Source organism: Talpa occidentalis, unplaced genomic scaffold, assembly GCF_014898055.3.
Source record: "Talpa occidentalis isolate TD23 unplaced genomic scaffold, MPIMG_talOcc4v2.1 talOcc4.15, whole genome shotgun sequence".
Taxonomy (NCBI): domain Eukaryota; kingdom Metazoa; phylum Chordata; class Mammalia; order Eulipotyphla; family Talpidae; genus Talpa; species Talpa occidentalis.
The window spans coordinates 42,046,212-42,118,300 of record NW_023601543.1 but is presented as its reverse complement, the minus strand read 5'-3'; the positions used below and the strand labels follow the sequence as shown (position 1 = coordinate 42,118,300).

Here is a 72,089-nt window from a genome sequence, read left to right as displayed (position 1 = left end):
TGATTTTTTTTTTTTAACTTCTGATGTTTTATTGATTTGTTTTTTTTTTAATCTTAAATTTTATTTTTATATTCCCCCATACAATTGCAAACGCCCCATTCTGACCCCAATCCTTCCCCTCCCGCCCCCCACCCCCCAAAAAGTGTCTCTGGTTCATAGTTTTTTGTTGATTTTGATTTTCACTTTCTTATATTCATTTTCCTGGTCCCTTATTTAAGTTTTCTAGATTCCTGCTATGAGTGAGACCATCCGGTATTTTTCTTTTTCTTTTTGGCTTATTTCGCTGAGCATGATCCCTTCGAGCGCCATCCATGTAGCTGCAAATTGCATGTGTTTATCTTTTTTGAATGCTGAGTAATATTCCATGGTATATATGTACCGCATCTTCTTGATCCAGTCATCTATTTTTGGGCATTTGGGTTGTTTCCAAAGCTTAGCTATTGTAAACAGTGCTGCTATAAACATAGGGGTGCAGGTGCTCTTTGGAATTGATGTTTCTGTGTCCTTTGGGTAAATACCTAGGAGTGGAATTGCTGGATCATATGGAAGCTCTATGTTTAGTAGGTCCAGAAATCTCCACACAGCTCTCCATAGTGGTTGGACCAGTTTGCACTCCCACCAACAGTGCAGAAGAGTTCCTTTTTCTCCACACCCTCGCCAACATTTGTTGTTGCTAGTTTTTTTAATATGTGCCATTCTCACTGGTGTGAGATGGTATCTCATGGTAGTTTTGATTTGTATTTCCCTGATTACAAGTGATGTTGAACATTTTTTCATATGTCTGTTGGCCATTTGCATTTCCTCTTTAGAGAAGTTTCTTTTTAGCTCTTCTGCCCATTTTTTGACTGGTCTGCCCCGGACGTGGGTGCCTGCTCCCTCTGTGGGCTCAGACTGCTGGTCGGAAGGGGCCTGGCGTGGAATAACTTCCCGGCTGGCCACTGCAGAAGCCTTCTGCCCTTTTCAAGCAGTCTTAAGAAATTTCCTGTTCTATGGGGTGTAAGTGACTTTTTTTTCCTGGTCGCTAGGTGGCGCCAGAGATCTCTCCTATTGTCCTTGGGGGGCTGTTTTTCGCCCCCCCCCACCCCGTGGGACAGGGAACAGAGCGGGAATGGTAGGGTACACCTCAACAGCTTTGGGGTGCTGTGTCTGCCTTGTGCCCCACCGTCGTGGAGAACCCACGCCCCGAATTTTCGTGCCCCGGGTCTCAGTTCAAAGCCCTCAGGTCCAGGACGCGGGCTGTAGCCCAGTTCAGTGGCGCGGGAATGGCGCCTTTTGCACCCCGCTCCCGTGCCTGGGTGCCTGGTTCCTGCTTACTCAGGGAGGGACCTTCACCTCAGTGAGGACCTCCGCGCGTCTCCCCGCAAGCCTAGGTCGTCTCCCCGCAAGCCTAGGTTGCAGGCACGGGTACCTGGGCAGCCACGATTCCGGTCTGCACTTGCTTTTCAAGCTCCCCGAGCGCGCCGCTTTCCCGCACAGGCTTACCGGCAGCCCGGGCTGGGTGCGCGTCTCCCGGGGTCTTTGTTCTTCTCTAATGGCGCTCGGAGCTGTTCGCTCACCGCCGCGGCGGATCCTGCAGGGTTCGCCTCAGCTCCCGTTCACAGGGTGTGGTGGCTGCAATAGTTCCTTTCCACTCCCAGTCCCGCTTGCTGCGTCCTTTGTTCTTGTGGGTCGTTTTAGTGTGTTGTTTTCCTCCTCTCTGCCGGTTGGAGAGTGCCGCCTCTGTGGGCGGGGGAGGGGAGCAGGGTTCTGTGCTTCCCTCCCTTCTAGTCCTCTTATGGCCACTTTCTTCTTCGGGTAGTTTGCTGGAGTCACCCGTTTATCTTCCGTGTCCCGGTTCTCACTGGGACCTGCCGCTTTTCCTCCCTATTAACTTTTTTTAATGGGAGATCTTACTCGCAGCGTCTCCTCGCCGCCATGTTGCTCCCTATATTGGGATTTTATTACTGACATTTTGTCTTTAGTTTTCTGATTCTTTTAATTTATTTCCTTATTTGTTTTCTTTTATGGATTTTCTTCACCTTGATTTAGAATAAAGTGCTCCTTTCAACATATCTTGTTGAGGAAGCCTTGTGTTTGCAAACTCAGCTTTTGTTTTTCCAAAAAGATCTTTTTTTCTCCCTCCTATCTCAAAAAGAGTCACAGGATGTAGAATTTTGACTGGTGTTTTTGTCTTTGAATATTTTGAACACATTATTGTATTCTCTCCTTGCATGAAGAGTCTGTTGAGAAGTCTGAATAAGCCTGATTGTAGTACTTTCATGAGTTTCTGCTTTTTCTTCCTAGCCAACTTAAATGTTATTTCTTTGTCTTGAACTCCTGGAAGAGTCATTATTATGTATCTTGAAATAAGTCTTGCTCAATTTAGGTAATCCTATCTTGATTTAACTTCATGGATTTGCGTATTTATTTTCTTCCTTAGGTGTGGAAAGTTTTCTCTAATATTCACTCTCTGTCCTCTCCCCTTCCTGGGATACCCATTATTCTTATGTTTGCTTTCTTAATGGTGTTGGATATTTCTCAGTTTGCCTCTTTATTTATTTTACAACTCATTTATCTCACTACTTCCACCTGGGTTTAATGTATTGCTACGTTTGAGGTAACTGAATCAATTTTCCATTTGATCTGTTCTACTTCCATAGATTTTTCTCAAATTGTTTCATCATTTATTGAGTTCTTTACCTTTTGAATTTCTAATACTTTCCTTATTTTTTTTAATATTTTATCTTTTTCCTTTCCTTTTTTTTAAATTAATTTATTCATTTATACAAGCACTGGGTACACTCAGAAGCACGGGAGGGTGAGAGAATTCACCAGAGCCAGAGCAGGGAGCAGAACAGGCAGAAGGACCGACGTACACTGCTGAAGGGAGCAGCGGGCGGCAGGAGAGGTCTGCGCGCCATGTAGGACCCTCACCCTGATGCCCGGGGATCAAACTGGCACTGCAGAGGCTGCGGACAGCTTTGCAACCCAGTGTTCAACTGCTGCGCCACCGGGGAGGCCCTGTACTTTCCTTATTTAAAGCATGGATTTCTATCTTCTATATATTGATTTTAATTCTGAGTTCACTATTTTCTGAATTTTGTTGAATATCTCTGATTAGTTTTTCTGAGTTATTTTGTATTTCTTTAACTTGCCTTTCTGAGTTTTCTTCCATTTCTTTCGGTTTCTCTATTATGGCAGTCTGAGCTCTCTCTCATAGGGAGATATAATCTTTTATCTTTTTGTGTTTGGATTCCAGACAGCTGTTCTTACTTTGTGGTTTTATATGGTGTTGAAGTCTTGCCTTTCCTTGTATTTGTATTATTTGCTTGCTCGCCCAATTTGCTACTTGAGGTCTTCATATTATATTGTTATTTTTAATATCTTTAACAGAAACAGGGGGTTTAAACTATTTTACAGTTCCCACAGGTGGTGCTATAGTTTTGTTTGATTTTAATTATTTGGGACTTTGCTTGCTTCTCTATGTACTCTTATCTATTTTATATTTGTTGAGTCAGCAGAGTGGGGAAAGGGCTTGGATGAGTCCAGACATTGGTGTGGATGAATTGGGATGGGGATGACTCATGTTTGTAGTACCCCATATAGTCTTCCTTTTGGGGATTTTTGCATGAGGGATTCAGCATTCCCCATGCTCTCAGTATGCTTCAAAAAGTAATTGTCAGTACAAGGGTATGGTAAGGAGGAGTGAGATCAGAATTTAAGCTTTGCTATTATTTTTTGGGGGGCGATTCAGGCTGTGTGGAGGACCCAAATTCCTCCACCAAATTTTCTCCTCCTTCAAGGATGTGTGCCTTCACACACCATCTGCTTCCCCCTACCCAAGGCCCCTGGCTTACAAGCACAACCCTGCCACCATTCTCTCCTATTCTAGAGTACAACATGTAGGTTCCTCTTTCCATTCACCTCCTGTTCAATGTACTGTGAATCTCCTCAGAGTCAACTCTATTGAAGTCCTCATTGGTCTTTGCTGTCTAAGGGATAATAAATCCCACTCTTATGAGATTGTTTCTTTGACCAGTGTCACTCTGACTCATTGATACAAGTGCATATGGCTCACTCTACTAAGACCTACTGCATCATGGCCATATAACGGTTTCTCTCTGCTGTTTGTGAGGTCCATCTGGCAACCTGAGTCCACCTTACCTGCTGAGTTGCCCATTTGTCTCCTTCATTGTTTTCTGAGATGCCTCTCTTCTGGATGTTGCTTCTAATATGTGCTGTACTTTGCTGTTTTTCCATCAGGAGTCATTGACTATTTTCTGTTGCCTTCTGCCTATGAGTATGTAGAGGAGGATAGCCTGGTGTCTTTACTCTGTCTCCTCACTGATAGTTCCTGCAATTATTTTTATGATCCTTTAATTATAGATGCTTAAACATGCCCAGCAGACCTACTTACTCTATGATAGGTGCAGACATATATATTTTATGACAACTGTAATACTCTTACAAATTTTTCTCTGAAAGTGTTTTACTGTCAACAAAACTGATATATTGGTAGCAAAATTGAATCCTCATATTCCAAATAATGATATAGAAGAGTTACAGTAAAAAATATTAGCCTGCCTGATTCTTTAACAATGATTTTATACATTTCCTGAACATTTGCTCTATGAGCAATTGTTTTTGCATTTCAAAGCTCTCATTGAATTTTATTTTCTAATCTACAAATAATTGTCAACCTGCAATGTTTAAGACTAATAATGGGTTTAAAATAGAAACTGAATAGTCAGATAGACATTCAGAGTTTTTATGCCTTTGAGCATAAACTGAGATCAAGATTGTGTTGAGGGAAATGATTGGTATCGATTTCTGTGGGGATTTTCAATTAATGAATAAATTTGATGAATTATCATTTGAGGATTATCTGTAGTATAGATAATCTAGTATTTATTTGCGTGGCCATAAAAAGTTCTTGCTTTCAATAGTGAAGAGCAGAAGACCAGTATTGTGGATTGAACATATGTTAGAGCTTTTGTGAGCATAAACAATTGTTCCTGAAAATGTAAAGCATACTGATTAAAGGTTGTGTTGTCACATACCACAGTTGGTAATCTTAAAAGAATTGGAAACATTTCCCCCCAAAACATATTTATCTTAAGTGAAATATTTAATAATGAGAAATAGTCAGGTTATGGAACATTTTCCCATAACTAGAGGATGTCTAAAGAAGTTACTCCTACTTGTTTTACTGGCTAGGAAATAATCATGCAAATATGTCTGAACCCAACACAGCTTTGTGGGTAGAAATAAAAGTTTCTTTTGAAACCCTGGTAACATGATCCAAAAGACTAGAGGCCTTAAAATCTCTGCATTCTCTCGTGAAAAAATACTTTTCCCTTCCATCACACCCAATTTCTACACTACTGTAACATCAGAGTCTGCAAATGATGACCAACTATCTGGGCAAGAAGATATGCTTTCAAATTGATGAGGGAGCAATTGCCCTCTAAAGGAGGACTAAAATGAGATTCACCAGGATTTGTGTGCAGGGCAGGCGGCACTTTAGCACCCTCAGAAAATCAACAGCATGCAAATGTTCTTTGTGTTCCCTACAGTAAAGCTGAAACAGAAACAGACTTAGAGCTATACATAAAAGAAGATTATTAAATATTTCCCCTCATTGTGTCTCAGCTTCTTCCCTAACCCAGATAAAAAAGCCAAGATTAATTGAGAGAAATACCTTAACAACAATGGTAAAACTGAAATTAACATCTCCACAATGAAGTAATTCATGGCAGAAAGCAATCATTTAAACTTCATTAAGACTACACTTATTGGAAAACAGTTATTCAACTAAAAGACTTAAGAGATTTGGTAATAAAGGCAATATTTACCTCAATCTGTATCTGAAACACTGCTCTTGATTGTGTTAGACCTCTATTCTTAATGATTATGATAAAGACCATGGGTTGCCCTTGAGAAACTGTTGGTTTATAAGAGAAAATGTAAATAGTACTCAGCATATGAAAATTGTGATCATTCAAAATTTTCATTATTGTGACCTCCATTCCATTCTATCTTGTTTAAACTGTTCAACTAATCATCATATCCTGCATTATGCTTTACTCCTTATTTTGAGCCCAAGTTCAATGACACTCTCACAAGGATTTTCCATTCTTTGAGTCTTACCTCTTCCATTTAACATGTTTGGCAATCCCTGCCCAGGCCTGGCTCAATTGAATGGTTCAACGAGGCTGTTCTTGTTCCCAGACTGCTGAAGACCCATTGGGGAAAAGTGCATACCCATACTCACTGGCTTTACTACAAATGTATGCTTTACAGCCTGTTGAACACTCAGATCTAATCCTTAATCCTTTTCTCATCTGTCATTGGCTCCTTACATTTCCAACAGCAGCTGTCCAAAACCACATTTCTCAAACCCCCACTTCTGGCCTCCTCACTTTGAGCAGATGATCATACATTTCTATTTCACTAAAACCAAACCAAAACAAAACACACACACACACACACAAAAACCCACCAAGTGACAATCCTCTCTTATTTCTCCAGACAAACTCCCTGTAGTTATTCATCCTTTTCTTTCTCTCCTTTATCATCAAAGCTCATTTTACTTCTTTTTTTCCTTGTAGCTTGCAAGTGTGTCTCAGTATCACTTTTTACACAGAGACCAAATTTTTATTTTTGCTCCTTTCTCAAACTCCCTTCAAACTTCTTTAAAGCATTGTTAATATTTGATATCTTTAATTCCTCACTTTCAATTTGCTATTTAACCTACATGTACTCAGATATAGACCCTTAGAATCTACTAGGCTTGTCACAAAATAATTACAAAAACCAGTTTCCCTGCATTTCTCCCCTCCATTTTCCACTTTCCAGAGAAAATCACTCCCAAGTCTTCTTTAATTTAGTTTCACTCAAACTTTTGCTTTCCAGCTTCCAAAATTGTGGTGTTGTCCCCTTTCTTGTTCTCTTTGTACATGTGGATATATGACTGTAAAAAAATCCATGCTATTAAGAGTGTTTCATGAGAGAACAATATTAGATCCTTCTTTATAATGAAGATATTTGTTTGAAACTGCCATTCTTTCTATAACTTTCTCATTTCACTGTTATCAGTTTCCTTTTTTTATGTCCCTGGAATAAATCCCTCTTGGGGATTTGATGTATTGTTGGATTTGTTTTGCTAAGATTTTTTTTTTAAAGATTTATTTATTTATACAAGAACCGGGTTACAGGCCAGATGCGCGGGAGGGTGATAGGATTCACCAGAGCCAGAGAGGGGAACAGAACAGGCAGACTGACGAAATACACTGCTGAGGGGAGCAGCGCGCGAGACAGGAGAGGTCTGCCACACCATATGGGATTCTCGCTGGCCGGCCGGGATCAAACCCACACTGCAGAGGCTGCGGACAGCTACACAGTGCAGCGCTTAACCGCCTGAGTCACCAGGGAGGCCCTGTTTCGCTAAGATTTTATTGAGAACGTTTGTATCTGTATTTATTAGGGAGATTGGTCTATTATTTGTGGGCGTGTGTGTGTGTGTGTGTATGTTGTCTTTGGTTTTGGTATTAGTGTGAGATTGGCCTCATAAAATATATCTTAATATTCCTTCTTTCTCAATGTTTTGAAAGAATTGTAACAGGAGAGGTATTAATCCACCTTTGAATGTTTGGTAGAACCCACTTGTGGAACCACCTGATCCTGGACTTTTGTTTTTTGGGAGGGTTTTGATTACTGTTTCAATTTTGCTTGTAATTGGTTTGTTCACAGTTTCTATTTCTTCTTTGCTCAGCTTTGGGTGATTGTATGATTGTAAGAATTTGTCCACCTCATTGAGATTGTTGAATTTGTTTGCATATAACTGTTCACAGTAATGTCTTATCCTCTGGATTTCTGTTGTGTCTGTTGTCATTTCTCCTCTTTCATTTATGATCCTATTTATTTGCATTTTTCCCTCTTTCATTTTTTGAGCCTGGCTAGAGGTTTGTGTATTTTGTTCATTTTTTAAAGGAACCAACTTTTGGTTTCATTGCTCTTTTAGACTGTCTTTTTCATTTCTATTTCATTTATTTCTACATTTTTAAAATTATTTCCTTTCTTCTGCTGCTTTTTTTTTCTTTTTTCTAGTTCTTTGAGATAGGAGATTAGATTGTTTCTTAAGATTTTCTCTTGTTTCTTGATGTGGGCTTGTATTGCTCTATGCTTTCCTTTTAATACTGCTTTTGCTGTGTCCCTGGAAGGTTGTGTCCACGTTATCACTTTTCTCAAGGTATTTTAATTTTTTTATTTCCTTATTAAACCATTGGTCTTTCAGTAGCATGTTGTTCAGTCTCCATGTAATGGGGAATATTCTTGCTTTCTTTATCGTGATTGATATCTAGTTTGATGCCTTTATGGTCAGAGAATGGCAAATGATCTGGAGAATGATCTGTGCGCACTTGAGAAAAACGTGTATTCAGTATTTGGGGCATGCAGTGTCCTATAGATGTCTATTAGGCCATATGTTCTAGATCTTTTTTTAGGGCTATTGTGTCCTTGTTTATTTTCTGTCTCGTTGATCTGTGCATTGGTTAGAGTGGGGTATAGAAGTCTTATGCCACATATGTATTTTCTCTAATGTCTGTTTTCAGATACAGTAGTAATTGTCTAGTGTATTTTGGTGCTCCCTCATTTGGTGAGTGTATGTCTTCCAGGTGTATTATGCCCTATCATTATATAGTGTCCATGCATGTCTCTTGTCACCTTTTTTAGTTTGAAAGTCCATTTTATCTGATATAATTATCAAATGTCCCTGTCTTCTTCTTCTTTTTTTAAAGATTTATTTATTTATGCATACAAGAATGGGGGTACAGGCCAGAGGTGTGGAGGGTGAGACGATTTACCAGAGACAGAGTGGGGAGCAGAACAGGCAGATCTAGTGAATACACTGCTGAGGGGAGCAGCAGGCGAGGCAGGAGAGGTCTGCCGTGCCATGTGGGTATCTCCCTGGCTAGGGATCGAACTTGTGCTGTAGAGGCTGCGTTAGCTTCATAGTGCTGTGCTTACCCCCTTGCGCCACCAGGGAGGCACTCCCTGTCTTCTTTTGAGTACCATTTGCTTCTAGAATTTTTTATAACCCTTCACTTTCAATCTATGTTTACCCAGGAACTTAGGTGTGTTTCCTGGAGTCAGTAGATGGTTGGATTCTGTTTTCTAATCCAACATGCTATTCTGTGTCGTTTTATTGGTGAGTTTGGTCAATTAATGTGTAGGGTGAATACTGATACAAGGAAGCCTATTGCTGCCATTGTGTTCATTTGTGGTTCTATTTAATTTCTTGTTCAGTTCTTTGTATTCATTCCTCTGTTGGTTTCAATCCTAAGGTTTCTTGTGTTATTACTTGGAGCAGGGGCCTCATAGAAGCAAATTCCTGATAATTTCGTTTAAGAAAGTCCTTATTTTCCCTTCATATAGGAAGAAGAACTTTGCAGAATAAAATACTCTTGGTTGGCACTTTTTGTTTTGGAGTATTTTGAATATGTCACTCCATTTTCTTCTTGCCAGTAGTGTTTCTTCAGAGAAGTCTGATGTTAGCCTAATCAGTTTTCCTTTATAGGTTATCTGTTCTTTCCCCTTTGTCAACTTCATTATTTTTTCTTTGTCTTGGACTCTTAGAAGCTTTACTACTATGTCTTGCTGTAGTTTCCTTCTAGCCTCTTATGTATTTCTCTTTATGTCCCTTGTCTTTCTCTTCTTCTGGGATTCCTATGACTCTTATATTTCCTTTCCTAATGGAGCCAGATAATTATTGAAGTGTTTCTTCATTCTTTTTCCTTTGTCTCTCTCTTCCTTTTTATTTCTTGTTTATTTTCACATCTGTGTCTTCAAGATTACAGATTCATTCTTCTGTATTGTTTATACTTTTTCCAGAATATTTTTACCTCCTCCATTGATATTTTTTACACCTTGCAGTACCTTTATTTTCTTGTTTAAAGTTTCACTGTTGATCTTCTGTTTGTTGATTATGTTTCTCATAGCATTTCTTTCCTTTTGCATCTTCTCATATATCTCTGATCTGTTTTTCTGAGTTTTGCTTGTGTTCAAATTCTTTGCCTTTTTTACTTATGGCAATTTTGATTCTTCATCTGATAAGAAAAAATTCTTCCTTGTCAGTGTTATTGGGTTCTGGAGATTGAGTTTCTTTCTGTGGTGTATTGTTTCCCAGAGGGCTTGCTTAACCCTTTGTTGTTTTCTTTCTCCCCATTGTTTGCTCTCGGGTTTGTTCTAGGTATGGTTTGACAGTACTGCTGGTGTCCATGGGTGGGAACACCTATGTCTCCCACGTAGGCATGGGTCATCCAGGCTGCTGGAGCCAGTGGATGGGAACTCCCTTGGCTCCCACCTAGGGGTGGATCATCTTTTTTATTAATTGTTTGGTTTTTTTTTGTTTAAATGGATTTCTTGCATGCTAGATATAGATGGCTGAAAGCTTAATCTACTTAGTTTATGTCTTAATCGGTGAGTTCAGGCCACTTATTGATGTGTATTGTTTATTATCAGTCATTTTGTTTTTAATTGTTTTATTTTTATTTTGTTTCTTTTTTATTTGGTTCTCTCTGCTCTTTCTGGATGGCTTCCCCTAGAGATTCTATAGATTTCTTTGTTTCTTCATCTACGGGATGTATTCTAGATTTTTGGTTAGTGGTTACCATGAAGATTTTGTTTAAATTACTATGTCTTACATCCTTATGAGCTGATGCACATTTTACAGCATTCAGCTATACAGATTCTTTACATTTCTTCCTCCCTGTTAGTGTTTATTGTTGATTCATAATATTCTTGCTCATGCTGCTGGTTTTGTATTCCTGTAGTCATTGTGTTCAGGAATTTGTGTTTCATTTTTTTCTTGTAGAAGTCCTTTCAAAATTTTTTGTAGGGCAGGTCTGTTGGTGATAACCTCTGTTAACTTCTGTTTGTCTAAGAAAGCCTTTATTTCACCGTCATATTTGAATGATATTTTTGCAGTATGAAGTAGTTCTGGCTGGAAGTTCTTATAGTACTGTGAACAAATTTTACCACTCTCTTCTTGCTAGAGAGTGTCTGAGGTGAAATCCGAGGAAAGCCTAATTTGGGTGCCTTTGTAAGTTAATTTCTTTTCCTTTACTTCCTTTGATTTTTGATAATTTAACAGTGATATGTTTTGGTGTAGATCTCCTTGCATTTAGAAATGTGGGTGTTCACTCTGCTGTCTGGACGTCCATATTTAATTCATTCATTAGGTTTGGAAATTTTTGTTATTATTTCTTTGAATAGGGTCTCTGCTATCTGGAATCTCTATTATTCTAAGTTTCCTCTACTAAATGAGTTTGACATTTCTCATAGTTTCCTCATTTTTCCTTTGTCTTGTTTCTCTTTTCTAACTGAATAGTTTGTTCATTTGATTCTTCTATTTTTCTTTCTATTCTTCTATTTTTCTATTTTCCTGACAGTTTAATTCTATGTAAAGCATTTTCTAAATTTGTCTTTATTTTAGTTAGTCTCTTTTTGTGATCTTTTATATATTTTCAATATCTTTGGTGAAGAACACCTTTTTTTCAGTGTCTCCTTTCTAAGATTTTTCCACCTGCCTATCTGTCTTTGACTGATTTTCCTATATCTCATTTAGCATTTTTAATATTGCTTTTGTCTTAAAGTCTTTGCCTAATACCTCTATTTCTATATAATTTATATTTTCCTCAGAACTTGTTCTTCTCATTTTCTTTTATCATCTTTTGTTCAGATGTTCTCTGCTTCCTAAGCATACATATTGCCTTATTTGTGTATGTGTGTGTATTAAATGTATGCACACATGCACATATTTGTGATTTGGGCACGGGGAGTTTAGTCTTGTTTGTTTCTCTTCTTAGTTTACCTTTGCATGAGATGGTGGCCAGAAGGGAGCCAGGGGCTTAACTACTCCATCTCAGTTTGAAGAATGAATTTGGTCTCTACTAGCTCCTCTCCTTTCTCTCCACAGCAAGTTATTCTCAGTGCTTTAGTTTTTTTTAGCATAATGCCACACCTCCCTGCTGCTCATTTCTGCCATGGGTTATGATCTAAGATGCTTTAATCCTCAAGGTGGGGAAAACTAGATCTGGACGACAAGTCTCATGCTCTAGGGCTAACTTGGTCTTGCCAGGCAGGTGGCACTGGAGCATAGGTTGCATTGTCTGGCTGTGATTACCAACAATGGCTTCCACTGGCCCACCCTCACAACTGCTGTGCCGCTCTGTGGAGCTGCAAGGTCTGCAGGAAGTTTGTTGCTCTCCCAAGGGATTTGTGTTATAGTGCAAGTCCTCTTTGCTAGTCGGCCCACTATGGAGCTGGACTGGCTCAGCCTGGCTTTGCTTTCATCTCTTCTGGGGGTGGGGGAAGTTTTCCCTGCTTGTCCTGGTCATGGATCTGCCAATGTCTCAGTTAAAGCCAGCGCCTGCAGAGTTCTCACTGCCCCAGGGTCAGACCTATGCCCTTGCATGTAAGCAAAGTTCCTTCCAGGAATTTCATAGTACCCTAGAGTGCCCTGTCATGACTTGGATGGTTGACATCCAGCAGGCTGGGGTGTCTACTTTCCCAGTCACATTCTCTTTCACTTCTTCCCATTCTTTCCCCACAGTAGCCACAAACATTAGTCCAACATCTTCATGGGAAAGTCCTGGGAATCTATCCAGGAACCTCTGGGTCTTCCTTTGAGCAAGCATTATTTTTTATTTGTTATTTTCAGAGGGGAAGGTGATCCAAAACTCTCTACTCTGCCATGTTGTGGGTGGAGCTGGTTCACTAATAATTTGATATATTTTTGCATCTGATTTCTCACATGAGATTGGTCTAAAGTTTTCTTTTCCTATGATGTCTTTGTCCATTTTAGTATTAGGGTAATACTGGTCTTATAAATTGAAACCATTCTCTTCTATTTTTATGAAACTTTTGTAAAGTATTGTTGTTATTTCCTCCCTAAGTGACTGGCAAAATTCACCAGTGAATCCATTTGCCTCTAGAATTTTCTTTGTGAAAAGCTTTTTCACATAATAATTCAGTCTCTTGTTATATGCTAGTCACATTTTCCATTTACTCAAGTCAGTTTTGGTAGTTTGTATGTTTCTAGAAATTTCATTTAAGTTATCAAATTTATAGTGTATAATTGTTTATACTATTCCTTCATAATAATTTTTTATTCCTGGAAGGTCAGTATAAGGCAAATTTTCAACCCCAATTTTTGTAATTTGAGTCTGATATCTATTTTATTAATTAATCTAGCTAAAGGATTGTCAATTTTGGCCTCCCCGGTGGTGCAGCGGTTGAGTGCTGGGTTGTGAAGCTGCCCGCAGCCTCTGCAGCGCCGGTTCGATCCCCAGCTGCTCCCTGGCCACCACAGGAGAGTCCCTCATGGCGCGCAGACCTCTCCTGCCGCCTGCTGCTCCTCTCAACAGTGTACTTCGGTCCTTCTGCCTGCTCTGCTCTGCTCCCCACTCTGGCTCTGGTGAATTCTCTCACCCTCCTGTGCTTCTGACTGTACCCAGTGCTTGTATAAATAAATAAAAATAAATCTTTAAAAAAAAAAGATTGTCAATTTTGTTTATCTAATTAAACAACCAACTTTGATTTCATTGATTTTTTTCTCTATTATCAATATTTACTTCATTAGTCCCTGGTTTAATTATTATTATTTCCTTGTTTATATTTGCTCTAGGTTTATATTGTTCTTCATTGTTTAGTTTCCTAATGTAAAAAGGATGGTGCATTGCTTTGTTATTTTTATTCTTAAAATACAATTATTTTTGACTATGTATTGTCCTTTGATAATTACTTTTGTTGTATCATAAAAATTTTAGTGTGCTGTGTGTTCATATTTATTCATCTTAAAGTATTTTTTCTTTTCCTTTATGAGTCTTCTTTGACCCACAGGTATTTAAGAGTATATTGCTTAAATTCTTCATTTAAACAATGACCCAAATCTTTTTGTTGAAGTTTTAAATTCCACTGTGGAATGCAACATATTTTGTAGGTTTTACTCCTGTTAAATCTTTTGAGGCATGTTTTATGTCCTACATATGGTCTATCATGGAGAGTGTTCCATGTGCACTTGAGTATTGTTGAGTGGACTTCTTTATAGAAATGTTGATCTATAGGTTTATAGAAGCTTATGTCTTGTTGGTGTAAAGTGTTGTTCAATTGTTCTATATTCTTCTTGATCTTTTGTCTAGTCATTCTATCCAGTATTGAAAGTGAGCTATTTATGTCACTGTTATTATTGAATTTGTCTATTTCTTCCTTCAGGTATATCAATTGTTTTTTTTTTTTTGTGTATCTTGTGTTTCTGTGTATGGGTGAAAATATGTTTATGAGCACAAAATTGTTTCCTGATAGCTTGAGTATTTTATCATTACAAAATATCTCTCTTCTTCCATAGTAGCAAGTATTCATCTTAAGGTGAACTTAATATGTCTACACAGACTGATGTCAGTATATAGCCAATCTAGGTCCTTTTTTTGCTTATTTTCTGTGAGGTATATAATTTTCCATCCTTTCAAATCATTTTTTTTTAAATTTAAAATGTATGTTTCATATATACAGCGTTTCTTGAATTTTCCTCTCTCTTTTTTTTAAAAAGATTTATTTATTTATTTTATACAAGCACTGGGTACAGTCAGAAGCGCGGGAGGGTGAGAGAATTCACCAGAGCCAGAGCGGGGAGCAGAACAGGCAGAAGGACCAAAGTACACTGCTGAGGGGAGCAGCGGGTGGCAGGAGAGGTCTGCGTGCCATGTGGGACCCTCCTCTGGTGGCTGGGGAGCAGCCGGGGATCGAACCAGCGCTGCAGAGGCTGCGGGCAGCTTCGCAACCCAGCGCTGCAGAGGCTGCGGGCAGCTTCGCAACCCAGCGCTCAACAGCTGCGCCACCTGGGAGGCCCGAATTTTCTTCTCTTTTATATTAAAGTAATATTGCCTTATAACTTCGTTTCAGGTGTTCATTCTTGAAAATCGACAGATGCATATGCTATATTAAGCTTATCACAAAAATACCAAATCTATCCTTCACTATACCATTGTCCCCTTTCTTACTGATTTACTAAATCTCCTTGCCCCTTACCTTCTGGTTACCATTTATTGGCATTATAGTCCAAAAGTTTATTTTTGTCTTATTTAGTTCATCTGCTTGTGTGTTTTCTCCATAGGTCACATGGGTGTACAATCATATGGTATATGTCATTTCCTATTTGACTTATTTCATTGAACATAATTCTCTCTAGGTCCACCCATATTGTTGCAAAAAAACAAGATTTCACTTTTCTTTGTATATGTGAATAGCATTCCATTGTGTATATATACTACATCTTCTTTATCCATACATTGATCAATGGACTTTTAGGCTGTTTACAGTTTTTCGCTATTGTAAATAGTGTTTCCGTGAACATGGGAGTGCATCTATCTCTTCAAATAACATTTCCAGATAAATACCAGAATAAAGAAAACTAGATTATATGTAATTTCTATTTTTAATTTTTTTATAGAAATGTCATACTGTTTTCTATAATGGCTGCATGAATTTACATTCCCACCAATAGTTTATAAAGATTCCCTTCTCTCCATATCCTCTCTAGCACAAGTTTCTTTCTTTTAGATAATAGCCATTCTCACAGGTATGCAGTAATAGCTCATTGTTTTGATTTTTTCCCTCTAGTAAGAGATAATAAGCATTTTTTTTATGTAGCTATTGGTCATTTGAATGTTTTCCTTGGAGAAATGTCTATATGGTGGATCTTGTTTTTTAAATCAGTTTTCCACTCTATGCCTTTTGATTGAATTGTTTAATCTAGCCTATTTGATTTTATTGATATGGCTATATTTTGTCTACCATTTTGTTTTCTATATGTCTCATGACATATAGAAATATTTTGTCACATATTTGTCTTTTACATTCTATCTCTCTGTATTGAATTGTTATTTTCTTGTGTACTTTTTCATTCCTTTATTGATTTTAACTATGTTTTGAGGTATATTCCTAGTGGTTGTTCTTAAGTTTCCAATAGTTAACTTCAGATTTAAGATTTATGCTAACATTATTCTAAAACATTTGCATTTTGATTTGATTTTAATATTTTATTATCTTTGTTAAGTAAGTTACTTTTCCTTATGCCTTTGAGATTTATCTTAAGACTTTAGGACTCATATTCACATATCCAAACTCAAAACTTTTCAAGTTTTAGAGTAGTTCAAAAGTCACATATTCTTTTAGTGGTATTTGTCAACTTGTAGTGAACAGTTTGCATTACAAAAGGCAGATCCTTATATTTCTTCATAACAAAATAATTTGGACAAAATTCTTAGTGCATTATCTAAAGAAGATGTGATTATTATTACTCTAGAAATTATCAGAATACTTGAGGAATTGTTAGCTGTGTGCTTTTGGGCACGTCATTTAATTTTGATGTGCCTGATTTTTCTTAAGTATAAAATAGGAATAATAACAGTAACTACAATGTGGAGTTATTGTGCTGATTAGGTAAAAAACATTGCCTAGCAAATAATAATGTTCAAGGAAAGTTTTATATGGTTGTGAACATCATCATTATTATAATTGCATATTATTGTGTACCAAATATTCGAGGTTTCTGTGCTCTTTACAAAACATTAGTAGTAGTTTATTTTTTCTAAACTCTGCCTATACCAATGAGAACTTGGTATTATCTAAGCCTGTTTATTCTGCTACAAGGAAATTCCAGTTGTTCGAAAAATAGCTAAGAGGCCATGGTGCTCCAGTGTGAAGTATTCAGCTAAAAAAGTCTTCCAGAGACTGTTTGAAAAATGTTTACTGCCTGCTCAGAGATATAATGTACAGTGTATGAATAGGTTTGCAACTTGACCTTGTTTCCCTTCCTCCTATTGAAGCAAAAGAAAATTAAAAAAAAGAAAGGGTGATGAATTCAGGATCTCCCTTTTGTTTCTGAAAGGCTTCAAGACATCTGCTAATGACTGCAAAGTTAGTAAAGTCTGCCTAATTCAATGCCCAGGTTTATATAGATACTGCATTCACTTAGAGAGTATGAGAGTTATAGACCCTAAGTCATAGGCATAGTTAAAAATATTAGTTACATTTGGACTAAGGAAAATAGTATAGTGTGAGTCCCTGGCACATGGGAGGAGTTCACTGTCTTTTGTTGTTGTTGTTGTTTTTAAATTTAATTTTATATATATTTTACATTGTTCTTCCTTTTTGTACAATGCATGCTTTCTCCTCTCAGGTGTAGTTCCCACAAAATTCCCATCACCAATTCACCAGTGCACCATCAGCATAATCCCTTGTGTAAGAACACATTCCCTCCCCTGTTTTGATCCCTTCCCCTCCCCCGCCCCTGCAGAGCCTCACTGATCTTTTGATGTTGTTGGTAAAAAGAAAAAAAAATATTTGGAGTGTGAAGATTCCAAACATTGGGTTGTTCTTATTCAAGACTGTAAATTATCTATTGGGACTTAGTCATATTTTAGGATTTTTTCCTTTTTGAACACATAAAGGTGACATATATTTCCCCCCAGGTATATATTAATTTTTCCCTCTAGTGGCAAAGAAATGAAAGCTTTTAAAAAAGAACTATGTGTGGGAATATAAACTGAATATTTAGTGGCTATATATTTCTCTTGTGAACTGACAACTGCTCCAGACCCAGACTGGGTGAGTGACCACTTGGGGAGACACAACCAATGTCAGCAATAGACAGGAAATAGACATATGTGATATAAGTGGAGAGGAGAACAGAAAGAGCAGACTGGGAAGGGAGAGAAGGGAAGCAACAGAGAAAGTACTTTTGAAAATCACAAATAATAAGCCTAGTATCAGTTTCATACACATTTGTTTATGCAACCTTCACTATGAATGAGACAAGCCACTATAGAGCTGGAAAAAGAGGAAGAATAAGTAAATATGAAGCAAGTCTTTTATGGGACACAACTTAATTATGCAGCCTGAAGTTTTGAATCAGACAGAGAATTCCCCCAATCTTCAAGGGTATGACTCTACCCAGAGAAAGAAAACACCTTATCCCTGGCCCAACAGTTTTATCCCAGGGGAAGAAGGAGACAGGGGAAGAAGGCTGTTGTTGGTGGTGTTGGCAGTGGGTGGAAATAGAGGAGAGAGTTGGGGGAGAGTTACCCCTCTGATGGAGGGTAAGATCTAGAAATGAAGTCACAGATGGATCAATAAATTTCTGCATAAATTCAGATCAGAGAGAGAAAGAGGGAAGGAGGAAAACCGAGGCAAGGGCAGGGTGGGAAAAAATGCAGTGTGCCTGAAAGGGGAGTACCTATACTTATAAAACAAACAATGTTGTAAACCAACCTTACCTCAATTAAAAACAAACAAACAAACAAACAAACAAACAAACAAACAAACAAACAACAGTGTGAATCACCAAGGAAACCAACCTATAGAAAAAAAGCTTGCCCAAGTGGGTGGAAGTATACAGTTGAAAATAACTTCTCACTATAGACAGATTGATTCTGTACTATTTGTTTTGGTTTTTAACAAACTTCTGAAAATTTCATGGTATTTAGACATTTTGGCAGTTATTTAAGAACAGTGTAGACCCTCCTTTAACCACAGAGTTCTCCATAGTCCATGGACTTAGGGTATTATAGCTCTGGGACGCCAGCATATTTCCACCTGAGGGCATTTACCTGTCCATTGACTGTAGTATTGAGTTTTTTTTTTTGGTACTGGTAGTGTTACAGGGCAGGGAGAGGTGCACCCCAGACCTGGGACCACCCTGTTACAGTAGATTTGCTTATTTTTATTGGAATATATTTATGGTACCTTTTACTTTTGCCTTTCCTTGCTTCCTACTTATTATTATCACCAATATTGTTGAAGTTATTTTACACAAGTTGGAGCAAAAGGTGGATTGCTTATAATTGAAACACTACTCCCAGTTTGAAGTTTTGTCACTTCATCCTTATTAGAATTGTAGGGGGTGGGGAGGGATAGCACGCCTGCCGCAAACACAAGCACAAAGGCTTTCTCTATGGAATAATTAGTCAGGAAAGACATTTTTTTATTTTGCCAAGTGACACTTAAGCTGCTAATTCTTGACTGTGAAAACTACTTTTCCTGGGCAATGCTTTTTAAGGAAAAACTTCTTCAGTCCAGTGATTGGTGACTAAGGGAACGATGGAGCACAGAGGATTGGGCGGGATCTCAGCTGCTAGTATTGACTCCTTATCCAATGAAAAACATTTCCTATTGAGACCCCCAAGAGTTCCCCTGGCCCTCGGCTCCAGCCCGCACTTTGGGCCTTTTCTTGTGCCCTGTTTCTTAAAGGCATGCCGACTACAGCATTCAAAAAGGCCATTACTTAACAAAGGGAAAGAGATAAATGTAAATAAGCTCACAATTTGAGAATGAGCAGTTTGCAGTAAGAAGCTGCAGCAGCCCAGCGTCTGCTACTTTGTGCTGAGCTAACCTTTCCCTGTTAAAAAAAAAAAAAATAATGGATTAATATTGCGCTTCTAAAATGCGAGTTGCCAGTTTACATGTTTATTAGATAATTATCTACAGGCATGAGCACACTCTCTCATCCAGCACACTCTTTTTTGGGGTAAGTCTCTTTGAGAAAGATTTGATTTGGGCGTTTGGGGGTGGGGGATGGCGTAGCAGTGGAAACACTGAAGCTTTGAGTATCTGGGGGGAAAAGCAGGGATATTGTCTTGAATGGTTAAAAAGCAAGAATTTCTGTTGTTTTGGCAATAATATAGTTTTTGTGGAAGAGATGCAGGATTTTCAGGGCGTTGTTTCATGTAAATACAGTTGTTCTTATGAGTTGATTTAAAGTCACAAAGTAGAACAATTTAGAAACTCTTTTGGCTAGCTTTATTTTTCGTTTAGAAGTGATTTGAGCTAATGTGGCTTCTATTATGATGAGCGTTTTCCTAATAAAACTATACTAGACATGTCTTTGATGCTTACTAGATTTATGGGGAATGTGACATTTGCTATATTGAATAATTCATGAATATGACCATAAAGAAGCATTTCAATGCAAAACTAATTTTGGCATAAATTGAACTCGATATTATAAGTAAAATGAATCTCTGTTTTTCATAAAAATACAAAATGTAACATATTTAAAATTCTTTTGTATACCCGAATATTTTTAAGATTTTTTGGTAAGGAGATCTTGTTGGTAAATGCTGAATTTTAGTTATTATGTTTTAAAAAATATAGCAATATATTTATCATTATTTCAGCTTGGAAAACACCAGACGAGCCCAGAGATTAGAATATTATTGAACTTGGTGGGGTTATTCACTTTGTGTTACCTTATCAAATTATATCAACTTTTTTTACTAGACTAACAGGAAGACAACAATAGTAATCTAAACTCCACATTATCCAATGACATTGAAACATATTTTTTAAATCTAAACACTAAACAATATATGCATCAACATAGATTATAAATCCTTTTGTCTTGTCACAGATGAGAAGTTGCTGTCTGTTAAAAAGGATAGTTCAGCTGATATATTTGATGGCTTTTAACATCTCTTGCCAATCAGAGGTGCAAATGAAAGCCTTATTGGAACAGTCAGACCAACAGTTCAGATTGTGTCCTCTGAGTTAAAGAGAGGACTGGGAAGATGACTCATAGCAACATTCAGGCCAAGTTTAGTGAAAGCTTCATCTATTCAACCCCTTTTGAGAGAAAATATAGTGAGAACTGTTGTCCTCGCTGTGGTGTGTCAGGGCCCAGTTGTGCAGTTGCCTTTTTTCCCTCTGTGCATGTGGTCATCATGTATACTCTGCTCTTGGCTGTCCTGTTGGGGGTTTAACCTGTAATGTACTTGTGAATATTAATATTGAGCATAGTAGAATGTCACCCACCACTGGGAATCTAGCCTAACTTTTTTTGTAGATCAGTAATTAGCTATCCAAATAATGCATAGAACTGATTCTAAATGGTTATGTTTTGAAATATTTTGATAACCTTAGGAGAGATGTGACTATGGAGCAGGTAGAGAAGGTTGAGGATAGAGTAGACAATTAGAGTTGATGTGCCTGCTGATATAGGCATAAGGACAGAGGTTGAAAATGAGGACTTTAGGAACACTTTAGAATATATAAATGACATCTTGATTTGTGATTCTTCTGGCATTAAATAATATTTATTTCTGATGATAGTAAAATAAATATAGTGATAATTATATTGACTAATAAAATTAATTCCTCTTTTTTCAGGCTTTGATGTCTTAAAATTTCTTTTTTGCAGTGACAAATGGGAGCAGGTGAAAACAAAGGACAGGAGGGAACAGCTAGTGAGGCCACTGCCATAGCACCAGTTGAAGGCTGCTGTCAGTGAAAGCCAAGGTGGAAGGAGAAGAATAACTGAAGTCCAGAAAGGGGCTATGACTTACTCTCTCACAGTTAGATGGGGCTGTATGTGGCTATATTGATTAACACCAACTATGAAAACTTATAGGTATTTGAACTTCCCAGTTTTCTTGGATTCCAAATAAAAAGAAGTTTTCTTTATATTCTGTATCTGTAGTGAAAGCCAAAAAAGAAATAATGTTAATGTTTCTTCTTCCTTTGAGATATATCAGTAAAATAGTATTCATGTTATTCTAGGAATACTATTCAATGAAAGAGTATGAAAATCAATTTTCCTTAATATTAAGGTGATCTAATGTGTTTTAAATTGTTTAATACTTTAAAAAGTTTTTTGTTCTTTTGGATTAGAACAAGATATTTCAGGAGAGTTGAAGTATGATTTAGCAGTTTGTTTTGTTCAGGCCACCTTTGTTCAGAAGAGTGTTAGATATGGTAATAGTATAAGTTCGACATTAGCCAATTATTCAACTTTACAGGCAATACATAAGTAAGGTTCAAATTCAGGTACTTATAACAATTCCACTGCAGAGTATTTCTGGTTCTATGGAAGTATTTTGTTCAGAGTTCTGATTAGAACATATTACAAATGTACTATATTGGGTGCAGCCTAGGACAGCACTAGAGACTGCAGTGATTGTCACTGTGCTAATAACACCCGGTAATTGAAGCCTTGCTTTTATAACTGTAGTTCAGAGGAGAAGGAAATCATATAGGTGGGGGTACAGGTTAAAATCAAGGTTGTTCTAGTCTACTTTTCTCTTGTTCTATCAGGGCTTCTGCTTATTAGTAATAGTTTTTCTAGGGAAAGAGAAAAGAAAAAACAAAGCACCAATATAACTGCAAGTCCCCAAGAGAAATCTCCTATGTTCAGTTATTTTTAATGTAATGTATTACCATTTGGTAATGTAATGTATTACCATTTTTTATTTCTTTTGTCACTAGCTATGTTTAAGTTATTATAGTTTATACAGATTTGTGGGCTTTATGCTTGTCAATATAACTAACAAGATAGAATAATAAAATAAGGGATAGCAGTGACAATTTTGAAAAATCAAATTTATCTGCAATTCTGTAATAATAAAATCCAAAATATTTAGATATCATTTTAAAATATGCCACCTCCCATTTACTCTGATTTATATCATATATTAAATTATTTTATGATCTTAGTATAAATTTTATTGAAACATTCTTTTCATGCACATTATTGTGACTAGTTCTATTTCATAGCATCCATTTACTGTATGAAATATGTAAACATAGTACTTTCAGAAAATTGATTGATTACCCTAATCTCAGATAAAATTACTATCAGAATTTGGTTTGAACTAATATGTTTATCAATCTCCTGGTAAAAGCTTCTCAAAAATGTTTAATTTCATTATCCACCTTTCTAGTAACCAGTACTTCCAGTTTATTACAGAATAAAATCCAGAATAGATGTAGGATTTGTAATGTTTATTGTAACTCAGATAATTTTGGTGTCGATGTTCTTTGGTTTAAGACATGGTTTTTATTCATATTATTAGGTTAAATGTCCAAGTATATCAGATGATTTGGTATATAAATTGATAACTGATTTGTCTGTTCAAATATGTGGAATAAAACTAAATTCCTAGTTGGCATGCATGAGTCTAACAGAATTTGGAAATGAGCTTTTTTAGGAAGATCCAAAATTTTTTCCCAAAAGGCTAGGGCTTCTGTTGAGATGAGCTATTGAGTCTCGAGACTAGACATTTCATAATATTAGGTTGAGCAATTTCTCTGCAGTTGTCTTGCTCTATTACTGTTAGGAAAAATTCTACTTTAGTATGCTTGATGCAATCTTTGGCCCCGACATGTGGAGCACTAAAGTACATTATTTTACCAAATTGGAGAGTGTCATCAGGTGAAGGGTTAGTGGAAGATTGGAGCATATTTTGGTGAAAAAATATGTACTCCAGATTAGGGCTTGTGTCAGTTTCCTGATCTCCTCAAATAAAATGCAGGAAGGGTACAAAACTGCCTTAGTAATTTCAGTGCAAAACTCATTCAACATAGAGAAGCCATTTTATAAAGGCTATTTCTTGCCTCAAAAATACATGATCCTAATCCATCTAAACATTTGATATACAGGGAGTCTTGTGTGAGGACCTGATGCAGATCAATTCCTAGCTCAGCTCTGGAGTGAAATGTTTACCTAGGTTTCTTCCATATGTAATGTCATAAGCCTCAGCTGTGTTTTGAAAACTGTTATGAAATATTAACCAATGAATAGGAGCATCAATTAGAACCATGTGTTTAATTGTGATCGGTGCCTGTGACTTGGCCTAGAAGATTTCCTTAAGGAGTCTTATCTGTTAGCAATCGCTCATTTGAAGAGCAACAGTCTGGAACATATTCCCTATTACATACAGCAGAATGATTTTGAGCTGTATTTTTGGCAACATTTTTGTATTTTTTTAGTTTTCTTCACTGCTAGATATTTATAGGCAAGGACACAATAGATTTTGGCTTCCTCTGAAAACTATTGTGTCAATGTTCCTAAGCTTCTCTGAGAGCAGAAGGAGGAAATGGTCTGGGGATCGGAAACACTCTGACCTGACACAAGCTCATTAAAACGGAACCAAAGCAAGTCAATTAGAATATATTTTGCCTTCAAGACCTTGTCTTCCTGAAGCCTTGAATAAAGTAAGCCAGTCTTTCTAGGCTAATAGGCATATGCCAGAAGGTAGAGCTTTGTTTATAATGTATCATCTGAAAATTTAGCCTTTAGTGAAGTACTTTTGAATATTCATCATTATAAGGCCAAAAGACTAACCCCACTCCCTCTAGGAGCCCCAAAGACCTCAAACATGGTCTATTTCATTATCATTAGAATTTTTTTAAGATTTATTTATTTATGCATACAAGAGCTAGGGTACAAGCCAGAGATGCAGGGGTGGGGGATGGGATGAGAGGATTCACCAGAGACAGAGCGGGGAACAGAACAGGCGATTGACTGAAATACACTGCTGAGGGGAGCAGCGGTCAAGACAGGAGAGGTCTGTTTGCCATGTGGGTTTCTCTAGGCTGGCTGGGGATCGAACTCGTGCTGCAGAGGCTGCGGATTTCTTCATAGTGCAGTGCTTGACCCCTTGTGCCACCAGGGAGGCCTCAAAAAAAAAAAAAAAAGAACATTATTATGAACTGTCCGAACTGGCTCCATATATGTAGGTCAAAGTTAAAAATTCATTGAGTGTCAGATTTCTCTTTGGTCAACCTCCAGGTGACCTGCTCTCTGTCCATTGTCAATAAAAATGCACCTACTCAACACTCTGAATCCTCTAGATGATTACTTATTGGAATAATTAACTGCAAAGGTCTTCACAAGACAATAGTCTAATGCTACTTGCAGTGAAAGATGTACTTAACTGTGCCAGCCTGCTTTGTTCCTTCTTCATGTCATATGAAGCTCAAATGTTGGCCCTTTGCCTACATTCAGTGCATAATATGTTAGCCATGTAGAAAAATCTAGTGGTTAAAAACACTGTTTCTTTTAGTCAAAAAAAAAAAAAAAGGAAGTCAGTCTGAAAAGAAACTTTGTTTCTTGAATATCACTGATCTTCCTTCAAAATCAGCTTAAGAGCTAAAGGCCTCTCTACTTTTTTCTTAACATGAGCAGTGGGAGATATTCTTTCACCATCACTCTCCTGGATTTTCCTGGTATGAGAAAATTGTATAGCTCTCTGAGGTATAAGGTATACTTGATGTTAGGAGAAGGATATATTGCTAATAAGTTCGGGAAAGTAAGAAAGACAGAGACAGAGGTGTCTGGTTGTGTCATGGGAGGGAGAAGGAAGAAAACTTGTCTAATGATTCTTTGTGGTTAGGTCAGACTTGAAGTTACTAAGTCCTGTTGAATCTTCTTAACCTCAGCTGTGAGGCTCAGAGGTAATGTTTATACAGGGCAGAAAAACAGCACAGCCAAGTTACAGAGTGAACCATGTCTGAGTCAGAAATAGAACTCCATGCTTCCAATGCTGTGTTAAGTCCTAGTACCACACCCTCACTGCTAGACAGCAAAGGTGCTGTGTGTTTGAGAAAGGGAAAGCTATGAATAGGGCCATAGTGGCAATTTTCCCATGCTCTCTCTTCAGGATTGAAGACTGTAATGCTTTCTTATTTGTGACTCTTTCTCTCCCACAGGATTTGGTTACTCAAAGCAGCAAAACAGAAGTGCCAGGCATTTGCAGACTGCCTGCTGTGGGCATAGTGTATATGTTATGGGAGACATAAAACTGAATGGAAAGCTGGACAAAACCTAACCTATTTGAAAAACACAGTCTTGGAAAGTACAAAATAAAAGCAGGGAGCTAGATTCGTGTTGTGTCAGAGTGTCACTAGTGGGCAGACTGGAGGGATTCTGGGCAGAAGTGAAAAGGCTTCTATTATGAAAGCATTTTCCAAGTAAAATAAACTTTTTGGGCAGTGCTTTTTATAGAAGGCAGGTGCAAGCAGATCATAGTGAATGAGGTTGCCTTTAATGTTAGGGGTTTTGCTGTCTCATTTCTTTAGGTTGTGTGACTATATGGAAGGGATATTTCTTTGACTCTATTTCTTTCAACAATGAAAAATATGCCTCTGGCCTAATAGGTATAAGTGGGGGTATTAAAAGTAGTATATAAAGTGATTTAAATAGTTGAAAAGTTTGCCTTTTTCTTCTCTCCACCCTATTGGTGAAACAATCTGCAGAAACTTGGGTCTACAGCTCCCAAACGGAAGTATGAACCCCAGATAACTGAGAATTTTCAGGCTCTTTTTGTGCTGTTCAGCTTCAGTAAACACAGTGATTGCATAGTGTTTTGTCTTTTGTCTTTTGTTTTTGTTTTTTTAAAGATTTATTTATTCATACATACAAGAACCGGGGTACAGGCCAGAGGCCCGGGAAGGTGAGAGGATTCACCAGAGAGAGTGGAGAACAGAACAGGCAGACTGACTGAAATACACTGCTGAGGGGAGCAGCAGGCGAGACAGGATAGGTCTGCCGCGTCATGTGGGATTCTCGACGGCTGGCTGGGATCGAACCTGTGTGCTGTAGAGGCTGTGGACAGCTACACAGCGCTGCGCTCAAACGCCTGCGCCACCAGGGGAGGCCCATGTTGTTGGTTTTTTTTTTTTTTTTCTGAGATAACTAAAAGAATTAAGATGAAGCAAGATAGAGAGGAGGATGGGATTGGAAGAATTGAGAACTGGAAATACCTTCCCAAGGTCCTGAAAATAAATTAGTTGGCAGTACTGACCCAGCAATGTTCTCTCTTTTGTAAACTTTTCTTAATTTTCTAGTTTTTTTCCCCCTCTGATACTTTCCTGTCTCTTTTCTACTCTCCCTACTTTCTTTTATTACTTCTTTTTAAAAAAGATTTATTTATTTATGCATACAAGAGCTGGGGTACAGGCCAGAGGTGTGGGGGGCTGAGAGGATTCACCAGAGACAGAGTAGGGAACAGAACAGGCAGATTGACCAAAGCACACTGCTGAGAGGAGCAGCAGGAGAGTCAGGAGAGGTCTGCTGCGCCATGTGGGCTGCTCCCTGGCCGGCCGGGATCGAACTTGTGCAGCAGAGGCTGCGGACAGCTTCATAGGTTGTGTCTCAACCCTTTGTGCCACCAGGGAGGTCCTCTTTTATTACTTCTTAGCATGGCTTTTTCCCCTCTATCCTGGACCTTACCTGGTAATGGTTTCCTACTATGCTTTTGCATATCAAGATTGCTTCTGGCAAAAGTTGAGCTGGGCCCATGAGACTAAATGGCCAAGAAGGAACATTATCTTAGTGGAGTCACACATGTTTAGGGGAACCACTCTATAAAAATCTATTGACTGAGCATTCAGGAATAGTAAATTTCTAATTTGAAATTGAAAGTTTTAGCCATTAAAAATGATAGCTTTATGCTTTATACTCTGTAGTCTCCAAGGTCATTTAGGTAGGTACTTAAGTGAGTGATTTTTTTTTTCTCAAGCCAAACACTAGTTGGCATGACTTCGGGCCTCTATCTTTGGCAGGTTCCCTCTCTGCTCCCATCGCTGCTATATACAGAGACTCTTTGACCTGAGTTGGAGGGTGAGACTGACAGAAGGAGGAATCACTTCAGGGAAATACTTTTCAAATTTCAAAATGTAATTATGTGAAAACCCATTAATGGATATGTTAGAGGACAAAGACCACTTTTATTCAATATCCTCTTCATTGAAAAGAAATCATTCAGCAGCTACTTGTCCGTGGTGTTTTATAGAGCACATTTGAATACACTAATTTGTCCAATGGCAGCTGTTGTCCTATAAAGAGTTTAGTAAGATTTCCATATGCACCTTTAAAAAATGGTGGCCCAGATACAAAAAAGGATGATTATGTTAGTGATTGCCAAATATATGAGTGGTGGCAAGCAGAGGATATGTAACTGACTAGATCATGGTGTACAATGAGGTATGGAGGTAGTTGTTCATCAAAATTACCTTTCTCATTTCATTTGTATTCAGCCAGAAAAGGCTTTATTGACCATGGCCATTTTTGGAACTGGGTGCATGGAAGCAACTAACGAAATGGTCAATAGGAGAGGGAGCAGGAAGATATTCTAGGCTTAGATTGTAGCACAAGAGAAGCTTGGAACGGGAATCACAATCTTGGGGGGAGGCGGGGGTGGGGAGGAAGATGCTGATATTGTCATATAAATATTCCTATTGTGAAAATATGCAATAGTTAAAAAACCTTTAGCCAGAAACTTAATTAACTGAGAGTTCCCTGTTTTCTTAACTCTTGTTTAAGTAGAAAAAGGTGAATCAAAAATTTGCTTCAGGGGTTTACTCATAACTTTTTAAGAGCATGTCCTAGAGGTCCCATAACCACATTTAGTATTATGCAATAGGACTTATATACATAAACAGTGAAATTTAGTAATATTGGAGAGAAGCTGATAGAATTTAGAGTAGTTTAATAATCCTTTAATTAGGAATAGAAAAAACCCCTGGATTTTGATTCTGACTATAGCATTTAACATGTTCTTCCAATTCTGATATTGTAATAATAAGTGACATAAGCATCAGTTTCTGTGCCTATAAAATGGTGCTAAATTTCTGTCTTACCTACCTTATGGTGTTCTTGTGGGAATTAATTAAAATCATGCTTTTGAAAGTTGAAAAGCGCCATACAAATTTATTAACGATTTACCTATTAAAGCTCCCCTTACACTGGGCTCCAAAATAACCAACTCCTTATTCTTGTTCATTGCAATGCTACAGTATTGCACTTGTTGTATTGAGCATAATGTCTCTCCTTAACATATTCTTGTAATACCTCTTAACAGATGGTGGGTGTTCAAAAAGTATTTGTCAAACCAAACTGCATGTGCAATGTTATCTTCCATTCTGTGTGCGCAGATTGTCTTAGACTTCAGAAACCGTGGATAGAAGGCAGATTTGATGATTCACACCATCTTGTCTCTCATAGGAGGAAAACATTTCCTACCAGGACCTAGTCTCAGAGTGGTGAACCTTGCTGTCAGCAGGTCTTCTGAAAAAAAAAAAACAAAAACAAAAACAAAAATAAAAACAAAACAAACCCATGGGTGACAGAAGATTCATTGATTTCCAATTTCAAGATTTAAATTCAAGCCTCAGACCCAGGTTGGGCAATGTTACTGCCAATAATACTTGCATTGTTGATGATTCCTTCAAGTATAATCTGAATGGTGCTGTCTACAGTGTTGTATTCATCCTGGGTCTGATAACCAACAGTGCCTCTCTGTTTGTCTTCTGTTTCCGGGTGAAAATGAGAAGTGAGACTGCTATTTTTATCACCAATCTGGCTCTCTCTGATTTGCTCTTTGTCTGCACTCTACCTTTCAAAATATTTTACAATTTCAACCGACATTGGCCTTTTGGTGACACCCTCTGCAAGATCTCTGGTACTGCCTTCCTTACCAACATCTATGGGAGCATGCTCTTCCTCACGTGTATTAGTGTGGATCGTTTCCTGGCCATTGTCTATCCCTTCCGATCTCGTACCATTAGGACCAGGAGGAATTCTGCCATTGTGTGTGCTGGAGTCTGGATTCTGGTCCTTAGTGGCGGTATTTCAGCCTCTTTGTTCTCCACCACTAATGTCAACAATGCAGCCACCACCTGTTTTGAAGGCTTCTCCAAACGAGTCTGGAAGACTTATCTGTCCAAGATCACCATATTTATTGAAATTGTTGGATTCATCATTCCTTTGATATTGAATGTCTCTTGCTCTTCTGTGGTGCTCAGAACTCTTCGTAAGCCTGCTACACTGTCTCAGATTGGAACCAACAAGAAAAAAGTACTGAAGATGATCACAGTGCATATGGCAGTCTTTGTGGTATGTTTTGTACCCTATAACTCTGTACTTTTTCTATATGCCCTCGTGCGTTCCCAAGCCATTACCAATTGCTTGTTGGAAAGATTTGCAAAGATCATGTACCCAATCACCTTGTGCCTTGCTACTCTGAACTGTTGCTTTGACCCTTTTATCTATTATTTCACTTTGGAGTCCTTTCAGAAGTCTTTTTACATCAATACCCATATCAGAATGGAATCCCTGTTTAAGACTGAAACACCTCTGACCACAAAACCTTCCCTTCCAGCTATTCAAGAGGAAGCTAGTGATCAAACAACACAGAATGGTGGTGAATTAACGCTAGAATCCACTTTCTAGGTACGAGAATTGTATTTAGGTTCAGATATGGTTTCTCCTATGATTTTTCCAATGCTATAAGACAAAAGTGTAGAAGCTGATGATATTGAGAATAGATTAATGTACTAAATACAGTCAGATACATTAATTTGAATGTTTACTGTACATATGCTGTTTTGTTCAATAATTATAGGTCAGGTCTAATTACAGCTACCAAAAGGGATTGCAAAACTCTTCTGGGTTAGAATTTCATTATATCACGTTATGTAGGTGATCAGTGGTCTTAACTTTAGTGATATGGAGACAACTTAAAACTTTGAAAAAGATATTTCCATTATGATAATATTTGGTAATTGGTTTGGGCCTATAAGTATAGAACAATTTCAGGGATTATTAAAAAATAACCTCTGTGTTACTACTGATATATGCTAGCCTTTTATTTTCTTTTTTAAATTTTCATTGAATTTATTTTAGCGTAAGAATATATTTTAACATAAACATTATTGATAAAAAAGTGTCAAATTTAAAAGAGCTGGAAATATATTTATTGTATATATTTTGAAAGCAGGAAATTAAAAGTATGTGAATGTGGGTGAGAACAAACAGAAAATTAACTGGATTTTCACATTTGTTGTCAGTAGCAGTGTTGGTTTTTAGAAACTTTATTCCTTTTCTAATACTACATTAAAATTTTCATGTGAAACTTCAATCAGGAAGCTGCTAGTACCAAAAGAGGTGTAAAGTGGAAAATCACAAAAAATAATGTCCATAAAAGATAAGCAACACCAACATTTTTTTCTTAGGATGTTGTATTACCTTTCCTTGGAGAAACTGCTTTCTCTGAAATATTTATTTACCATATGAAATTTTGAAGCACAATGCAGTTAAAACACTGTTGCATTTGTGCCCAGATCACAACCAAATTGAAAAAAATTAACAACAAAATAATAGTAAAAACTAAAACAGGAAAACAAACAAAAAGTAAGTTCATAATATGCATTAATCATTTTTGTTGTTGTTGTAGGAAAGTAGAGACATGTATCTATATTTACGAGACATGTAACTTTAAATTACTTATTCTTTCATATTAAATTTTGGAGCACAATACAAACAGCTGCTGAACTTGTGCCCAAGTCAGGAGCATATTGAAAAAAAAAATAGTTAAGTCAATACAAACAAAAAAGCCAAAAAAACCCAAAATAAAAACATACAAAATAATGAAAACAACAAAAAATAATACTTAACACTTGCATTAAAATTTTATTTATTTTTGAAGATCTTTAAATTTAAAAATACTGGGTCATTTGTATGATGTTTTATTTCAGACAAAATTTGTTCCTTGACCCTTTTTTTATTCTCCCATTGTACCATAATATTTATAGGTTTATTTCCCCCATTGGAGTTTGTTTGTTTTTTCTAAATTGTGTCCAGATGAGTTCCAAACTGGAAGAAGAAAAAGCTCAAAACAACCCCCTGCAAAATAACAACAACCCCCACCAAAATAGCATACAAAAATGTTGACCTTGTATTTTTGAGTATCTGTAAAACTTCAATAATACTATAATTTTCATTTATGTTTTATATCAAAATGTAGCTCGGAAGTACTACACTGGTGCATAGTTCACACAGAATTGAAATCAATATTTTAAAAGGTACAGAAGAAAACATTTTTATAATTCACTTAACAAAATCCTGAAAAAATTCTTACCATTTATTGGGTAAAGTGTAGATTTAAGTACATTAAAATTGATAACTAAAACTTCTGAAAACAATGTAGCTTGAAAGATGCTATATTGGCACTCATGTCAAAAGTAATGGGACCAACTCTCACATACACACTACACACACAAAATGAAAAATTAAAATACTAAAAATGCTACAAAACAACAAAAATATTCTTAAAATTTTCATTAAACAATTTTAAAATTATTTGGATGATATGGTGACTTAAAAATGCTAAAACTCTTAAAGTAGATTTTCCAGGTACAGTGCAACTTGCAAGTTGCTGAGCTTATTCCAGGGAGAGATTAAAAAAAAAAACAAAAACATAAAACATAACAAAAAAGTAAAACTTTTAAAGAAATAAGCACTTCTTAAAATTCTCATTAACTTTTGTTTTTCTTTCTGATAAATTTGTAGATTTAAAAGTAATAAGATTCTTAAGTAAAAATCCATGATCATAGTGAAACTTTAAAAACTGTTAAATCTGTACCTGCGTTAAGAACTGACTTTTTCAAAATGTTGAAACAATAGAACAATAATAAAAATGAATTTTCAAAAATGACATTACTTTTTCCTTTGTGATATAAAGTTTTAAAAGTAGTCATACATTATATTTTTTTGTGGAAACAGGTTTTAAATATAGTATGTAAAGAATATTTAGTTTTAGAAAGATGAAATTAGGTTTAGGTTAAGTTCATTGTTAGATTGTGTTTAAGATCAAATTAGTAATCAAAGTATGAATAATGTTTTTGTTTCTTTTGATATTCTTTTTTTTTCTTTTCATGTAAGTGTAAACTATATGTGAACTTTCATTTGTGCCCTTGGATCTTAGAATTATGAAATTTTTGGATTTTGACACCAAACCATTTAATGGGATATGTTAACCAAGTTGACAAAAAAAATCAATAAACAGTTTCCTTTTGCATATTTATATATTTACTTTTAGTTTTCCATATTTAAATTTATTTAATTTCCATTTTTACAGTTAATATAATTTGCTAATAATAAAAGCTTTTGCCATACGAACAATGTAACCAACAAAATGTAATGTATAACTAAATGTAAAACTGACTTTGCATCTAAAAGTAAAAGCAATCATTCAGCTGTAATTACAGCTTGAATTTTAAATGCTTATTAAATGTAATAAAATATATTTGGATTATCTAACGGTTATACTTTGGTTAACTATTCAATTTTGTCTTTATTTGTGGGTACCTAAAGGCATCTTTCCTTTATCTTCTCTCCATCCTTCAAGAAAGCACAATATTAGAGTACATTTAATCACAAATCAATTCCAATACATTATTTTTGAGGCTGTCTGAAAACTAATGCACAATTGTACATGACAGATCTTGGGTGACTTTTAAAGCATCAAACTGGAAGATTAAGTAGCTCTTTTTTCAACTTGGCTTTGATTTATTTGGAATTTGTAGTCAAGCTAAAACCTGATTTCTTAGATTTGATTAAATATCCTAAGGTACCTGGGATCCCTTGGGAAAGTCAAGGAAGGCAGACCAAGAGACAGCAATCAGATGAGAATGGTGTAAGTGGCTGACTGACCAATAAGTAGAACAGTTTGTGGTTCCAGAATGATAGCACAAGGAATCTCTAGCCATTGTGTTCATGCCTTTAAGTCTCCAAAAGCAATGCGTGCTTCTCATAAACCACACTGCGTACTGGTTACCCATGAGATGACAACAAATTACCTTTTCTGACGTGAACAGCCTTAAGGTATGTTTAAAATTATAGGAATTTTGTCGCTAGTGACCTTTTTAAGGTCCTCAGGAAAAAAAAAAGGGTCAGATGTCGTTTATTTTTCATTCCTATCCGTCTTCTTGCACCTTGGCCTCCACCCCCAAACCTCTGTATCATATGTTTGGTGTGGTTTTCCAAGCTTTATGTTCTCAATCTGCCTTTCCTATGACCCTTACCAATATTTTTCTCTACCTTCTCTTAGAAATACTGTTTCTTTGTGGACCAAAAACAATACATAATCCTCTGTCAAGGTAGTGACAGGCTGTGTGAAACCTACTGCTTTTGATCTCCCTTTTGGCATCTACATCTTAGAAAATGAGTCTGATTAGAAAACTTCAGAAAAGCAAGAGGTAGCTAGAAGTAAATTAAATGGACGTTAGTTTTTAACCTTATTAAGTGATACCCAGATAGTAACCATTAAATTCTAAGGCCAAGATTTATTCCTTTTGTATTTTGCCTGTGTATTTTTAAGGGTATTTTTATATTCCACAGATGAGTGAGATCATCCAGTATTTACCTTTCACTTTCTGACATATTTCACTTAACATAATCACCTTGAGATCCACCCATATTTTTATTTGTTATTCTCACCACACCATGCACAGTGCCCAGAAGGTTGTCTGGTACATAGTTCATGTTCAAGAAATTTGTTGAATACGTAAATGAAGGATTCTGGATTCCTATGAATTCCCCAGCCAAACTGTTTACCAGGAACTTCAAAATTCCTTAAACAGGGCCTAGTCCAGAAGTCCCAGGATCTCAATTAAGGGAAGGTGACCAATGATATTTGGCCTTTATAAGACTAACTTGGTTAGGAAGGTAACAAGTTGAAAAGCAGACAGCATATCCTAGACTAATGATAGGAAGAATGTGGGCTCTTTGTAACATGCTTTTCATCTATAAGGTTGGAGGTTCTCCATGATAAATAGGAAGGAAAGCTAGTTGCCTGTACCAGACAAGTCACCTGAATTTTAAAGCCTCCTGCTTTACCTCACTGCCACATTTTAGATCTCTCACTGGCTCCACTCCTCTATCTGCCTGAACTCACTACCTCTCTGCATGTTTGGAAGAGAAGCATTTTATTCCCAGATCCTCATAGAAAAGAAGCAAAGCAATGAGAAGTACATAGTTTTTCAGAAATCTGAATACATGGAACATTTTTACACAGTAGTTAGTGCTTTAACCTCCTTGTTGAAACAAGCTGCTTTGAATTTTAAGAGCCATGTTACCAAGTCCACCAGGATTAGGAGCCATTTGGAGGAAAGAACACAAACATATAAAATGAGAATATAGGTTTCCAGTCACTATAGACTATTTGGGGGCAGGGAGAGAAAGACTGTCTGGAGAAAGGCTGTGTATGTTTTGAACTCAGTAGCACAAGTGGTAATATCAAGACACCAGGACAAGAGAGTTGCAGCAGAGTCCCTATCAGGAGGTGAGGGAAGCTGAGGCTGAAGAGGTGATTTACCACTTGAATTTAAAAATAGCCAAAAAAACATACACAGGCAAAATACAGCAGAAAAAAATCTTGGCCTTAGAATTTAATGGTTACTGTCTGGGTATCACTTTGTAAGGTTAAAAACTAAACCCCGAGTCCTTGCTTGGCAAGCAAGATTGGGAGGCTTGAATAGATAAGGTTGCCATGGCAATCGGGCCATAAGACCAAGACAAACCACCAAGACCAGAAAAACTAGCCCAGTTCCAGGGATGCAGAAGAAGGGCCAGGACACATTCTGTGTCAAAGGCGAGCACCGAGACCAGACATCTCAGCAGAAAACTGGTGCAAATTAGCATCTCAAGTTAGAAAACCTACGAAAACAGAGTACAAAGAGCCTCATATTCTTCTTCCTCTTTTTTAAAAAAATATTTATTTATTTATTTACACAAGCACTGGGGGACAGTCAGAAGCTCAGGAGGGTGAGAGAATTCACCAGAGCCAGAATGGAGAGCAGAACAGGCAGACTGACGAAGTACTGCTGAGGGGAGCAGCGGGTGGCAGGAGAGATCTGCGTGCCATGTGGGACTCTCGCCGGCAGCCGGGGATCGAACCAGCCCTGCAGAGGCTGCGGGCAGCTTCGCAATCCAGCGCTCAACTGCTGCGCCACTGGGGAGGCCCTCATAGTCTTTATAGGCAGACGTATAGCTGTAGTTTTGCCCTTTGCTCCCTTGCAGGATATTACAATAAATCTGTTCTCCACTCTGTCTCTGGTGAATTCTTTCACCCCCATGCCTCTAGCCTCACTTGGATATTAGACCACTGCAGTTACCAGAGGGGATAGAGAGGAGAGAGGTGTTTTGGTGGAGGGTGAGTGGAACTCATGCACAAATGGAAAACAAAAATGTAAGCCCAACATTTCAATAAAAAAAGCCATCCTAAAACTTATGTGCTGAAGTCAGAGCAGGCAAAGTAAAAAAAAAAAAAGAGCAAGTTACAAAGTAATATGACAGATGAGACTAAGTGCTATAGAGAAAAATAGAGCAAAAATCAAGGGGAGCATGTCCCTTAAAATATATCTCAGTCTCAGCAGCAGGACTATCTTAAAATTTCAAAGATCATAAACATTGAAAAAAGGATGAACCTTTCTAAATAAATAATTAAGTATCTTAAGTTTATGCTATAGTGCTATAGTTATCAATGCATGCAAGGAATGCAAGAAAATTTTTATTTTAAAACATCACAATTCTGATGTTTGTTGTGAAGGGGGTTATGAAGCCCTGAATTGCCCAAATTCTGTGCTTAGTCTGTCAACCTTTGGGTGTTTATGCTCTTGTCCAAGCCACAGAAACCTCAAAAGGCTAATGAAGACCCAGACCTAGGCAACTTCCAGTCAACAAAGCTGATCATTCATGGTTTCAGCCTCTTTTCTCCTGTCTTTGCAGCCCAAAGCAAGTTTCTCAAGAGTCTCTCTCTCTCTCTCTCTCCCCCCCCCCATTCCTTTCAGCAAAACATGCTCCCAGACAAGGAGCTGAATTCTAATTCTGTGTAATAAACAGATTTGAGATGGAAGCCTAAATCTGGTTTTCTTCTTTTATTGATATAACATTGGTTTGCATTGTGTGTGCATGTTTTAGACGTACAGGATACCCCCCTTCAGGTGTTACCACACCACAACGTCCTCCAAGGCACCCACAGCCCATCCCCACAGTTTTTTTTGTGCTCCTTCCCTCCCTTCTCTCATCCCTCCTCCTCCCAATCTGCTAGTCTCAGTTCTATAGCCAGGTTCCTAGAGTTTGTTGTTAGTTTGGATTTTTGTGGTTTCTCTGTATCCCACACATAAGTGATACCATCCAGGATTTGTCATACTCAGCCTCCTATTCACTCCATGAAACTGGACAAGTCCCTTTCTCTTTCTTTAGCTGAGTGCCCCTATTATGAAAATGAGAAGGTTATCTCTGAAGTCCCCTATAATTTTAAGACTGGAACTCCAAACTCATAATGATGAACTAGAACTAACAATTATAAATAATATTGATGTAGAAGAGAGCATATATTAAATGCCAGATACTGTACTAAGTACTTCACATGCATTCTTTCTTTTGTGTGTGTGTGTGTGTGGAGACCTAGGGTGTAGACCAGAGGTGTGGGGGAGGGGGTGAAGAGATTCAAGAAAGAGAGAGAGTGGGGAGCAGAATAAGCAGTTTTACTGAAAGACATTGTTAAGGGGAGCAGTGGGCAAGACAGAAGAGGTCTACTGCACCTCCTGGGTTAGCTCCTTGGATGGGGATTGAACTAAGGCCTTAGCCATGATGGCGCTGAGACTTAACCCCTAGGCCACCAAGGAAGCCCTGTGTTGTTTCCTTTTCTTTTCTTTTTTTAAAGATTTATTTATACAAGCACTGAGGGTACAGTTAGAAGCACGGGAGGGTGAGAGAATTCACCAGAGCCAGAGAAGGATCAGAACAGGCAGACTGACGAAATATACTGCTGAGGGGAGCAGCGGGCGTGGCAGGAGAGGTCTACCGCGCCATGTGGGATGCTTGCCGGCGACTGGGGATCGAACTGGCGCTGCAGAGGCTGCGGGCAGCTTTGCAGCCCAGCGCTCAACCGCTGCACCACCAGGAAAGGCCCTCCTTTTATTTTTCTTTAAAGATTTTATCTATTTATGCATATAAGACCTGGGGTGTAGACCAGAGGTACAGGGGGTGAGAGGATTCACCAGAGAGGTGGGGAGCAGAACAGGCGGATCTACTGAAATACACTGCTGAGAGGAGTCGCAGGTGAGACAGAAGTTTGCTGCACCATATGTGGGCTAGCTCCCTGGCTGGGGACTGAACCCAGGCCGTAGGGGTGATAGTGCTGAGACTTAATCCCTAGGCCACCAGGGAGGCCTTACATGCATTATTTCTTAACAATCTGATGGATGTTTTATGATTAGTTCCATTCTACAGATGAGAAAACTGAGGTTCAAGAGCTGAATAAACTTAAAATAGTCATAAAGCTGATAAGTGGCATTCTAACTCCATCCAAGTTCTATATGTCACTAAAACTTGTGTTCTTAACCAGTACTGCATTGTCCACAAGATTATGAGTCTAAGGCACAAGACACACATTTGTTTTTATTTTTCATTTTTTAAATTTTCCCTTTAGGTGCACAGCCCTCCTATGAACAACCACCCTGTTCTCCCATGTCTCCCTCCCCAGCTCCTCTCTCGACACACTCCCTAGATCGATGGTGGGCCCACGAGCTTTGTCCTTTTCTTGGAATCTTATCCTTTTTTTACAACCTTGTCCTATCTTTGGAACCTTGTCCTTTTCCTGGGCAAGGACCTGCACTCCTGGACTGCAGCAGACCAGGTAGCTCAGATCCCCAGGAGCAGCTAGGAGGCAGGTAGCAAGTCATAAACATTCAGGAATATCTTGTAGGGCAGTTGTGGAGTGGTTCCCCAGACTCCTGGATTTTGGAACTTCCTTTGCTGTAGGAGACTGTCCTGTTTTCCTTAGACCAGTGTAGTCTCTGGGTTCTGAGACTCCTCATTCACGCTGATTGTCCCATCCATTCTGATGACTGTCACATGATGCTGCTTCTGGATCTTAGACTTCTAGTGCTGGGATCCCAACTCCTTGCCTATTTCAGTGGGAAAGTTCCCTGGCCAGGACAGACTCCAGCAAGTGGTCAGAGCAGCTCCTCTTCTCTCACAAGGAACACATTTCTAATGGTGAAACTTCAACCATAAAGGAGAAGATTAATGCTTTAAGGGATAAGGGATTCTTCTAAATTATTTTGAAAATATTTCACAAAAAGTACTTGCTTCTCCCGTCTTATAGGTGAAGTCAGAAGAAGTTAGAATATTAATGAATGCATTTCAAATGTGTGTGAGGAAGTGGCACATAAAATGCTATTACCACTTTTTCTTTTCTTCTTTTCTTTTCTATATTTTTACATCATTTTTCATTTTTGCACAATGTATGCATTTTCATCTTGGTTATAGTCCCCATACAATTCCCACCCGCCTTGTTTTGATCCTATTCCATTCTCCCCCACCACCCGTAGTGTGTCTCTGGTTTATAGTTGCCTTTTGATTTTGATTTTTACTTTATTATAATTAGTCTTTTTCCTGGTCCCTTATTTAAGTTTTCTAGATTCCTGCTATGAGTGAGACCATGCGGTATTTTTCTTTTTCTTTCTGGCTTATTTCACTGAGCATGATCCCTTTCAGCTCCATCCATGTTGCTGCAAATGGCATGAGTTTGTCTTTTTTGATTGCTAAGTAATAATCCATTGTGTATGGATTATTGATCTTCTTGATTCGGTCATCTATTTTTGGGCATTTGGGTTGTTTCCATAGCTTAGCTATTGTAAATAGTGCTGCTATAAACATAGGTGTGCAGGTGCCCTTTTGAATTAATGTTTCTGTGTTCTCTGGGTAAGTACCTAGGAGTGGAATTGCTGGATCATATGGCTCCATATTTAGCAGGTTGAGGAAACTCCACACAGCTTTGCATAGTGGTTGGACCAGTTTGCACTCACACCAGCAGTGCAGGAGAGTTCATTTTTCTCTATACCCTTGCCAACATTTGTTGTTGCTAGTTTTCTTTTAAATTTTATTTTATATAATTCTTACATCATTTTTCATCTTTGCACAATGTATGCATTTTCATTTTGGTTATATTCCCCATATGACTGCATCCCCCTTATTTTGACTCTAATCCTTCCTCTCCCCGCCCCCCACCCCTTAATGTGTCTCTGGTTTATAGTTGCTTGTTGATTTTGATTTTTACTTTGTATTAATTAGCCTTTTTCATGGTCCCTTATTTAGGTTTTCTAAATTCCTGCTATGAGTGAGACCATCTTGTATTTTTCTTTTTCTTTCTGACTTATTTCGCTGAGCATGATCCCTTCTAGCTCCATCCATGTTGTTGCAAACTGCATGAGTTTATCTTTTTTGATTGCTGAGTAATAATCCATTGTGTATATGCACCACATCTTCTTGATCCAGTCATCTATTTTGGGGCCTTTGGGTTGTTTCCATAGCTTAGCTATTGTAAATATTGCAGCTATAAACATAGGGGTGCAGGGGCCCTTTGAAATTACTGTTTCTGTGTCCTTTGGGTAAATACTTAGGAGTGGAATTGCTGGATCATATGGAAGCTCTATGTTTAGTAGGTCAAGAAATCTCCACACAGCTCTCCATAGTGGATGCACCAGTTTGCAGTCCCACCAGCCGGGCAGGAGAGTTCCTTTTTCTCTACAACCTCGCCAACATTTATTGTTGTTAGTTTTTTTTAATGTGTGCCATTCTCACTGGTGTAAGATGGTATCTCATTGTAGTTTTGATTTGCATTTTCCTGATTACAAGTGATGTTGAACAGTTTTTTATGACCACATTTTAAAGATGGAAAATTTGAGGTTTAGGGTGCCTAAGTTAATTTGCCTGAAATCCCAAAGTCATATAGTAATCAGTTGCAGAATCAGTACTTGAAAACAAGCTGTCTAAAGCTAACTCTCCAACCAGCTACAAAGAAACTTATTGCAATATGTATTAACAACAGACATTTACCAGATGCTTATCATGTGTCGGATACTGTGCCTTACATATATTATTATCTTACAAATATATATATTACATATATATTTTAAATCTTTACAACAATATTATGTGGTAGGCTTTCTAATTATTTCCTTTACAAGTAATGGAAGTGAGACACAGAGTTAAGAATCTTATCTAAAGTCTCATAATAGCTAATAAGTGGGTCTTTTATAATCCAACACCTAACCAACACCAGACCCCTTTCCTCTTTCCCAGCTTCATCTCTTACTATTCATACTTCGTACTTTAACTCTAGGTTATTGGTCTTCTTTCCATTTCTTTATTAAGTGAAGCTCGTTGTTATTCTTGAACCTTTGCCTTTGTAGTTCTCTCTGCTTAGAGTGCTTCCCCACTAGGTATTCATATGGCTGACTCATTCCCATTATTTAAGTTCAAATGTCACCCCTTCAGAGAGACCCTTCCTGATCATCCAATCTATAGTAGATAGCAGTTACTCTTACCACTTTACCTTAGAATTTTCTTCATCTTATATTCATTTTCATTTATTCAATGTGTACATCACTCCCCATAAAATGTAAGTTCCATGAGGGCACCAATCATGTTTTTCTTTTTCAGTACACTACTTAGTAGCGAGTAGTCATGCAAATAATATTTGTTGAATGAATCATAGTGGTAGATCTGGGATGGGAATCCAGGTCTGCATGATGTTAGGGCCCTTACTTTACATTCTACTGCCTCTTGATTTACCTCTTGAGTCTTTGCTTTTCTGCAAGGCACAGTGTCTTTTCCAATTGCTTTATTTATTCATATTTAACTGAGGTAATATTGGGGTTCCCTCATCAGGCATTACCACCATAGTGCACTCACTGCCATCCAGTTGTTTTACTTTTTTCCATCCAATTTCTTTATACTGACTTTCATCAGAACCTGAACACTGAAGAGCAAAATGCCTTAATTTTCAGAATACAATTGGCAAAGTACATATCGAATTTCCAAGAGGCTGCCTTCATTATCCTATCTTCTTTTTTTAAATGTTTAAACTTTCAGTTCTTTTCTTTTATTTTTTTTATTGAGGTAGCATTGGTTTACAATACTGCATGTGATTTAGGGGAATAGGTTCACACATTCAGATGTATATGACACCACAGCCACCATCAAAGCACCATTATACCCTTACCATAAGCCAGTGGGCTCCCATACCACCTTGTTCCCATCCCCACTCTCTCCTTCTAGTTGCCTCAATCCTGCAGTCATATTTCTAGGGTTTGTTTTGGTTTAATTTTTGTCAGTTTCTTTGTTTTCTTTCTCTATATTGTATATGAGTGAAATCATCTAGTCCTACCCTATCTTTTTTCACTTTTTTTCATAAAGTGGGGGTTACCAAAGAACTTTCCAAATATTAAAGAAAAGCTTAGAGAAAAGAGACAAATCTTGATCATGTTAAAAATACTAAGTTCTATTCAAATTTTAAATAAATAATTCTACCTTTCCATGTGTAGTTTCCCCTCATTTAATTTGTACTTTCTGGCACTTCTGAATTACACATAAGACTGGAGTCCTCAGTCTATACAGCATGTCACACAGCACATAAAGTTGACTATAAAGAAATATCTTGTTACTGGTGATTCTGAAAAATATCCCTTTCCCTTCAGCACAAATTCCTGATTGATTTCCAGGCTATTTCTTTAGTAGAAACCACTGTCTAGCCATTGAAAGGACACACTTTTACTGAAAAAAGTGAAAGGGAGCAAGAAGGGAAGGAAAAGTGCTATGCAATTGGATGCCATCCAGGAGGTGCATACATAGCTTTAACTGTAGTGGAATATAATAGTAGTCTTTTTCTAGGAGGATCAGGGGCCAATGCTCACAGTTTTCTGTTTGCAGTTTTACAGGGAAAAGTCTGTGCTGGCTTCTCAAATAAAATGTGCTGCTATCATCATCTGCCAAGATGCTAACTGAAAAGATACATTATTTTTTTTGATATTTAATACCTCATAAATTATATGGAGATTGTGTTGACTGACATGGACGTCTGGAAAGATGGTCAGGAATATTTTTCCTAGGTCAGGTAGACTGAGTGAAAGCCTGTTTGTTCATCAATGACCAATTATGCATTCATAGAGAAAAGGTCTCTTCTCAGCTGCTGGTCAGCTAACCTCTGGGGAACTGGGATGGATAGATTTGAAGGAGGGGGATGCAAATGAGCAATGGCCTGTTGGAATTCATATGGAAAATGTATAGCTGCCTGTTTCCTAACAGAGATGAATTGTGAACTGGCCAAGGCCTTGAATGACATACAGATTCCATCTTGATTAAGCAGAGCTGAATGTATTTTCAGAGTCTTTTTCTCACCTTCCATACTGGGTTGGCTGTCTCTGTACACTGGAGGTGCTTGGCTTTTGAACATTGACTAAAAGTTATCTAATTCCTGACCAATGTCTCCCAATTTGCTCATGGTCTCATTTCAAGAAGAGGTAAAATAAAAAGTGGTGGAGTCAGTAGTGGTATCTGGGTAATAATGAAGACTTTTTATTCCACTGTTAATGCACATTCTTGTCTCCATTACAACACTTGAAGTTATGTTTCTCTTCATATCTTTGGTTTATTTTGGGCCATTTTGGAATTCAATTTTAGGTTTTAACATGTAAATTTTTCAAAGTACAGGGAGAGCTTGACTCACCTCCCCCTAAAGCAGGAAACACCTGGAGTTTAACTGTCCCAATAAACTGAGGTGGATTTTCATTTTTTCTTTTAATTTAAACATTTTTATTTATTTGTTTGCAATATAGGATTCCTCTCCTCAGGTGTCATCACCAATGAGCTACCTTGCCTGGCCTTTGTGACAAATGGCATGCCTTTGCTCAACAGTGAGCTTGGGGAGGAGGCTATAGTTGGGAGAAAAATGTTTAATGAAAAAACCCTTTCACTAGGTTGAGAAACAATAATTAACACTAGTTAATTATTGGCCTTTATGGAATTAACTGATTATGCATTAAAAAAACAACGAAATTAATACTTTTATAAACTCAGAGTTCAAAAGATTCAAAGCAGTTTTTAGAATGTGATTGTTTTATTCAATTTCAAAAGACCAAAATCAGCATTTCATGATCAACTTCAATCATTTTAAGTACCAAATCAAGCACTGTATTCAAGAAGTCCTGGCTGGCAATTTTATTTCTGCACATGGAGCTTACTGTGAGTGTATGCATTGGTGTATGTTATGTATATACACATGGTCATAAACACGGATATCATATGTATTTCTATACAACAGTGTGTATATTATGGATCTTTTCTTTTTTATTTCTTTTTTAAAATGTATTTTTATATCATTGTACATTTTTTTTAAGATTTATTTATTTAAGCACTGGGTACAGTCAGAAGCACGGGAGGGTGAGAGAATTCACCAGAGCCAGAGCAGGGAACAGAACAGGCAGACTGATGAAATACACTGCTGAGGGGAGCAGCGGGTGTGGCAGGAGAGGTCTGTCGCACCATGTGGGACCCTCGCCAGCGGCCAGGGATTGAACCGGTGCTGCAGAGGCTGCAGGCAGATTGGCAGCCCAGCTCTCATGTGCTGCGCCACCAGGGGAGGCCCGCATTGTTAATTTTTAAACAATGTTTGCTTCCCCTCCCCCTCAGGTGTAGTCCCCATAGAATTTCCTTCACCAATGCATCTGTGCACCATCACCTCAGTCCCCTGTGCTCCTCCCTCCCTCCCTCCCTCCCTCTGATCTCTCTCCCTCCTCCTCCCTTTCAGGATGTCTCTGATTTATAATTGTCTGTTTGTCCAGTGAGAAAGGCACATGTCAAAAAAACCAGCAACAACAAATGTTGGTGAAGATGTGGAGAAAAAGGAACTCTCCTACACTGCTGGTGGGAATGTAAACTGGTCCAACCACTATGGAAAGCTGTGTGGAGGTTCCTCAAACTACTAAAAATGGAGCTTCCAGCAATTCCATTCCTAGGTATCTACCCAAAAACATTAATTCAAAAGGACACCTGCACCCTATGTTTATAGCAGCACTATTTTACAATAGCTAAGCTATGGAAACAACCCAAATGCCCAAAACAGATGACTGGATGAAGAAGATGTGGTGTATATATACACAATGGAATATTACTCACCAATCAAAAAGATAAACTCATGCCATTTGCAGCAACATGGATGGAGCTGGAAGGGATCATGCTCAGTGAAATAAGCCAGAAAGAAAAAGAAAAATATTGGATGGTTTCATTCATAGGAGGACTGTAGAGGATCCAAATAAGGGATCAGGGGAAAAAAGTTATAATAAAGTTAAAATAAAAATCAACAAGCAACTATAAACCAGAGACATTCTGCATGGGGGGAGAAGGGAGTAGGATCAAAACGGGTAGGAAGAGCACAAGGGACTATGGTGATGGTACACGGGTGAATTGGTGGAGGGAATTTCACAGGGACTATAACAGGGATGAGAAAGCATACGTTGTAAAAAAAAATGAAAAACAATGTAAAAAATATATTAAAAATAAATAAATTATAAAAAAAATTAGAAATGTTTTGTCCATAGAAAAATATCGTCTGTTTTTGTTTTGTTGTGTTTTGTATTGTTATTATTTTTTCCCCTGATGTCTTTTTTGGTTCCCCTATATTCCTCCTGTAAGTGAAGCCATCTGATATTTTTCTTTTTCCTTCTGACTTACTTCACTGAGCATAATTCCTTCTAGCTCCATCCATGTTGCTGCAATGGCATGAGTTTAACTTTTCACTATGGATATTTTCAAATTCTTTTTTGTGAATCAGTAAAGACATTTGAAAAATATGGTTATTAATAGTGCAATGTCAGCCACATGATGACTGGAAACAGTATTTATTTTAAATTTTACCTTATTGAAGGAATGTTAGGGTAGATTCATCATAATGGGGACAGTTCTTTTTTTTGTTGTTGCTTTTTAGAGAAACTAAAATATTATGTATGGCTATCAAAATGAAAGTCAATAATAGAATGGGATACCTGGCATCCCCAACTCCCTTAAAGTACCTAATTAGAAAAACTGTAGTTATTTAACATTTATGTATTATGTATAGCTATAATTGAAGTCCAAGTTCAACCATCAGTTCCTCTAGTTGTCTTCCTTCTTACCCTGAAGCTGAATTACCTGACTGTTTTCTACTCTTGGTTACCATAGCATCTTATATATAACTATAATTCCCTGTCTGCCACATTATATTATAATTTGAGTACTCCTATGTCTGCTTTCCTGTGTAACACATTTACCTCTCTGTGACACCATTTCCCTGAAAAACAGTGGGTGTTTAATAAGGGCTTGTTGTGTAAAATAATGAATGAGTGTCAAGGTGTCACATTTACATATTGCAGGAAACTTCCAGTTATAGTGACTATAATTTCTGAATTAATTATCAGATTCCATAGCTGACCAAATAGCTTTTGTTATACTTTTGGGTACGATTGTCAAATGTAAGAATTATAATTTGAAGGACAAATATTATAATTGCTAGACCTTTTCAGTGATTTCTTAGCACATACGATAGCAGACTTGAAATTGGATCTGTCCTGGAAAAACTCATGTGTATGATCACTGATAGTTATAGGATTTTATGAATGTTTGATTAAGAATTGTATATTTGATCTGACAAATGGTAGCAATCCACTGTAGTAGAGAGAAAGTTGGTGGTCCTGATCCCTGAAAGAGAGCATACTGGGGATACTTTATACATGAACTGGGGAATACATAGATGGATGGAGTGAGCTCAGTGACTTAACTCTCTCTTTGGAGTACTTTTACACAGAAAGAGAGAAATATATTATTTTCAGTATGTATAAATTATCCAGTGCATTTTAGAAAGGCCCAGTCTATTTTTACTAGTCAGACTGCGACAGTTTTCTGGAGACGAGAGAGGAGAAGGGGCGAATATTTAATGAGTTATTGTTTCTTATGTTGTACAGAAGCTTTTTAGTTTGATATATTCCCAGCTGCTTATATTCTGCTTTGTTTTGCTTACTTCTCAAAGGTTTTTCTGAATTTTTGTCATGGAGTGTTTTGCTTATATTTTCTTCTATTTGTCATGCAACCATCCTGCATAGGTTCATTGTCAGTTTTGCAGACAAAAAGAGAATTTGGAGGCTTCGGTGGACTTTGCAGGCCTTTATAGCTGAAATTGGGGACCGTATAAATAGGCAGACAGACAGAGCAAGAGAGACTCCAACACTGAGAGAGGCAGAACAGCAACTCCCCTGCCTAGTCTACTTTATATTGTTAAGTGCCATAGTCACACAACTATTAATTGTTGCAAATGCAAGACTCTTCTGTTGTTTGTTAGATGTTTAATGGTGGAAAACGTAACATTTCAAGGTAGAGGCTGTCCTGTGTAAGGTGAAAAATAGCTTGATTTACTCATTTTCCTTACAATATTTTATGGGTTCAGATCTGACATCCAAGTCTTTTATACATTTTGAGTCGATTTTTGTGCATGGTGTGAGATAGTGTACTTTTATTCTTTTGCATGTGGAAGTCCAGTTTTCCCAGCACTGTTTGTTGAAGAGAATTTCCTTTCTTGAAGAGACTTCCCTTTGCTGAAAAGACTTTGCTTCTCTGTCATAGATTAGTTGACCACGTATGTGTGGTTTTGTTTTGGGCTTTCAATTCTATTCCATTGGTCTATGTGTCTGTTTTTGTTCCAGTGGCACGCTGTATTAATTATGATGTCTCTGTAGCATAGTTTAAAGTCTGGAAGTGTAATAGCTTACCTTTTCAGTCAGGAGATCTTTGTCTTTTTGGGGTGTTTTGTGATTCTATACAAATTTCAGCAATATTTGTTCTGTTTCTTTGAAGAGCACCATTGAGACTTTTATTGGAATTGCATTGAGCTGTAAATTGCTTTGGGTAGCATGGTCAGTTTGATAATGTTGATTCTTCCAATCCATGAGCAGGGACTACCTTTCCAATCCCTTGTCTTTTCTGTTTCTTTTAACAGTGTGTAGTGGCAGGATAGCCATAGAGCAGGTTTTTTATGATTTAGCAGACTGGGTAAAGGAGAGTCCTGGAGCCCTCGGTGGCTTTCTCAGGCTTTTATTGAGCTTTTGCATGTAGTGCAGCAACCGGGTACATGGCAGGCAGGAGTGTCAGGGGTGGGGGAGGCAGGAGGCTGGTAGGCCTCCGAGCCCCTGGCAAGTCTTCACTCTGGGCTTCTCTGGCCTTTCTCCCCTTCTCTGTCCTGCCTTTTCTTCTGCTTCTGCTTCTCTTGGCAGCTATCTCAATACTGCAACCATGGCCTAGAGTAGTAAAGACACAACTTATAACAATGTAACAAACTGTAGGTGCCCCTTCTGGCAGAGCAATCCTAATGCAGGAGGGCAGAAAAGCCTGAAAATCACTTACCATACACAGTGCTTCATAATTTTCCTTCTATAGGTCCTTCATGCACTTTGTAAAGTTTATTCCTAGGTATTTAATTGTTTTGACACAATTGTAAATTGGGTGGTTTTCTTAATTTAATTTCTTCTTCTTTGAGGCTAATTGTTTGCATATAGAAAGGGAACTGATTTTTTGTGTATTGATTTTTATATCCTGCTGAACTGGTTTATTATTTTATAATTTTTACTGTGGATTTTTAAAGGATTCTTTCTCTATATCATATCATCTGCAAAAATTATAGCTTTACTTCTTTCCCAATTTGGGTTCCTTTTATGTCTTCCTCTTACCTAATTGCTCCCGCTAGGACTTCTAGTAATATGTTGAATAGTGGTGGTGAGTATGGACAGTATTGTACCAGATCTTAGTAGAAAGGGTTTCAGTTTTTCTCTATTGAAAATGTTTCTAGCTATTGGTTTATCATATATGGCTTTTATTATATTGGATATGTTCCTCTTATCCCAAGTTTTTCAAGGGCTTTCTTCACAAATGGATGTTGAACTTTTATCAAATGTTTTCTTGGCATCTATTGATATGATCATATGGTTTTTATATTTCTTTTTGCTGATGTAGTGAATTACATTGGCTGACTTTCAGATGTTGAACCATCCTTGTGTCCCTGGCATAAATCCCATTTGATCATGGTACATAATTCTTTTGATGCATTATTGGATTCGGCTTGCTAAAATTTTACTCAGCATTTTAGCATCCATGTTCATTATGGAGATTGTTCTGTAGTTTTCTTTTTTTTTTGTATTTTCTTTGTTCGGTTAGTGTGATGTTGGCCTCATAAAATGCATTTGGAAATATTCCTTATTTCTCAATTTTTCGAAATAGTTTGAGCAAGACATGTATTAGTTTATTTTGAAAGATTGATAGAACTCACTTTTAAAACCATATGGCCCTGAGTTTTTGTTTTTTTGTTTTTAAAGGTTTATTTATTTATTTATACAAGCACTGGGTACAGTCAGAAGCGCGGGAGGGTGAGAGAATTCACCAGAGCCAAAGCGGGGAGCAGAACAGGCAGACTGACAAAAATACACTACTGAGGGGAGCAGCGGGCAGCAGGAGAGGTCTGCATGCCATGTGGGACCCTCGCCAGCAGGCCGGGATTGAACCGGTGCTGCTGAGGCTGTGGACAGCTTCACAGCGCCGTGCTCAACCGCTGCGCCACCGGGGAGGCCCTTTGGTTTTTTTTTTTGGAAGAGTTTTGAGTGCTGTTTCAATTTTCTTGCTTGTAATTTGTTCAAATTTTCTATTTTTTTCTTATTCAGCTTCTAAGAATTTGCCCATTTCATCTAGATTGTTGAAGTTGTTTGCATATAAATGTGCACAGTAGTCCCTTACTATCCCCTGAATATCTACTGTGTCTGCTGTAATTTCTCCTCTTTCATTTATGATCCTATTTATTTGAGTTTTCTCTGTCTTTGCTTTGTGAGCCTAGCTAAAGGGTTGTCTATTTTGTTTATTTTTTCAAAGAATCAGCTTTTGTTTTTCCCTTTATTAATTTTTATTTTTTAACATTTTTATTCATATTTTCACAGTATTTGATTTTTCTCCTCAAGTGTAGTCCCCATAAATACCCCACCACCACATCACCTGTGAACCATCACCTTGGTCCCTTGTGGTCTTCCCTCCCCTGTTTTAATCCCTCTTCCTGCCCTTCCCCTGCAGAATGTCTCTGATTTATAGTTGCCTGTTTATTTTGGTTTTTAATTTATTAAAATTATTTTTTTCCTGATCCCATATTTGGTTTCCTTACATTCTTCCTGTTATTGAAACCATCCGATATTTTTCTTTTTTTTCTGGCTTATTTCACTGAGCATAATCCCTTCCAGCTCCATTCATGTTACTGTGAGTGGCATGAGTTTATCTTTTTTGATTGCTGAGTAATATTCCATTGTGTATATGTACCACATCTTCTTGATCCAGTTATCTATTTTGGGGGCATTTGGGTTGTTTCCATATCTTACCTATTATAAATAGTGCTGCAATAAACATAGGGGTGCAGGTATCCTTTTAAATTAATGTTTTTATGTCCTTTAGGTACGGATCAGCTTTTGGTTGCATCAATCTTTTGGACTGTTGATTTGAATTCTATTTCATTTATTTCCATTTTAATTTTTAATGGTTTCATCCTTTCTAGTTGTTTTGGATATTTTTGTTCTCTTTCCTAGTTTTTTGAGATGAAAGATTAGCTTGTATCTTTGGGTTCTTTTTTGTTTCTCGATGTGGGCCTGTATTGTAATATACTTCCCTCTTAGTACTGCTTTTGCTGTGTTTCATATGTTCTGAATGGTTGTATCCTCATGTATATGTCACAAGGTATCTTCTAATTTTTTCTTTGATTTCATCATTAACCCAGTGGTCTTTCAGTAGTGTGTTGTTCAATCTCCACATAATGGGGTATCTCCTTGCTTTCTTTTTTTGTGGTTGTTTTCTTTTTTGATACCTTTGTGTTCAGAGAAGATACTTGGTATGATTATAACCTTCATGCATTTGTTGATATTTGTCTTGTCACCCAGTATGTGGTTAATCCTGGGGAATTATCCATGTGTACTTGAGAAGATTGCATATTAGGTTTTTATGTGGTGCAATGCTCTTATAAATGTATGTTAGGCCCATGTGGTCTACACCTTTGTTAAGCAATTGTGTCCTTGTTTATTTTCTGTCTCATTGATCTGTCCATTAGTGAGAGTGGGATGTTGAATTCTCCTACCACATATGTAATTTCTCCAATGTTTGTTTTCAGAACACAAGTAATTGTGTAATGTATTTTGGTGCTCCTTTGTTTGGTGAGTATATATTTATGAGTGTTATATCTTGTTCCTGTACTGTTCTCTTAATGATTATAAAGTGTCCATTTCTGTCTCTTGTCACTTTTTATTTTTCTGGAAAATTATCTTATCAGGCCTCCTCAGTGGCACAACAGGTTGAGCGCAGTGCTGTAAAATTGTCCACAGCCTTTGCATCATGGGTTTGATTCCCGGCCAGCCGGGGGAAAAACACGTGGTGCGGCAGCCCTCTCCTGTCTTGCCCACTATTCCCCTCAGCAGTGTATTTTGGTCCATCTGCCTGTTCTGCTCCCCACTCTGTCTCTGGTGAATCCTCTCACCCTACCATGCCTCCGGCCTGTACCCCAGCTCTTGTATAAAAATAAATAATTTTTTTTAAAAAAGAAAAAAAGCCATAATTTATTAAGATAAGTATGGCTGGCCCGGCCTTTCTTTAAGTGCAATTTGCTTGTAGAATTGTTTTCCAAACTTTAATTTTCAGTCTATTTTTTTCTTTACAACCTAGGTGAATTTCTTGGGGGCAGGAAAGGGATGGATTCTGTTTCATACATCATGATACTCTTTTTTTTTTAAATGGTGAGTTCAGTCCTTTGATGTTTATTTTTATAAAGATTTATTTATTTATGCATACAAGAAGTGGGGTACAGGCCAGATGTGTGGAGAGGTGAGAGGATTCACCAGAGACAGAGTGGGGAACAGAACAGGCAAATTGACTGAGATACTGCTGAGGGGAGCAGCTGGCAAGACAGGCGAGGTCTGCTGTGCCATGTGGGTTAGCTCCCTAGCCAGGGATTGGTCATGAACAACTCAGGCTGCAGTGGCTGGCTATAGCTTCATAGTGCTGACACAGCCCATTGAACCACCAGGGAGGCACCCTTTGATGTTTAGAGTGATTATTGATATGTGGAAATCTGTTACTGTCTTTTTATTCACATTTTTTAAAGATTTATTTATTTATGCACACAAGAACTGGGGTACAGGCCAGAGGTATGGGGGGTGAGAGGACTTACCAGAGACAGAGTGGGAAACAGAACAGGCAGATCAACCGAAATACACTGCTGAGGGGAACAGTGGACGAGACAGGAGAGGTCTGCTACGCTATGTGGGCAGTTCCCCAGCTGGGGATAGAACTCGTGCTACAGTGGCCGCAGACCACCTCATAGGCTGTGTCTTAACCCCTTGCACCACAAGGGAGGCCCTTTATTCACATATTGTGTTTTTATTCAATTCCTTGTTCGGTTCTTTGTGTTCATTTCTCTCTTTGGTTTACAGTAAGGTCCATGAAGCTCCTTTTAATATTTCTTGGAAGTGGGGTCTAGTGGTTGCAAATTCCCAAAGATTTTGTTCGTCTGAGAATGTCTTTATTTCTCCCTCATATAGTAAGGGGGACTTTGCAGGGTAAAGTATTCTTGGCTGGTATTTTTTTCTTGGAGTATTTTGAATATCTCATTTCATTCTCTTCTTGCCTGCAGTGTGGTCTTCAGAGAAGTCCAATATTAACCTAATTGGCATTCTTTTATATGTTATTTGTTTCTTCCCCTTTGTCATCTTCTTTTTGATTTCTTTGTTTTGGATTCTCAGGAGCTCTACTACTATGTGTCTTATTGAAGATTTCTTTTTGTTTAGATATTTTAGTGTCCTTTTAGTTTCCTGTATTTCTATGTTCATTTCCTTCTTCAAGTTTGGGAAGTTTTCTTCAATAATTTCCTTAGTTTTTCAGCTGCCTTCTCTCTTCTTCTGGAATTCCTATGACCCTTATATTTCCTTTCCTCATGAGGTCAGATAATTCTTTAAGTGTTCTTTAATTCTTTTTTCCTTATATTTCTCTTTCTTTTTCTATCTTGGTTCTTTTCATCTATGCATCTTTGAGATAACTGAGTCATTCTTCCGTTTGGTCTATTTTCATGATTTTTTAAGGAATTTTTTTTTACCTCCTCCATTGATCTTCTTATCCTGCAGTTTTGTTATTTTCCTATTTAAAGATTCAATCTTTATCTTGTATTTCTCATAGCTTCCTTTTCCTTTTCTGAGTGTTATATCTCTTATCTGTTTTACTGAGTTTTCTTTGTATTGCTATAATTCTTTGATTTTCTTGATTATGGCAACCTTGAATTCTTTATTTGCTATGAATAAATGCTCTTTCATATCTGTATTCTTCTGTTCTGGAGACTGGTTTTCTCTCTGTGGTGTATTGGTCCCCTGAGGATTTGCTTGGCCATTTGTGTTTTTCTTCCTCCTCATTGTTTGCTTTGGGGTTTGACTGCTGTAGCTGGGGCTTCTGTTGGGTGTGGGTCTTCCTCTCCTCTCCTACTGTTCTGGGCATTTACCAGGTGTTGGGTACAGTTGCTGCAGCCATTCTCAGAACAGATCTGTGTGTGCATCACTGTTGTGGTCCTGCCTGGGGCAGATGGGGCTGGAGGGCATGGCCTCTGACAGGACTCCTCCCCTCCCCACCCCCCACAAGTCTGTGTGTGCAGCACAGTTGTGATCCTGGCTATCTGGGTGAGTAGCTGGCAGGGTCTTAGGGAGATCATGAGGACACTGGCCAGTCTGGCTTACTTCTTGACAATAGGTTCAGAGTCTTGCCAGTCATTGTGAGTGCTAGGGGGATCTCATGAGAGATCACAAGGCCTCTGTAGGTCTGAGTGGGTGCTGGTGGGATCCCATGAGAGATTGTAAATCCTCTAACAATCTAGGTAAGCACTGGTGGGGTCTCCTGGAAGTTCGTGAAGACTCTGCTAGTTTTTGTGAGTATATTTTAACCCACACTCAATACTTCTTCTACCCCCAACTCTGGGAAGAGTCATGGTTACCTTTTCTGTGACAGATTCCCTGCTTTCATCTTAGGGCTCAGAAAGGTTTCAGCAGTGCTTAGAAGCAAGCCGACCATTAAGTCTGTGAGTGACATACTTTAACCATGCATCTACTATAGTCTGATTATACAATAAGGTCCAGGAAATATGAATTTTGCCTCCCTTTGACCTTGGAGTTGATAGGGAAACATCTCAAAGAAATGACAGTGTGCTCCTGGAGCTCAAGAATGGAATGCTATCTCAGCAAGTAGTTAAAAATACTAGTGCAATGAGACATAAGACCTGAAACCATAAAATACATAGAAGGAAACATAGGCAAAACACTACGTGATATGCACATCAAAGACTTCTTTACAGACACATCACCCAAAGCAGTGATAACAAAGGCAAAGATAAACAGCTGGGACTACATAAAATTAAAGAGCTTCTGCACAGCAAAAGGGACAACAACAAAAACAAAGAGAAACCCCACTGACTGGGAGAACATTTTTGCACAGAACACTAATGATAAAGCACTGATCACAAAAATCTGCAAAGAGCTGATGAGACTCAACACAAACAAAGAAAATAATCCAGTCAAAAAATGGGCAGAAGAGCTAAAAAGAAACTTCTCCAAAGAGGAAATGCAAATGGCCAACAGGCATATGAAAAAATGTTCAACATCACTTGTAATCAGGGAAATGCAAATCAAAACTACAATGAGATACCATCTTACACCAGTGAGAATGGCACATATTAAAAAAACTAGCAACAACAAATGTTGGAGAAGATGTGCAGAAAAAGGAACTCTCCTGCACTTTAGGTGGGAGTGCAAACTGGTGCAACCACTATGGAGTGCTGCGTAGAGATTTCTTGACCTACTAAACATAGAGCTTCCATATGATCCAGCAATTCCACACCTAGGTATTTACCCAAAGGCCACAAAAACGTTAATTCAAAAGGGCACCTGCACCCCTATGTTTACAGCAGCACTGTTTACAATAGGTAGCTATGGAAACAACCCAAATGTCCAAAAATAGATGACTGGATCAAGAAGATGTGGTACATATATACACCATGGATTATTACTCAGCATTCAAAAAAAAATAAACACATGCAATTTGCAGCAACATGGATGGCGCTGGAAGGGATCATGCTTAGTGAAATAAGCCAGAAAGAAAAAGAAAAATACCAGATGGTCTCACTCATAGCAGGAATCTTGAAAACTTAAATAAGGGACCAGGAAAATGAATAACTATAAGAAAGTGAAAATCAAAATCAACAAAAACTGTGAACCAGAGACACTCTATGGAGGGTGTGGGGTGGGTAGGGGAGGAATTGGGGGCAAAATAAGGGTGCTGCAATTGTATGGGGAATATAAAAATAAAATTTATTTAAAAAAAATATTAGTGAAATGAAGGGAGATAGAGATTTCCTCTAAATGTTAAACATCTGGGGTTGTAGAAGGGGAAGAATAGAGAGGATAATGAGGGTAAGGCCTCTAAAAACAAGCTAATTGTACTTTTCTTTCTAGGTGGCTTTTTGAGACTTGCATGAAGGCCCTTATAAATGTACCACACCTTATAGAAAGCAATACTTCTTACAGGCAACTTCATTCTCTCCAGTCTGTACATGAAATACCGCCCTTTGTGAAACTAGTTCATGTTTGCCTCATGTTCACTGTTTGCCTTAAGGAAAACAAACAAAAAAAATTAGCTGCAACTGTGTGCTTCATGAGAATCAAGAGTCTATATCTTTTCAATTCTGGAAACATGTCCCTTCTCTTTGAGTGGTCAAAGGAGGCTTAATTACATAGAATCACAGCAACAGAGCAGAGAACTATGAACAAAAAGACACTAAAAGTTCCTCTATTCCCCTCTTATCTTCTGACTTTTTCTCTACAAATAATATAATTTCAAGAGCTCAAGAATCTCTTGAAAATGTTATCTTTAACCGGTGGAATTCATATCATAAATTGTCGACAGTTTATGCAATTCATTACCATTGTTCTCCCATGCATCATGTCCTTCTGCAAGGAATGTCTCTGTGCTAAGAAAATTCACACTAGCAGAAGCATTCTCAAGGCCTACGCAATGGCCTGTGGGAAAGGAGTTTTACTGATCCGATGAAAGGAAATACTATTCATAAAGGATGTCTCTGTTGGGTTTTAGAAAGGAACAATAATTTCCCCTCTGGATAGAACTGCCAGTAAGAACAATCCACTTGTCTTGAAAAAATACCATTAGCTGAGCAGTTGCACTGGCTAATTCACCACCAGATCAGAGGCGCAGTAGGAGAGCACTTGCCTTGGAATTAGACAGATTACAGTTGAGAACTTAATTTTTTCACTTAATTACATGATTTTTGTCAAATTACTTAACTTTTCTGGATTATATCTTCTTAATTTATAAAATGAAAATTAATAATAATATCTGCCTCATAAAGTTATTATAACAAAGATACATTAGCACCACCCCAAACATGGTAGCTCTATAAGCATTATGTAGACTTTGTATTAAAAAATTGGGTTATGGGGGCCTCCCTGGTGGTGCAAGGGGTTAAGACCCAACCTATGAAGCTGGCCGCAGCCACTGCAATGCGAGTTTAATCCCCGGACAAGGAGGTGACCCACATGGCACAGCAGACCTCTCCTGACTCTCCCACTGCTCCTCTCAGCAGTATATTTTGGTAGATCTGCCTGTTCTGTTCCCCTCTGTCTCTGGTGAGTTCCCTCACCCCCCAAACCTCTGGCCTGTACCCCCATTCTTATATGCATAAATAAATAAATCTTTTAAAAAAATTCCACCTTGCTCTTAAATAGCTCTATGACCTTGACCAATTCCCTTCCACTCTTTAGATCCAAGTTTCATTATAGGCAAAATGACATGTATAGACTAGGAAATTGTTAAGAATCTTTTTTTAATGATTAACTTTGCACAGTGTTAGGAGCTGTTTCCCAGGGCATGTCAGAGAAGCTGAATATGCTTCAGATTTCCTTGGATTGTGGTGTTTAGGTCTTTAATTACTTTGATTAACACCATTCCCAGAGTTTAGCTGAAGCTAAGTTGTAGAAAAAATGAAGCACTATGACTTCGTACTTTGAAATGTTCTCTCTCCTACTTATTTACTTCTCTTAACTGCTCTTCAAGAAGACTTCTAGGGAAACTGTCAAAGTCACAACTGAATTTTAAGGGTAAAATGTAGTTAAGTGACCCAAAAACATTTTCTAAGGAGAATGGAACCCAGCTTGCAAGCAATTCTGGAGTTGCCTCTGTGTCAACATTAAGGTGGATAGAAATTCTAGAAGCCAAGAATGAAGAGGAAGCTTTTAATCATATTTACTTCTTGCTCATCAAATAAAAGACTTTTGTCAGCGTACCTACCCTCCAGGCTCAAATTGAGGATATACTTTCTGGAACCAGATACATTTAAATCTTAATCTTAGTGCTGCCACAGAATAAGCCTTGTAGCTGTGAAAAACTTGAACTCTCTGGACTCTATTTTCCTCACCTGTAAAATGGAATTTGCAAGGTGATTGTGAGGATCAAATTGATATCTATTATGATTTATAATAATGTTCTTGACTTTTAGTGAAGGAAAACATGAGAAAGGCTCAATGGAAAACAGCAATATATCCCATAAAACTAAGACTTGAATCTTCAATGGTTTTTCCTGTCCCTCATGTACATATACACTAAGAATATTTTTGTTACAGATTAGTGTCAGGAAAACTTTTCTTTTATGCCTCCATTCCACAGACTGACATTGTGTATCTATTATATGACTCATTGATAAGTGCTGAGGATACAAAGTAAGTTCATAGTCCCTACTGTCAAAGTCATTACAACATTCAGTCACCCAAAAATATTTATTAAACACCTAGTATATACTAGGCCCATACTAATCACAAGATAGTTATTGTTCTTGACTGCTTGCGGCTTATGATTTATTTCTTAAAAGAATTTTATGCTTTCAGTTATTAAGCTGTGGTCACTGTATAACTATCATATTTTCTCTTTTGTCTTCATATCCAGGAAACCCAAAAGTATGTTAGCTTCTATATCTAGAATAATTCCATCTCAGTCAATTGAAATTTTTATATGGCTTTTTAACCTTCCTTTAACAGCTCTAGTTGTAGATGCCTTTTATCATATAATTCTGAAAATTCTTGTTGAAAGAAGCTTAAGAGTAAATAAAAAACAGAAATACACACAAACAAGGAATAATTAAAACCACCGACAACAACAAGGAATGGAAACATAGCCCTTCCTTGCTTAAATGTCTTCATATAGCAAACTCTTTGAATTAAACTATCCTTTTCCATTTCCAACATTCCAAACACCCCACTAGAAAAACTAACTTTAACTCCCAAACCACTCATTAAAGTGGAACAAGATCACATAAATGTGCCCATCCCCCAACTAAATATCACTCAGATCCATGACCTAGGATCAAAGAGGAGAGCTAATCAAGGATATAAAAGAATGAATAAATCAAATAACATTGTACCTTTATGAAAACGAATGAAAATTTGTTTAAGCAATTTACCTTTTTTCTTCAGAGTGCTTGATTTTACTTCCTAATTTACTGCTCAGTTTCTTGGCATGATACATATTGGTTACAGATAAGGTGGTTGGGGAGGGACAGGGCATATGATCTGTTTCATACCAGTGCTTGAGGTCTGGGAATGTGATTTCTAGTACAGTACTTAAGATAAGTGAAATCCCACATTAATAATAAAAATCTGGTTTCCTCATAGTTGTTGAGGTATGATTTTATCTGCATATGTGTTTGATAAGAATTGATTGTACTATGAAACAAAAGTGTTTGTATGAAATTTTCTTTTTTCCTATAAAAGCAAAGTATATGATAGGAATCGGGAAATTTACCAATAAAATCTACATGTTAGACTAATCAGGAGAAAAACAAATGAAAATAAAACTACTCCTTACCATACATACATCTGCACTACTGCTAGAAACTTTCCCAAGTAAAACTTTGCTGATATTACTTCCTGGATCAAGTGACCCCAATAGCATCTTAGTGAATAAAATAAAAATATCACACTATGATATGCTATCAAGGCTCTCAGTGTTCTCATTCCCCTTTTTTCTATAGTTTCCCCCATTACTCCCCTCTACAAACTCTTAGATTTTGTAAGGTGGTCTATTTTATTGCCTGTCACATTAGGATCACAGCACAGATTTAGGTTCATTACTCTTTCATGCATTGTCCATTTATTTAATAAATATAATTGAGTACTTTTGTGTGCCAGGCACTGATCTAAAAGAGTGAACAAAACTGATAAAAGTCATGTCCCTCAAGGAACTTATATTATTGTGAAGACATGCACATTACAAGGCTTCTTACATCCATAGGAAGACACTCTCTTTGAAATAATAACCCTTAGACTGAGGATAATTTGGGCAACTAGCTGGCGTACCAAGAGGTACACCAAATGGCTTAAGGGGGGGAAGTAACTGTGAAAAAAATTCCTTCCTTGTCTAAACCTGCCTTAATCCATTGGTAATGAACAGGATCAATAGGTAAACTTACATAGTTTATGTTCATCAGACTCTGAAAATAGACTATCAGAAGATTATTTGTAATATATCAACATTGCTACTCTTCTCCTTTAGTGGAAATTGAAACAGATGAGATGTTTTTTATTCTACTTGTCTAGCTCAGGAAAGGAAAATGATGCTAATTGTTTGGTCCATTCTTGGGGAAAGTTAGTACATTGTTTATATTGTGTTTAGGAGTCTACTTTGTCTTTTCTTCTCTGGTTTGCTTGCTCATGCTTGTAAAATAAAAACTACCTTTGACTTCATTTAGTCTGAAACCTTATCTTCCCTGTGTCATGCAGTTAATTTTACTTCAATTATAGGACAATGAAATGCAAACTTCTGCAGGAGTCTACCAGACTGCCTACCCTAGGGTCTTCCATGGAATTCTATAACACTTTTATCTCCTCCAGGGCACAGACTCAACAATTGTTTCTAAATTACTCTAACTTTTGAGAATAATCATTATACTACAATACAGTATAGCATATGTACTGAACTACGAACTAAGAAATTTGGGTCTTGTCTTAGTGCTGCCACTAACTTGATGTATAATATGAGCAAGTTATTCCCTTTTCTTGGGCTTCAGTTTCCCATATATAAAATATGGGAGTTTTGACTAGATATATGGAGTTTTGACTAGATAATCCTTCAAACTCCATTCCAAGATTCTAGAGGAATAGGTCAGTGATTGAGTCTTGTGTTGGCATAATTGTTTATCAGTTATGCAAGATGATAAAATAAAAACTATAGAAATTATATGTTTCATTTTTAAGGGATTAAGAATTTCTTCAAATTTTTGGAAAGTGTGCTGACTCTTTCGGGTCAGATTAATGAGTATGGAGTTAATGAGGCCAAGGTCATAGGTATCATTTGCCATATAGGTCAATTAGTTTTGTTTGTTTCCTGGTGACAGCCTATGCCTTAACAGCCTTCCCCCCACCCCTCCAGCCGTTTTACCCAAACAAATTTCAAGGCAAGACAACGTGGATTTCTATAACACAGTCCAACTGATTTTGAAAGTTTAGAAAATAACTTGGTTGGCATTTGGGCAACAGGATCTTTGTTCAGATGAGGGAAACATAATCAGTAGAGGTCAACATGATTTCTGGAGGTGATTCTATATTTTGTATCAACCAGATGAAGCACATGCCAAGTAGAATAAGCTAAAGACCAGCCAGAAAATTTTTATTTATTAATTTATTTTTTACATCATTGTTCATTTTTATTTTTTTTTCATTTTTTAAATTTTAACATTTATCATTTTTTACATTTTTTAGACAATATTTGCTTCCCCCACCTCCTCAGATTGAATCCCCATAGAATTTCCATCCCCAAGGCACCCATGCACCATCACCACAGTCCCCTGTGCTCCTCCCTCCCGCCCTCTCACCCCTCTCCCTCCTCCTCCCCTGCAGTATGTCTCTGGTTTATAATTGTGTGTTTTTGCTTTCTTGTGTTTTGTACTGTTATTATTATTATTTTTTTACACTGATGTCTTATTTGGGTCCCCTATATTCCTGTTATAAGTGAAACCATTCGATATTTTTCTTTTTCCTTCTGTCTTATTTCACTGGAAAAGATGAGATAACCATTTGTACTGAAAAATCATCTGGATTTTGTTTTTGGGTTTGAACTCGAACCATAACATCTCCAGATATTTGGAATAGGTCTGCTAAATTCTTGGGACCCTTTTTAGATATTAATTTAAAATTATGAACAAGGTTAAGGGAGAGAATCTTTTTTTTTTAAGATTTATTTATTTATTTATTTATTTGTTTATTTGTTTGTTTATACATGCACTGGGTACAGTCAGAAACGCGGGAGGGTGAGAGAATTCACCAGAGCCAGAGTGGGGAGCAGAGCAGGCAGAAGGACCGAAGTACACTGCTGAGCGGAGCAGCAGGCGGCAGTAGAGTTCTGCGCGCCATGTGGGACCCTCCTCTGGTGGCCAGGGAGCAGCCGGGGATCGAACAGGCGCTGCAGAGGCTGTGGGCAGCTTCGCAACCCAGCACTCAACCGCTGTGCCACCGGGGAGGCCCAAGGGAGAGAATCTTCATGAATTTGTGTTCTAATACTTTTGGTTGACTAAGAGTAGAATCTTAGCACATTGTGGGTACTACATTGTCACCAGTAACAGGACAGTGTACAACATTGATTCTCATCAGTGACAAGTGTGGCTGGCTAGGCGATGAAAGAGCTTCATTGTAGCCATGGTTTATTTCTTTGCTTTGAAACAAAATATATCTTGGTTAGGCTACTCTGTACAGTTAAAGCTTAAGCATAAATAGTGGCAGCTCAAACAATTGAGTTTCCAATTTAGGCTTATTTAAAATAAGCCAGCATAGAAAAGAAAGCATGGGGGAAGAAAACAAATAAGAATAAAGGCACCATAGAAAGAGCAGATACCTCCGAGGCTCAGCATATCATAGAAGAAAACAAGGTAAGACATTAAGATACATGACCAATAAATTCAAGAAATAACAGAGATTAGAGGTCAAGCAAATCTAGATTTGAATCATGTTATTCTCATTCACTGGCTGTATGACCATGGGAAAGTCACTTAAACACATTGAAACTGTATTCGTATAGGTGAAATGGAGATAATAATTGTAATTATCTCACAAATATTAATCCTCCCTTATTTTAGACTCCAAATATTTAGGATTCTATACTGTTATTGTTCCAAACCTCTTCCCTCCATCTCCAGACTTATAATGAAGATCATACTCCACACAGACCATACATAAACTTTTAAGATAGAGGGTACAAGGACTAACCACAATTTGTAATTGTGTGTAAATGGCAGCTATTCCTCTCCTCTTTGCTAAGAGAATATTTCAATGGGAGGTAAAAGTGAGAACAGGGCATATGTTTATGTTTATGGAGCAGTTATTATACACTTGCACTTTGCTAAGATCTCTCTCTCTCTCTGTCTCTCTCTCTCTCTGTCTCTCTCTCTCTGTCTCTCTCTCTCTCTCTCTCTCTCTCTCTCTATATATATATATATATATATATATATATATAATTTGTTCCTCAAAACCCTCCAAGCTTTATCTACAGATTAGAAAGTGAATGTTCAGGCAATTTGTCCAAGAATAATCAAGTAGAGAATTGCTAAATTGGGATTCAAACCCAGGAATGGGAGACTTCCAAGCCTGAAACTTTCCATACAATTTTGTTGGATGGATCCTGAAAACAGCTCCATGGATCACACAGGTAGGGCTTATAACTTACATTTCACTGACAGCATTTTTGGAGGAGGTAAATGAGGAACATAAATAAGTTTAGTGAATTGCTACAGTGAGCTTCAAAACCAAAATTAGAATTTTAGACGTTTCTTTCCTCTGCTCATCTCCCTCATACTAATTGATTCTCCTTCCCAGCATATTGGCATAGTTGACAAAGTTTCAAACATAGAGCTCATGACTGTATTCATCATGTTACATGTTCTGACAGATGTTGGGGAAAACACTTAGTAGAAGGTAAATAAAGTGCTTTAAAACTCAAAAAATTTTGGGGGAAAATGTCTTGTGAGTGCATACTTTGAGATTTTTAACTGTAATCATTAATCTTTATTGAGTCATGTACTACTACAACATGATAAAAGCAGTGTGCTCTTTCCAGAAAATGCACATGTACAGCATCCTACAAATGATTTCATGTTTTTTCCAGGATTTCAGAGGCCATACAATTTATAAACAGCTACCACACAGAAAGAAAAATTTTCAAATCAGTAAGACGTGTTGTTCTGCAAGCAGCGAGTCCCACAGTGCTCACTTTGTGAATGCTCACCTGTGCGCTGAAAGAAGGAAAGGATAGGACCCCCAAACAGAAATGAAAAGGAGTTTATTTACAGGGGGCATGTGGGGAGAGGAGTTTATTTACAGAGGGCATGTGGGGAGAGGAAGAGAGAGAGAGAGAGAGAGAGAGAGAGAGTGCATTAGGGTGGGAAAATGCCACAAAGATCAGCATTGAGGTCAGTTTAAAAATGTGGGTTCAGGCTCAATCTCATATGTCTGTGCTCATATTCCTGAATCCTTATGAACCACAGAAGCTGCTAGTCCACAGGGCAACACTGTCCTTCCTACCAGTATCAGTTGAACAGTGAGTAGTGTACATTTGTAGATTTCTCAAATAAAAGGAAAATCAAAAGCCACATTAACCTGTGTGATATCCAATTTTCCTCCTGTGCCAACTCAGTGGTCTCCTTGCTTCTTCCACTTTCCCAGAAGACCCATTCAGGAAATTCAATTCATGGCATGTTGGAAATTGTAATGCAAGGCATCTGAGATATCAGGGGTTATGGAAGTGTGGGTGGGGAATATGGCACTTGTTCCCATAACCACGGCAGTGCTTCCAGGAAAAAATTTCCTTCTTTTAATTTCTCCTCACCACTTCTTTATTGTCATTAATTAAGCAGTTAATTATTTAATTGAGGTACCATTGGCTTACATTATTGTTGGGAATTTGGAAGATTCCCCCACCTTAGTTAGCTATCAACACCATAGTGAAACCACTACCAGATTATCCATAGTTCACCACCATAGTGCATTGTCCTCCCTTCCCTCTTTGTCCTCACCCCTCCCCTAACTGTTACCCAACCCCTCCCCCCATGCCACAGATCTATGGTCAGCTTTCAAGGGTCAATTTTATTTACTTATTATTTTAATGATTAAAAACTTTCAAAATTATACCAAGGAAGGACCAATTATTTATTTACCTATTCTCTCTCTCTCTCTCTCTCTCTCTCTCTCTCTCTCTCTCTTACATCGTTGTTGTTCCTTCAGGTGTAGTCCCACCACTATAGCACCCATGAACCATCACCCGATCACCATATCTCTTGTTCTCTTCCCTCCCCTCTTTTGAACCCTCTCCCTCCCCTTACCTGTGTAAGCCTCAGATTTATGGTCAGTTTGCAAGTTTCGTCTTTTCTTTTGACCCTTGTTCAATTTCTCTATATTCCACGTGTGAGTGAAACCATCCAATATTTATCTTTTTCTTTCTGACTTACTTAACTTACATAATCCATTCCAGTCCCATCCATATAGCATGAATTTATCTTTTTAATTGCTGAGTAGTATTCCCTTGTGTATATATACACATCTCCTTGATTCACTCATCTGTTCTGGGGCACTAAGGTTGTTACCATAGATTGCCTATTGTATATAGTGCTACAATAACTATGGGAGTGCAGGTTTCTTTTCAAACTAGTATTTTTGAATTTTTTTGAGTTAATGCCTAGCAGTAGAATTAATGTGTCACATAGAAGATCCATATTTGATCTTTCTGAGACACATCCATATTACTTCCAAAAGGGCTGGGCCAGTCTGCATTCCCACCAACAGAGTAGGAAGTTTACTTTTTCTCCATATCCTTGCCAGCATTTATTGTTTTTGGTCTTATAGATATGGGTCATTCTCACTAAGGTCAAGCAGTATCTCATTGTGGTCTTAATTTACATTTCCATGATAATAAGTAGTGATGAGCACAGATGCAAAAATCGTCAATAAAATCTTAGCAAACTGGACCCAACAATGCATTAAAAGGATCAAATACCATGACCAAGTAGTATTCATACCAGGGACACAAGGGTGCATGTTTTCATGCACCTATTTCTTGTATATAGGTCTCCTTTGAAGAAGTATATTTTGTATTTTCTGCCCATTTTTCTATTGGGTTATATATTCTCTTTTGAGTTGTATGGGTTCTTTGTAGATCTTGATATATGTCCCTTGTCAAATGGATGGTACGCAAATATTTTATCCCATTCAGTTGTGTCTTGCTTTAGTTATGGTTTGTTTTGCTGTGTAGAATTTTTTAGTTTAATGTAATTACAGTTGTCTATATTCTTTTTTATTTACCTTGCTGGTGGAGATGAATCTCTAAAGACATCATTGAAGCTTATGTCATGAAGTGTTTTGCCTGTTCTATGTATTTTATGGTTTCAGGTCTTACCTCCGAGTCTTTTATCCATTTTTTTAAAAGATTTATTTATTTATTTGTTTGTTTGTTTGTTTATTTATACAAGCACTGGGTACAGTCAGAAGCGGGGGTGGGGGGGGATGTGAGAGAATTCACCAGAGCCAGAGCAGGGAGCAGAGCAGGCAGAAGGACCGAAGTACACTGCTGAGGGGAGCAGCGGGCGGCAGGAGAGGTCTGTGCGCGAATTGGGACCCTCCTCTGGTGGCCGGGGAGCAGCCGGGGATCGAACAGGCGCTGCAGAGGCTGTGGGCAGCTTCACAACCCAGAGCTCAACCGCTGCGCCACCCGGGAGGCCCTTTTATCTATTTTGAATTGATTTTTATGTATGGCGTCAGATATTGATATCGTTTCATTCTTTTGCATAAGGATGTCCAATTTTCCCAACACCATTTATTGAAGAGGCTATACTTGTTCCAGTGTATGTTCTTGACCCCTATGTCCATACAGGTGTGTGTTTATTTCTGGACTCTCAAATCCATTCCATAGGTCTTTGTGTCTGGTTTTCTGCCAGGTCCTGGCTCTTTAAATTATTGTGACTCTACAGTATAGTTTGAAGTGTGAAAATGTGATACCTCCATTGTGTCTCTCTCTCTTTTTTTTGGTCAGGGTTACTTTGATTATTCAAGGTCTTTTGTGTTTCCACATGAATTTTAGTAGCATTTGTTCTAATTCTTTGAAGAATGCTATTGATATTTTTATTGGTATTGCACTGAATATATTGCTTTGGGTAGGATGGCCATTTTGACAATGTTGACTCTTCCAATCCATGTGCAGGGAATATTTTTCCATTTCTTTGAGTCTTCTATTTCTTCTAACAGATTTTTTACATAGATCATTTACCTCTTTTGTTAGGTTTACTACTGGATATTTGATTTACATCGTTGTGATTGTAACTGAGATTGTGATCTTAATTTCTTCCTCTTTTAGCTCATAGTTTTTATATAGGAAGGCAACTGATTTTTGTGTGTTTACTTTATACCCTGCCATTTTGCTAAATTGTTTTTTTTCAATTACTTTTTTTTAAAGATTTATTTATTTATTTATACAAGCACTGGGTACACTCAGAAGCGCAGGAAGGTAAGAGAACTCACCAGAGCCAGAGCCGGGAGCAGAACAGGCAGAAGGACCCAAGTACACTGCTGAGGGGAGCATCGGGCGGCAGGAGAGGTCTGCATGCCATGTGGGACACTCGCCGGTGGCCAGGGATCGAACCGGCGCTGCAGAGGCTGAGGGCAGCTTCGCAGCCCAGTGCTCAACTGCTGCGCCACCAGGGGAGGCCCTCTAATTACTTTTCCTGTGGGGTCTTGAGGTCCCCTATGCATAACATGTCATCTGAAAATAATGATAGTTTTTCTTCTTTGCCAATTTGGAGTCCATATATATCTTTTGCACATCTAACTGCTCTGCCAAGACTTCTAATACTGTTTCAAATGATAGAGGTGAGAGTGGACATCTTTTTCTTGTACCAGATCTTAGTGGAAAAGCTTTCAGGTGTTCACTATTGAGAATGACATTAGCTATAGGTTTGTCATATATGGCTTTTGTTATGTTAAAGTATGTTCATTTATCACCAGCTTTTTGAGGGTCTTCATCACAAGTGAATGTTGAATCTTATCAAATGCTTCATTAGCATCTATTGATATGATAACATGGTTTTCACCTTTGTTGATGTGGTGAATTACATTGATTGATTTTCAAATGTTGACTCACCCTTGTGTCCCTGATATGAATACTACTTGGTCATGGTGTTTGATCCTTTTAATGCATTGTTGGGTTCAGTTTGCTAAGATTTTTTTTTAAGATTTATTTATTTATTTATACAAGCACTGGGTACAGTCAGAAGCGCGGGAGGGTGAGAGAATTCACCAGAGCCAGAGTGGGGAGCAGAACAGGCAGAAGGACCGAAGTACACTGCTGAGGGGACAGCGGGCAGCAGAAGAGGTCTGCGCACCATGTGGGACCCTCACCTGGTGGCCTGGGATCGAACCTGCGCTACAGAGGCTGCGCTAAGCTTCGCAGTCCAGCGCTCAAATGCTCCGCCACCAGGGGAGGCCCAGTTTGCTAAGATTTTATTGAAGATTTTTACATCTGTGCTCATTAGGTATTGGTCTGTAATTTGTTGTTGCTATTGTGTTTGTTTGCTTTTGATATTAGAGTAATGTTGGCATCAGAAATTGTTTGGAATTTTTCCTTTTTCAATTTTTTTTGTAAGTGTTTTAGAAGGATAGATGTTAGTTTGTTTTGACATTTGGTGGAACTTACTTGTAAAACCAACTTGGGGGAGGATTTTGATTACTGCTTCAATTTCCTTACTTCTGACAAGTTTGTTCACAATTACCATTTCTTTCGTATTCAGTCTCAGATGAAACTTTTTCAAAGCCATCTTTTCTTTGTGTCTCTCAAAAGCTTGTTTCTTATCTCTTTGATAATAGAATTGATTGAAATTTTGACATCCCATTACCATTTATTGACAATATTTTCCATGGTTCATTGTATATATACTTGGTTCTTTTTTTATAAATTAGTTGTCCATATATTGTGAATTTACTCTTGGATTCTCAATCTGTTCCACTAATCTGTGTGTCTATTCCAATTAAAGATTAAATCTAATACCTGATATACTTAATTTTCTAGACTAAGACATATAAATAAAATTATTTGATACGCGTCTTGACAATGATTTTTTGAAAATGATGCCTAAAGGACAAGAAACAGAAGTTTAAAATATGAATGTCTACAACAAGCTAAAATGTTTTCAGATTAAAAAAACATCAAAATGGAATACCATGATGCTTTATAACTATAACTTTGTGGTATAGTTTGAATTTAGGAGGCAGGATAGCTCCACTTTTGTGTCTTTTATCTTCAGAATTATTTTCACTATTCAGTGTCTTTTGCAGTTCTAAATATGTTTCATTTCTGTGTAGAATGCTTTTGTTTTTCATATGATTGAATTGCACATTGCTTTAGATAACATAGCTCCAACCACCATGGGACTCAGGCTGATCCCATGAAATAGCATTGAAAAACCTAGTCTGCAGACTGTGGAGACATGGGTCTGGAAACCCAGATAAGAGGGTCATTAGCAGCACCACAGGCATGAGTGGCCCTGCACAACAGTTTCACCAGTGATTAGGATTGCTCCCCTTGACTCAACAACTGTAAGCCATTTATTACCCAACATACAAAATCATATTACAAACTGAAACAGCAAGACAATGAAAAGACAAAAAAGAAAACCCACAGTGCCATCTGCTGGAACTGTGGAAGTTCTACACATTTAGGACAGAAAAAAATAGCAAAAAGAGCAAATGGAAAAATACAACACATGGCACCTCAAGTCCTTAAGGGAATATTACACAACAGAGAGAGAACAAATATCCAGAATCCAACCACAAAAATATAGAAGCTCATTCGTTCCTATCAGTCACAGTATTCAAAATTGCCATGATAAATCAAAGAGAACACAGAAAACCAGGTCACAGATATATAAGAAAAGTCAGAAAAATGATTATCCAGAGGGAAAAAAATAATGAAGAAAAGATAGAAATCAAAGCTTTAAATAATAGAATAATGGAGATTCAGGATGAGAAAATGAAGAGAGGAAATAAAAAATTCTGGACAAAGCTATGGAAGTAGAATAGACTAAATGGAATATCAGATGAGTGACCTCAAAGATGGTAGGCAACAAAAATCCAGATAGAAGAAGAAAGGAAAAAAAAAAAACACAAAATGAAAAGACATTTTGTAGAATTAACCCAACTCCATGAACAAAGCCAATATAAGAATAAAATGTATTCCAGAAGGGTAAGAGAAAGAGAAGTGAATAGAAAATGTATTCAAAGAAACGATAGAGAAATCTTCCCAAAACCTGGAGAAGGAACTAAATATACAAGTGCACTAAGCTAAAAAAACAAAAACAAAAACAAAACAAAAACAAAAACAATGAAAAACTTGGTTACCTAAATACAATGAAACTTTGCCACAAGACAAATAGTTGTGAAACTTCCAAAGGTCCATGAGAAAGAAAGAATATTGAAGCTGACTAGGAGGAAGAAGCAGATAACCTCTAAAGGTAACAACATCAGACTTACAGACTTACATCTGACTTCTCTAAGGAAACTGCAGACAAGAAGAGAATGGATTTATGCATTCAAAATACTTTAAGATAAAAAATGCTGCCAATGATACCCTATCCTGCAAGGCTTTACTACAGATGTGAGAGAGAAATAAGGGCCTTCACAGACAAAAAGAAACTAAAGGAGTTTGCAAACTCTAGAAACCCTCTCCAAGATTCAATGAAAGGAGCTCTCAGATATAAATGAAGGAGAGGAACACACACAGAGAACTGAAAAAGGAAAGACTGAACCATAAAAATTAAGGACAAAATGGCAGCAACAGACTTTCATATGTCAATAATCACTATAAATGTAAATGGCCTGAAAGCATCAATCAAAAGACACCGAGTTTCTGGTTGGATCAGGAAACAGAATCGAGTCTTGTGCTGTCTCCAGAAGACACAGCTAAACTCCAAAGAGAAAAATAATCTAAAAATAAAGGATTGGTAAACAGTCCTATAAAGCAATTGTCACCCAAAGAAAGGCAGGGACAGCCATACTATCAGACAAAATAGATTTCCAGTTAATAAAAAGGCTGCAAGACACATGAAGAGACATCATATAATGATTAAGGGAAAAAATACCCCAGAAATTCATAACACACATTAATGTATACTCACCAAATTAAGGAGCAACAAAATACTTTAGGAAACTAAACTCTGAAAGCAGATATTGGAGAAAAAATATTTGTGGGAGATTTCAACACCCCAATTTTACCAATGGACAGATGAACTGGACAGAAAATAAACGGGGACACAATAGCCTTAAACAAAGAATTGGATCATACAGACCTAGTAGTCATTTATAGGGTGCTGCACCCACTCCCCCGACCTGAAATAAAGCAGAATACACATTTTTCTCAAGTGCACATGGATATTCTATAGAATAGAATACACTATGGGTCACAAAACAAATATCAACAAAATCATGAAGACTAAAATCATACTTAGCATATTCTCTTACTATAAAGATATCAGAATAGAAATCAACCATTTAAGAAAGCCTGGAACTTCTTTAATACATGGAGAGTGAACAACACATTACTGAAAGAAGACTGAGTTAATGAGGAGATTGAAGAATAAATAAAAAATACTTTGAGACAAATGATAATGAGGAGACAAACTTCTAGAACTTTCATGACACAGCAAAGGCATTAGTAAGAGGGAAACATATAGCAATGGAGACTCACATCAAGAAACAAGAATAAAGGGGGCGGAGCAACATGGCGGCGAGGAGATGCTGCGAGTAAGATCTCCCATTAAAAAAAGTTAATAGGGAGGAAAAGCGGCAGGTCCCAGTGAGAACTGGGACACGGAAGATAAACGGGTGACGCCAGCAAACTGCCCGAAGAAGAAAGTTGCCATAAAAGAGGACCAGAAGGGAGGAAAGCACAGAACCCTGCTCCCCTCCCCCGCCCACAGAGTCGGCACTCTCCGACCAGCAGAGAGGAGGAAAAAAAAAAAAAAACCAAACTAAACCGACCAACAAGAACAAACTATGCAGCAAGCGGGACTGTGAGTGGAAAGGAACTATTTCAGCCACCACACCCCGTGAACGGGAGCTGTGGAGAATCCTGGAGGATTCGCCGCGGAGGTGAGCTCCAGGCGCCATTAAAGAGAGCCCCCCCCCCAGGAGGAGGCCAGGCCCAGCACACAGCCCCGGGCCGCCCGGTAAGCTTGCGCGGAAAAGCGGCGCGCTGGAAAAGCAGACGCGGATCGGGATCGGGATTGCGCGGAAAAGCGGCGCGCTGGAAAACCAAGTGCGGATCGGAATCGGGATCGCGTGGAAAAGCAGTGTGGTTGAAAAGCGAACGCGGATCCGGATCGCAGCTGCCGAGGTCCCTGAGCCTGCGACCTAGGCTTGCGGGGAGACGCGCGGAGGCCCTCACTGAGTGAGGCACCCAGGCACGGGAGCGGGATTCAAAAGGCGCCATTCGTGAAGGATAGGCACTAATTTGTCTCTGAATGTTTGGTAGAATTCATTTGTAAATCCATCAGGTCCTGGGCTTTTGTTTTTGGGGAGGTTTTTGATTACCATTTCAATTTCGCTGCTTGTAATTGGTCTGTTTAGGTGTTCTATTTCTTCTTTATCTAGCTTTGGGTGATTGTAGAGTTGTAGGAATTTGTCCATCTCCTCTAGATTGTTGAACTTGTTTCCATATAACTGTTCATAGTAGTTACTGATTATTCTTTTGATTTCTGTTGTGTCCGTTGTGATTTCTCCTCTTTCATTTATGATCCTGTGTAGTTGTGCTTTCTCCCTTTTTTCCTTTGTGAGCCTGGCTAGGGGTTTGTCTATTTTATTGATTTTTTCAAAGAACCAGCTCTTGGTTTCATTGATCTTTTGGATTGTTTTTTTTAGTTTCAATTTCATTTATTTCTGCTTTGGTTTTTATTATTTCTTTTCTTCTACTGGTTTTGGGTTTTTTTTGTTGTTTTTTTTCTAGATCTTTGAGCTTCGAGATTAGGTTGTTTCTTTGAGTTCTTTCTTGTTTTTTGATGTGAGCTTCTATTGCTATATATTTTCCTCTTATTACTGCTTTTGCTGCATCCCATACATTTAGGATATTGGTGTCCTCCTTGTCATTCAATTCAAAGAATTTTTTAATTTCTTCTTTGATCTCCTCATTAGTCCAGTGGTCTTCCAGTAGTGTGGCTTTTAATCTCCATGAGGTAGGATAGTTCCTTGCCTTCTTTTTATGATTTATTTCTAGTTTGATGCCTTCGTGGTCAGAAAAGATGGTTGGTATGATTTCAGTCTTGGTGTATCTGTTGATGTTTGTCTTGTGCCCCAGTATGTGATCGATCCTGGAGAATGATCCGTGTGCGCTTGAGAAAAATGTGTACTCCGTTTTTTTTGGGTTTAGTGTTCTATAGATGTCTGTTAAGCCCAAATGCTCTAGGTCCTTATTTAGAGCTTTAGTTTCTTTACTT

General features: G+C 37.8%; 1 protein-coding gene across 2 annotated transcripts; it reads left to right on the top strand.

The window, feature by feature from the left end:
* The first annotated feature begins 19,223 nt into the window (after positions 1–19,223).
* LPAR4 (lysophosphatidic acid receptor 4) lies at positions 19,224–32,324 on the top strand. Of its 2 annotated transcripts, XM_054695661.1 has the most exons (3): positions 19,224–19,564; positions 21,233–21,442; positions 28,817–32,324. In XM_054695661.1, the coding sequence occupies exon 3, from the start codon at positions 28,931–28,933 to the stop codon at positions 30,041–30,043; it is 1,113 nt and encodes a 370-aa protein (XP_054551636.1). In that variant the 5' UTR covers positions 19,224–19,564; positions 21,233–21,442; positions 28,817–28,930; the 3' UTR covers positions 30,044–32,324. The 2 variants fall into 2 exon arrangements, with proteins under 2 accessions (XP_054551636.1, XP_054551637.1); XM_054695662.1 differs by lacking the exon at positions 21,233–21,442.
* Positions 32,325–72,089: the final 39,765 nt, after the last annotated feature.

Bases quoted from the DNA above. Each gene is read 5' to 3' on its own strand.
- LPAR4 (XM_054695662.1), top strand. From the start codon at position 28,931: ATGGGTGACAGAAGATTCATTGATTTCCAATTTCAAGATTTAAATTCA.